Source organism: Myotis daubentonii, chromosome 10 (genome assembly GCF_963259705.1).
Source record: "Myotis daubentonii chromosome 10, mMyoDau2.1, whole genome shotgun sequence".
NCBI lineage: Eukaryota > Metazoa > Chordata > Mammalia > Chiroptera > Vespertilionidae > Myotis > Myotis daubentonii.
The window spans coordinates 656,686-728,774 of NC_081849.1; positions in this window are offsets into that span (position 1 = coordinate 656,686).

Here is a 72,089-nt window from a genome sequence, read left to right on the forward strand (position 1 = left end):
CCGTGACTGAATACGACAGAAACTTTAGTAAGACTCTATTTACCTGTACTTGAGGTGTTTCTTACACGTTCTTAGTCATTTCTGGGAACTATCATTGTGTATTTTAACAGTTTTACCAAAATTAGAAAGTTTGCTTAGTAGTATTTACCCGAATCGTCACCATTTTAAATGATTCACACAAAAAAACGCCAACGCCAATCCTCCTTAATTGTAAAGAGAAAAAATATTCTCGTCATTCCAAGGCTTCAGACACCAATTCTGAGCTCTGTAAGCATGAACTCTTAATTTTTCAAAGCACAGTCCCGTGAAAACGCCACCGGAAGTACCCAGAGATATAAATATTACCAGTATTTGCGTCATTTCACAGCTTTCCACTAGAAACCTCCGTGACTGAATGAGACAGTAAATGTAGTAAGACTCTATTTACGTGTACTTGAGGTGTTTCTTACACGTTCTTAGTCATTTCTGGGAACTATCATTGTGTATTTTAACAGTTTTACCAAAATTAGAAAGTTTGCTTAGTAGTATTTACCCGAATCGTCACCATTTTAAATGATTCACACAAAAAAAAACGGCAAAGCCAATCCTCCTTAATTGTAAACAAAAACACTATTCTCGTGATTCCAAGGCTTTAGACACCAATTCTGAGCTCTGTAAGCATGAACTCTTAATATTTCAAAGCACAGTCCCGTGAAAAAGCCACCGGAAGTACCCAGAGACGTAAATATTACCAGTATTTGCGTCATTTCACAGCTTTCCACTAGAAACCTCCGTGATTGAATACGACAGTAAATGTAGTAAGAATTTATTTACGTGTATTTGAGGTGTTTCTTACACGTTCTTAATCATTTCTGGGAACTATCATTGTGTATTTTAACATTTTTATCTAAATTAGACAGTTTGCTTAGAAGTATTTACCGGAATCGTCACCATTTTAACTGATTCACACAAAAAAAAATGCCAAAGCCAATCCTCTTTAATTGTAAACAGAAACACTATACTCGTCATTCCAAGGCTTTAGACACCAATTCTGAGCTCTGTAAGCATGAACTCTTAATATTTCAAAGCACAGTCCCGTGAAAACGCCACCGGAAGTACCAGGAGTTGTAAATTTTACAAGTATTTACGTCATTTCACAGCTTTCCACTGGAAACCTCCGTCATTGAATACGACAGTAAATGTAGTAAGAATCTATTTACGTGTACTTGAGGTGTTTGTTACACGTTCTTAATCATTTCTGGGAACTATCATTGTGTACTTTAACAGTTTTACCAAAATTAGACAGTTTGCTTAGAAGTATTGATTGGAATCCTCACCATTTTAACTGATTCACACAAAAAAACGGCAAAGCCAATCCTTCTTAATTGTAAACAGAAACACTATTCTCGTTATTCCAAGGCTTTAGACACCAATTCTGAGCTCTGTAAGCATGAACTCTTAATATTTCAAAGCACAGTCCCGTGAAAACGCCACCGGAAGTACCCGGAGTTGTAAATATTACCAGTATTTTCATCATTTCACAGCTTTCCACTAGAAACCTCCGTGATTGAATACGACAGTAAATGTAGTAAGAATCTATTTAAGTGTATTTGAGGTGTTTCTTACACGTTGTTAGTCCTTTCTGGGAACTATCATTGTGTATTTTAACAGTTTTACCAAAATTAGAAAGTTTGCTTAGAAGTATTTACCAGAATCGTCACTATTTTTACTAATTCACACACAAAAAAAACGCCAAAGCCAATCCTCCTTAATTGTAAACAAAAACTCTATTCTCGTCATTCCAAGGCTTTAGACACCAATTCTGAGCTCTGTAAGCATGAACTCTTAATATTTCAAAGCACAGTCCCGTGAAAACGCCACCGGAAGTACCCGGAGACGTAAATATTACCAGTATTTGCGTCATTTCCCAGCTTTCCACTAGAAACCTCCGTGATTGAATACGACAGTAAATGTAGTAAGAATCTATTTAAGTGTACTTGAGGTGTTTCTTACACGTTGTTAGTCCTTTCTGGGAACTATCATTGTGTATTTTAACAGTTTTACCAAAATTAGAAAGTTTGCTTAGAAGTATTTACCAGAATCGTCACTATTTTTACTAATTCACACACAAAAAAAACGCCAAAGCCAATCCTCCTTAATTGTAAACAAAAACTCTATTCTCGTCATTCCAAGGCTTTAGACACCAATTCTGAGCTCTGTAAGCATGAACTCTTAATATTTCAAAGCACAGTCCCGTGAAAACGCCACCTGAAGTACCCGGAGACGTAAATATTACCAGTATTTGCGTCATTTCACAGCTTTCCACTAGAAACCTCCGTGATTGAATACGACAGTAAATGTAGTAAGAATCTATTTAAGTGTACTTGAGGTGTTTCTTACACGTTGTTAGTCCTTTCTGGGAACTATCATTGTGTATTTTAACAGTTTTACCAAAATTAGACAGTTTGCTTAGAAGTATTTACCAGAATCGTCACCATTTTAACTGATTCACACAAAAAAACGCCAAAGCCAATCCTCCTTAATTGTAAAGAGAAAAAATATTCTCGTCATTCCAAGGCTTCAGACACCAATTCTGAGCTCTGCAAGCATGAACTCTTAATTTTTCAAAGCACAGTCCCGTGAAAACGCCACGGGAAGTACCCAGAGTCGTAAATATTACCAGTATTTGCGTCATTTCACAGGTTTCCACTGTAAACCTCAGTGACTGAATGAGACAGTAAATGTAGTAAGACTCTATTTACGTGTACTTGAGGTGTTTCTTACACGTTCTTAGTCATTTCTGGGAACTATCATTGTGTATTTTAACAGTTTTACTAAAATTAGAAAGTTTGCTTAGTAGTATTTACCGGAATCGTCACCATTTTAACTGATTCACACAAAAAAAAACGGCAAAGCCAATCCTCCTTAATTGTAAACAAAAACACTATTCTCGTCATTCCAAGGCGTTAGACACCAATTCTGAGCTCTGTAAGCATGAAGTCTTAATATTTCAAAGCACAGTCCCGTGAAAACGCCACCGGAAGTACCCGGAGACGTAAATATTACCAGTATTTGCGTCATTTCACAGCTTTTCACTGGAAACCTCCGTGACTGAATACGACAGTATATGTAGTAAGACTCTATTTACGTGTACTTGAGGTGTTTCTTACACGTTCTTAGTCATTTCTGGGAACTATCATTGTGTATTTTAACAGTTTTACCAAAATTAGAAAGTTTGCTTAGAAGTATTTACCGGAATCGTCACCATTTTTACTGATTCACACAAAAAAAACGCCAAAGCCAATCCTCCTTAATTGTAAACAAAAACAGTATTCTCGTCATTCCAAGGCTTTAGACACCAATTCTGAGCTCTGTAAGTATGAAGTCTTAATATTTCAAAGCACAGTCCCGTGAAAATGCCACCGGAAGTACCCGGAGACGTAAATATTACCAGTATTTGCGTCATTGCACAGCTTTCCACTAGAAAACTGCGTGATTGAATGAGACAGTAAATGTAGTAAGAATCTATTTAAGTGTACTTGAGGTGTTTCTGACACGTTGTTAGTCCTTTCTGGGAACTATCATTGTGTATTTTAACAGTTTTACCAAAATTATACAGTTTGCTTAGAAGTATTTACCAGAATCGTCATCATTTTAACTGATTCACACAAAAAAACGCCAAAGCCAATCCTCCTTAATTGTTAACAGAAACATTATTCTCGTCATTCCAAGGCGTTAGACACCAATTCTGAGCTCTGTAAGCATGAAGTCTTAATATTTCAAAGCACAGTCCCGTGAAAACGCCACCGGAAGTACCCGGAGACGTAAATATTACCAGTATTTTCGTCATTTCACAGCATTCCACTGGAAACCTCCGTGACTGAATACGACAGAAACTTTAGTAAGACTCTATTTACCTGTACTTGAGGTGTTTCTTACACGTTCTTAGTCATTTCTGGGAACTATCATTGTGTATTTTAACAGTTTTACCAAAATTAGAAAGTTTGCTTAGTAGTATTTACCCGAATCGTCACCATTTTAAATGATTCACACAAAAAAACGCCAACGCCAATCCTCCTTAATTGTAAAGAGAAAAAATATTCTCGTCATTCCAAGGCTTCAGACACCAATTCTGAGCTCTGTAAGCATGAACTCTTAATTTTTCAAAGCACAGTCCCGTGAAAACGCCACCGGAAGTACCCGGAGATATAAATATTACCAGTATTTGCGTCATTTCACAGCTTTCCACTAGAAACCTCCGTGACTGAATGAGACAGTAAATGTAGTAAGACTCTATTTACGTGTACTTGAGGTGTTTCTTACACGTTCTTAGTCATTTCTGGGAACTATCATTGTGTATTTTAACAGTTTTACCAAAATTAGAAAGTTTGCTTAGTAGTATTTACCCGAATCGTCACCATTTTAAATGATTCACACAAAAAAAACGGCAAAGCCAATCCTCCTTAATTGTAAACAAAAACACTATTCTCGTGATTCCAAGGCTTTAGACACCAATTCTGAGCTCTGTAAGCATGAACTCTTAATATTTCAAAGCACAGTCCCGTGAAAAAGCCACCGGAAGTACCCAGAGACGTAAATATTACCAGTATTTGCGTCATTTCACAGCTTTCCACTAGAAACCTCCGTGATTGAATACGACAGTAAATGTAGTAAGAATTTATTTACGTGTATTTGAGGTGTTTCTTACACGTTCTTAATCATTTCTGGGAACTATCATTGTGTATTTTAACATTTTTATCTAAATTAGACAGTTTGCTTAGAAGTATTTACCGGAATCGTCACCATTTTAACTGATTCACACAAAAAAAAATGCCAAAGCCAATCCTCTTTAATTGTAAACAGAAACACTATACTCGTCATTCCAAGGCTTTAGACACCAATTCTGAGCTCTGTAAGCATGAACTCTTAATATTTCAAAGCACAGTCCCGTGAAAACGCCACCGGAAGTACCAGGAGTTGTAAATTTTACAAGTATTTACGTCATTTCACAGCTTTCCACTGGAAACCTCCGTCATTGAATACGGCAGTAAATGTAGTAAGAATCTATTTACGTGTACTTGAGGTGTTTGTTACACGTTCTTAATCATTTCTGGGAACTATCATTGTGTACTTTAACAGTTTTACCAAAATTAGACAGTTTGCTTAGAAGTATTGATTGGAATCCTCACCATTTTAACTGATTCACACAAAAAAACGGCAAAGCCAATCCTTCTTAATTGTAAACAGAAACACTATTCTCGTTATTCCAAGGCTTTAGACACCAATTCTGAGCTCTGTAAGCATGAACTCTTAATATTTCAAAGCACAGTCCCGTGAAAACGCCACCGGAAGTACCCGGAGTTGTAAATATTACCAGTATTTTCATCATTTCACAGCTTTCCACTAGAAACCTCCGTGATTGAATACGACAGTAAATGTAGTAAGAATCTATTTAAGTGTATTTGAGGTGTTTCTTACACGTTGTTAGTCCTTTCTGGGAACTATCATTGTGTATTTTAACAGTTTTACCAAAATTAGAAAGTTTGCTTAGAAGTATTTACCAGAATCGTCACTATTTTTACTAATTCACACACAAAAAAAACGCCAAAGCCAATCCTCCTTAATTGTAAACAAAAACTCTATTCTCGTCATTCCAAGGCTTTAGACACCAATTCTGAGCTCTGTAAGCATGAACTCTTAATATTTCAAAGCACAGTCCCGTGAAAACGCCACCGGAAGTACCCGGAGACGTAAATATTACCAGTATTTGCGTCATTTCCCAGCTTTCCACTAGAAACCTCCGTGATTGAATACGACAGTAAATGTAGTAAGAATCTATTTAAGTGTACTTGAGGTGTTTCTTACACGTTGTTAGTCCTTTCTGGGAACTATCATTGTGTATTTTAACAGTTTTACCAAAATTAGAAAGTTTGCTTAGAAGTATTTACCAGAATCGTCACTATTTTTACTAATTCACACACAAAAAAAACGCCAAAGCCAATCCTCCTTAATTGTAAACAAAAACTCTATTCTCGTCATTCCAAGGCTTTAGACACCAATTCTGAGCTCTGTAAGCATGAACTCTTAATATTTCAAAGCACAGTCCCGTGAAAACGCCACCTGAAGTACCCGGAGACGTAAATATTACCAGTATTTGCGTCATTTCACAGCTTTCCACTAGAAACCTCCGTGATTGAATACGACAGTAAATGTAGTAAGAATCTATTTAAGTGTACTTGAGGTGTTTCTTACACGTTGTTAGTCCTTTCTGGGAACTATCATTGTGTATTTTAACAGTTTTACCAAAATTAGACAGTTTGCTTAGAAGTATTTACCAGAATCGTCACCATTTTAACTGATTCACACAAAAAAACGCCAAAGCCAATCCTCCTTAATTGTAAAGAGAAAAAATATTCTCGTCATTCCAAGGCTTCAGACACCAATTCTGAGCTCTGCAAGCATGAACTCTTAATTTTTCAAAGCACAGTCCCGTGAAAACGCCACGGGAAGTACCCAGAGTCGTAAATATTACCAGTATTTGCGTCATTTCACAGGTTTCCACTGTAAACCTCAGTGACTGAATGAGACAGTAAATGTAGTAAGACTCTATTTACGTGTACTTGAGGTGTTTCTTACACGTTCTTAGTCATTTCTGGGAACTATCATTGTGTATTTTAACAGTTTTACTAAAATTAGAAAGTTTGCTTAGTAGTATTTACCGGAATCGTCACCATTTTAACTGATTCACACAAAAAAAACGGCAAAGCCAATCCTCCTTAATTGTAAACAAAAACACTATTCTCGTCATTCCAAGGCTTCAGACACCAATTCTGAGCTCTGTAAGCATGAAGTCTTAATATTTCAAAGCACAGTCCCGTGAAAACGCCACCGGAAGTACCCGGAGACGTAAATATTACCAGTATTTGCGTCATTTCACAGCTTTTCACTGGAAACCTCCGTGACTGAATACGACAGTATATGTAGTAAGACTCTATTTACGTGTACTTGAGGTGTTTCTTACACGTTCTTAGTCATTTCTGGGAACTATCATTGTGTATTTTAACAGTTTTACCAAAATTAGAAAGTTTGCTTAGAAGTATTTACCGGAATCGTCACCATTTTTACTGATTCACACAAAAAAAACGCCAAAGCCAATCCTCCTTAATTGTAAACAAAAACAGTATTCTCGTCATTCCAAGGCTTTAGACACCAATTCTGAGCTCTGTAAGTATGAAGTCTTAATATTTCAAAGCACAGTCCCGTGAAAATGCCACCGGAAGTACCCGGAGACGTAAATATTACCAGTATTTGCGTCATTGCACAGCTTTCCACTAGAAAACTGCGTGATTGAATGAGACAGTAAATGTAGTAAGAATCTATTTAAGTGTACTTGAGGTGTTTCTGACACGTTGTTAGTCCTTTCTGGAAACTATCATTGTGTATTTTAACAGTTTTACCAAAATTATACAGTTTGCTTAGAAGTATTTACCAGAATCGTCATCATTTTAACTGATTCACACAAAAAAACGCCAAAGCCAATCCTCCTTAATTGTTAACAGAAACATTATTCTCGTCATTCCAAGGCGTTAGACACCAATTCTGAGCTCTGTAAGCATGAAGTCTTAATATTTCAAAGCACAGTCCCGTGAAAACGCCACCGGAAGTACCCGGAGACGTAAATATTACCAGTATTTTCGTCATTTCACAGCATTCCACTGGAAACCTCCGTGACTGAATACGACAGAAACTTTAGTAAGACTCTATTTACCTGTACTTGAGGTGTTTCTTACACGTTCTTAGTCATTTCTGGGAACTATCATTGTGTATTTTAACAGTTTTACCAAAATTAGAAAGTTTGCTTAGTAGTATTTACCCGAATCGTCACCATTTTAAATGATTCACACAAAAAAACGCCAACGCCAATCCTCCTTAATTGTAAAGAGAAAAAATATTCTCGTCATTCCAAGGCTTCAGACACCAATTCTGAGCTCTGTAAGCATGAACTCTTAATTTTTCAAAGCACAGTCCCGTGAAAACGCCACCGGAAGTACCCGGAGATATAAATATTACCAGTATTTGCGTCATTTCACAGCTTTCCACTAGAAACCTCCGTGACTGAATGAGACAGTAAATGTAGTAAGACTCTATTTACGTGTACTTGAGGTGTTTCTTACACGTTCTTAGTCATTTCTGGGAACTATCATTGTGTATTTTAACAGTTTTACCAAAATTAGAAAGTTTGCTTAGTAGTATTTACCCGAATCGTCACCATTTTAAATGATTCACACAAAAAAAACGGCAAAGCCAATCCTCCTTAATTGTAAACAAAAACACTATTCTCGTGATTCCAAGGCTTTAGACACCAATTCTGAGCTCTGTAAGCATGAACTCTTAATATTTCAAAGCACAGTCCCGTGAAAAAGCCACCGGAAGTACCCAGAGACGTAAATATTACCAGTATTTGCGTCATTTCACAGCTTTCCACTAGAAACCTCCGTGATTGAATACGACAGTAAATGTAGTAAGAATTTATTTACGTGTATTTGAGGTGTTTCTTACACGTTCTTAATCATTTCTGGGAACTATCATTGTGTATTTTAACATTTTTATCTAAATTAGACAGTTTGCTTAGAAGTATTTACCGGAATCGTCACCATTTTAACTGATTCACACAAAAAAAAATGCCAAAGCCAATCCTCTTTAATTGTAAACAGAAACACTATACTCGTCATTCCAAGGCTTTAGACACCAATTCTGAGCTCTGTAAGCATGAACTCTTAATATTTCAAAGCACAGTCCCGTGAAAACGCCACCGGAAGTACCAGGAGTTGTAAATTTTACAAGTATTTACGTCATTTCACAGCTTTCCACTGGAAACCTCCGTCATTGAATACGGCAGTAAATGTAGTAAGAATCTATTTACGTGTACTTGAGGTGTTTGTTACACGTTCTTAATCATTTCTGGGAACTATCATTGTGTACTTTAACAGTTTTACCAAAATTAGACAGTTTGCTTAGAAGTATTGATTGGAATCCTCACCATTTTAACTGATTCACACAAAAAAACGGCAAAGCCAATCCTTCTTAATTGTAAACAGAAACACTATTCTCGTTATTCCAAGGCTTTAGACACCAATTCTGAGCTCTGTAAGCATGAACTCTTAATATTTCAAAGCACAGTCCCGTGAAAACGCCACCGGAAGTACCCGGAGTTGTAAATATTACCAGTATTTTCATCATTTCACAGCTTTCCACTAGAAACCTCCGTGATTGAATACGACAGTAAATGTAGTAAGAATCTATTTAAGTGTATTTGAGGTGTTTCTTACACGTTGTTAGTCCTTTCTGGGAACTATCATTGTGTATTTTAACAGTTTTACCAAAATTAGAAAGTTTGCTTAGAAGTATTTACCAGAATCGTCACTATTTTTACTAATTCACACACAAAAAAAACGCCAAAGCCAATCCTCCTTAATTGTAAACAAAAACTCTATTCTCGTCATTCCAAGGCTTTAGACACCAATTCTGAGCTCTGTAAGCATGAACTCTTAATATTTCAAAGCACAGTCCCGTGAAAACGCCACCGGAAGTACCCGGAGACGTAAATATTACCAGTATTTGCGTCATTTCCCAGCTTTCCACTAGAAACCTCCGTGATTGAATACGACAGTAAATGTAGTAAGAATCTATTTAAGTGTACTTGAGGTGTTTCTTACACGTTGTTAGTCCTTTCTGGGAACTATCATTGTGTATTTTAACAGTTTTACCAAAATTAGACAGTTTGCTTAGAAGTATTTACCAGAATCGTCACCATTTTAACTGATTCACACAAAAAAACGCCAAAGCCAATCCTCCTTAATTGTAAAGAGAAAAAATATTCTCGTCATTCCAAGGCTTCAGACACCAATTCTGAGCTCTGCAAGCATGAACTCTTAATTTTTCAAAGCACAGTCCCGTGAAAACGCCACGGGAAGTACCCAGAGTCGTAAATATTACCAGTATTTGCGTCATTTCACAGGTTTCCACTGTAAACCTCAGTGACTGAATGAGACAGTAAATGTAGTAAGACTCTATTTACGTGTACTTGAGGTGTTTCTTACACGTTCTTAGTCATTTCTGGGAACTATCATTGTGTATTTTAACAGTTTTACTAAAATTAGAAAGTTTGCTTAGTAGTATTTACCGGAATCGTCACCATTTTAACTGATTCACACAAAAAAAACGGCAAAGCCAATCCTCCTTAATTGTAAACAAAAACACTATTCTCGTCATTCCAAGGCGTTAGACACCAATTCTGAGCTCTGTAAGCATGAAGTCTTAATATTTCAAAGCACAGTCCCGTGAAAACGCCACCGGAAGTACCCGGAGACGTAAATATTACCGGTATTTTCGACATTTCACACCTTTCCACTGGAAACCTCCGTGATTGAATACGACAGTAAATATGGTAAGAATGTATTTAGGTGTACTTGAGGTGTTTCTTACACGTTCTTAATCATTTCTGGGAACTATCATTGTGTATTTTCACAGTTTTACCAAAATTAGACAGTTTGCTTAGAAGTATTTACCAGAATCGTCATCATTTTAACTGATTCACACAAAAAAACGCCAAAGCCAATCCTCCTTAATTGTAAAGAGAAAAAATATTCCCGTCATTCCAAGGCTTCAGACACCAATTCTGAGCTCTGTAAGCATGAACTCTTAATTTTTCAAAGCACAGTCCCGTGAAAACGCCACCGGAAGTACCCGGAGACGTAAATATTACCAGTATTTGCGTCATTTCACAGCTTTTCACTGGAAACCTCCGTGACTGAATACGACAGTATATGTAGTAAGACTCTATTTACGTGTACTTGAGGTGTTTCTTACACGTTCTTAGTCATTTCTGGGAACTATCATTGTGTATTTTAACAGTTTTACCAAAATTAGAAAGTTTGCTTAGAAGTATTTACCGGAATCGTCACCATTTTTACTGATTCACACAAAAAAAACGCCAAAGCCAATCCTCCTTAATTGTAAACAAAAACAGTATTCTCGTCATTCCAAGGCTTTAGACACCAATTCTGAGCTCTGTAAGTATGAAGTCTTAATATTTCAAAGCACAGTCCCGTGAAAATGCCACCGGAAGTACCCGGAGACGTAAATATTACCAGTATTTGCGTCATTGCACAGCTTTCCACTAGAAAACTGCGTGATTGAATGAGACAGTAAATGTAGTAAGAATCTATTTAAGTGTACTTGAGGTGTTTCTGACACGTTGTTAGTCCTTTCTGGGAACTATCATTGTGTATTTTAACAGTTTTACCAAAATTATACAGTTTGCTTAGAAGTATTTACCAGAATCGTCATCATTTTAACTGATTCACACAAAAAAACGCCAAAGCCAATCCTCCTTAATTGTTAACAGAAACATTATTCTCGTCATTCCAAGGCGTTAGACACCAATTCTGAGCTCTGTAAGCATGAAGTCTTAATATTTCAAAGCACAGTCCCGTGAAAACGCCACCGGAAGTACCCGGAGACGTAAATATTACCAGTATTTTCGTCATTTCACAGCATTCCACTGGAAACCTCCGTGACTGAATACGACAGAAACTTTAGTAAGACTCTATTTACCTGTACTTGAGGTGTTTCTTACACGTTCTTAGTCATTTCTGGGAACTATCATTGTGTATTTTAACAGTTTTACCAAAATTAGAAAGTTTGCTTAGTAGTATTTACCCGAATCGTCACCATTTTAAATGATTCACACAAAAAAACGCCAACGCCAATCCTCCTTAATTGTAAAGAGAAAAAATATTCTCGTCATTCCAAGGCTTCAGACACCAATTCTGAGCTCTGTAAGCATGAACTCTTAATTTTTCAAAGCACAGTCCCGTGAAAACGCCACCGGAAGTACCCGGAGATATAAATATTACCAGTATTTGCGTCATTTCACAGCTTTCCACTAGAAACCTCCGTGACTGAATGAGACAGTAAATGTAGTAAGACTCTATTTACGTGTACTTGAGGTGTTTCTTACACGTTCTTAGTCATTTCTGGGAACTATCATTGTGTATTTTAACAGTTTTACCAAAATTAGAAAGTTTGCTTAGTAGTATTTACCCGAATCGTCACCATTTTAAATGATTCACACAAAAAAAACGGCAAAGCCAATCCTCCTTAATTGTAAACAAAAACACTATTCTCGTGATTCCAAGGCTTTAGACACCAATTCTGAGCTCTGTAAGCATGAACTCTTAATATTTCAAAGCACAGTCCCGTGAAAAAGCCACCGGAAGTACCCAGAGACGTAAATATTACCAGTATTTGCGTCATTTCACAGCTTTCCACTAGAAACCTCCGTGATTGAATACGACAGTAAATGTAGTAAGAATTTATTTACGTGTATTTGAGGTGTTTCTTACACGTTCTTAATCATTTCTGGGAACTATCATTGTGTATTTTAACATTTTTATCTAAATTAGACAGTTTGCTTAGAAGTATTTACCGGAATCGTCACCATTTTAACTGATTCACACAAAAAAAAATGCCAAAGCCAATCCTCTTTAATTGTAAACAGAAACACTATACTCGTCATTCCAAGGCTTTAGACACCAATTCTGAGCTCTGTAAGCATGAACTCTTAATATTTCAAAGCACAGTCCCGTGAAAACGCCACCGGAAGTACCAGGAGTTGTAAATTTTACAAGTATTTACGTCATTTCACAGCTTTCCACTGGAAACCTCCGTCATTGAATACGGCAGTAAATGTAGTAAGAATCTATTTACGTGTACTTGAGGTGTTTGTTACACGTTCTTAATCATTTCTGGGAACTATCATTGTGTACTTTAACAGTTTTACCAAAATTAGACAGTTTGCTTAGAAGTATTGATTGGAATCCTCACCATTTTAACTGATTCACACAAAAAAACGGCAAAGCCAATCCTTCTTAATTGTAAACAGAAACACTATTCTCGTTATTCCAAGGCTTTAGACACCAATTCTGAGCTCTGTAAGCATGAACTCTTAATATTTCAAAGCACAGTCCCGTGAAAACGCCACCGGAAGTACCCGGAGTTGTAAATATTACCAGTATTTTCATCATTTCACAGCTTTCCACTAGAAACCTCCGTGATTGAATACGACAGTAAATGTAGTAAGAATCTATTTAAGTGTATTTGAGGTGTTTCTTACACGTTGTTAGTCCTTTCTGGGAACTATCATTGTGTATTTTAACAGTTTTACCAAAATTAGAAAGTTTGCTTAGAAGTATTTACCAGAATCGTCACTATTTTTACTAATTCACACACAAAAAAAACGCCAAAGCCAATCCTCCTTAATTGTAAACAAAAACTCTATTCTCGTCATTCCAAGGCTTTAGACACCAATTCTGAGCTCTGTAAGCATGAACTCTTAATATTTCAAAGCACAGTCCCGTGAAAACGCCACCGGAAGTACCCGGAGACGTAAATATTACCAGTATTTGCGTCATTTCCCAGCTTTCCACTAGAAACCTCCGTGATTGAATACGACAGTAAATGTAGTAAGAATCTATTTAAGTGTACTTGAGGTGTTTCTTACACGTTGTTAGTCCTTTCTGGGAACTATCATTGTGTATTTTAACAGTTTTACCAAAATTAGACAGTTTGCTTAGAAGTATTTACCAGAATCGTCACCATTTTAACTGATTCACACAAAAAAACGCCAAAGCCAATCCTCCTTAATTGTAAAGAGAAAAAATATTCTCGTCATTCCAAGGCTTCAGACACCAATTCTGAGCTCTGCAAGCATGAACTCTTAATTTTTCAAAGCACAGTCCCGTGAAAACGCCACGGGAAGTACCCAGAGTCGTAAATATTACCAGTATTTGCGTCATTTCACAGGTTTCCACTGTAAACCTCAGTGACTGAATGAGACAGTAAATGTAGTAAGACTCTATTTACGTGTACTTGAGGTGTTTCTTACACGTTCTTAGTCATTTCTGGGAACTATCATTGTGTATTTTAACAGTTTTACTAAAATTAGAAAGTTTGCTTAGTAGTATTTACCGGAATCGTCACCATTTTAACTGATTCACACAAAAAAAACGGCAAAGCCAATCCTCCTTAATTGTAAACAAAAACACTATTCTCGTCATTCCAAGGCGTTAGACACCAATTCTGAGCTCTGTAAGCATGAAGTCTTAATATTTCAAAGCACAGTCCCGTGAAAACGCCACCGGAAGTACCCGGAGACGTAAATATTACCGGTATTTTCGACATTTCACACCTTTCCACTGGAAACCTCCGTGATTGAATACGACAGTAAATATGGTAAGAATGTATTTAGGTGTACTTGAGGTGTTTCTTACACGTTCTTAATCATTTCTGGGAACTATCATTGTGTATTTTCACAGTTTTACCAAAATTAGACAGTTTGCTTAGAAGTATTTACCAGAATCGTCATCATTTTAACTGATTCACACAAAAAAACGCCAAAGCCAATCCTCCTTAATTGTAAAGAGAAAAAATATTCCCGTCATTCCAAGGCTTCAGACACCAATTCTGAGCTCTGTAAGCATGAACTCTTAATTTTTCAAAGCACAGTCCCGTGAAAACGCCACCGGAAGTACCCGGAGACGTAAATATTACCAGTATTTGCGTCATTTCACAGCTTTTCACTGGAAACCTCCGTGACTGAATACGACAGTATATGTAGTAAGACTCTATTTACGTGTACTTGAGGTGTTTCTTACACGTTCTTAGTCATTTCTGGGAACTATCATTGTGTATTTTAACAGTTTTACCAAAATTAGAAAGTTTGCTTAGAAGTATTTACCGGAATCGTCACCATTTTTACTGATTCACACAAAAAAAACGCCAAAGCCAATCCTCCTTAATTGTAAACAAAAACAGTATTCTCGTCATTCCAAGGCTTTAGACACCAATTCTGAGCTCTGTAAGTATGAAGTCTTAATATTTCAAAGCACAGTCCCGTGAAAATGCCACCGGAAGTACCCGGAGACGTAAATATTACCAGTATTTGCGTCATTGCACAGCTTTCCACTAGAAAACTGCGTGATTGAATGAGACAGTAAATGTAGTAAGAATCTATTTAAGTGTACTTGAGGTGTTTCTGACACGTTGTTAGTCCTTTCTGGGAACTATCATTGTGTATTTTAACAGTTTTACCAAAATTATACAGTTTGCTTAGAAGTATTTACCAGAATCGTCATCATTTTAACTGATTCACACAAAAAAACGCCAAAGCCAATCCTCCTTAATTGTTAACAGAAACATTATTCTCGTCATTCCAAGGCGTTAGACACCAATTCTGAGCTCTGTAAGCATGAAGTCTTAATATTTCAAAGCACAGTCCCGTGAAAACGCCACCGGAAGTACCCGGAGACGTAAATATTACCAGTATTTTCGTCATTTCACAGCATTCCACTGGAAACCTCCGTGACTGAATACGACAGAAACTTTAGTAAGACTCTATTTACCTGTACTTGAGGTGTTTCTTACACGTTCTTAGTCATTTCTGGGAACTATCATTGTGTATTTTAACAGTTTTACCAAAATTAGAAAGTTTGCTTAGTAGTATTTACCCGAATCGTCACCATTTTAAATGATTCACACAAAAAAACGCCAACGCCAATCCTCCTTAATTGTAAAGAGAAAAAATATTCTCGTCATTCCAAGGCTTCAGACACCAATTCTGAGCTCTGTAAGCATGAACTCTTAATTTTTCAAAGCACAGTCCCGTGAAAACGCCACCGGAAGTACCCGGAGATATAAATATTACCAGTATTTGCGTCATTTCACAGCTTTCCACTAGAAACCTCCGTGACTGAATGAGACAGTAAATGTAGTAAGACTCTATTTACGTGTACTTGAGGTGTTTCTTACACGTTCTTAGTCATTTCTGGGAACTATCATTGTGTATTTTAACAGTTTTACCAAAATTAGAAAGTTTGCTTAGTAGTATTTACCCGAATCGTCACCATTTTAAATGATTCACACAAAAAAAACGGCAAAGCCAATCCTCCTTAATTGTAAACAAAAACACTATTCTCGTGATTCCAAGGCTTTAGACACCAATTCTGAGCTCTGTAAGCATGAACTCTTAATATTTCAAAGCACAGTCCCGTGAAAAAGCCACCGGAAGTACCCAGAGACGTAAATATTACCAGTATTTGCGTCATTTCACAGCTTTCCACTAGAAACCTCCGTGATTGAATACGACAGTAAATGTAGTAAGAATTTATTTACGTGTATTTGAGGTGTTTCTTACACGTTCTTAATCATTTCTGGGAACTATCATTGTGTATTTTAACATTTTTATCTAAATTAGACAGTTTGCTTAGAAGTATTTACCGGAATCGTCACCATTTTAACTGATTCACACAAAAAAAAATGCCAAAGCCAATCCTCTTTAATTGTAAACAGAAACACTATACTCGTCATTCCAAGGCTTTAGACACCAATTCTGAGCTCTGTAAGCATGAACTCTTAATATTTCAAAGCACAGTCCCGTGAAAACGCCACCGGAAGTACCAGGAGTTGTAAATTTTACAAGTATTTACGTCATTTCACAGCTTTCCACTGGAAACCTCCGTCATTGAATACGGCAGTAAATGTAGTAAGAATCTATTTACGTGTACTTGAGGTGTTTGTTACACGTTCTTAATCATTTCTGGGAACTATCATTGTGTACTTTAACAGTTTTACCAAAATTAGACAGTTTGCTTAGAAGTATTGATTGGAATCCTCACCATTTTAACTGATTCACACAAAAAAACGGCAAAGCCAATCCTTCTTAATTGTAAACAGAAACACTATTCTCGTTATTCCAAGGCTTTAGACACCAATTCTGAGCTCTGTAAGCATGAACTCTTAATATTTCAAAGCACAGTCCCGTGAAAACGCCACCGGAAGTACCCGGAGTTGTAAATATTACCAGTATTTTCATCATTTCACAGCTTTCCACTAGAAACCTCCGTGATTGAATACGACAGTAAATGTAGTAAGAATCTATTTAAGTGTATTTGAGGTGTTTCTTACACGTTGTTAGTCCTTTCTGGGAACTATCATTGTGTATTTTAACAGTTTTACCAAAATTAGAAAGTTTGCTTAGAAGTATTTACCAGAATCGTCACTATTTTTACTAATTCACACACAAAAAAAACGCCAAAGCCAATCCTCCTTAATTGTAAACAAAAACTCTATTCTCGTCATTCCAAGGCTTTAGACACCAATTCTGAGCTCTGTAAGCATGAACTCTTAATATTTCAAAGCACAGTCCCGTGAAAACGCCACCGGAAGTACCCGGAGACGTAAATATTACCAGTATTTGCGTCATTTCCCAGCTTTCCACTAGAAACCTCCGTGATTGAATACGACAGTAAATGTAGTAAGAATCTATTTAAGTGTACTTGAGGTGTTTCTTACACGTTGTTAGTCCTTTCTGGGAACTATCATTGTGTATTTTAACAGTTTTACCAAAATTAGAAAGTTTGCTTAGAAGTATTTACCAGAATCGTCACTATTTTTACTAATTCACACACAAAAAAAACGCCAAAGCCAATCCTCCTTAATTGTAAACAAAAACTCTATTCTCGTCATTCCAAGGCTTTAGACACCAATTCTGAGCTCTGTAAGCATGAACTCTTAATATTTCAAAGCACAGTCCCGTGAAAACGCCACCTGAAGTACCCGGAGACGTAAATATTACCAGTATTTGCGTCATTTCACAGCTTTCCACTAGAAACCTCCGTGATTGAATACGACAGTAAATGTAGTAAGAATCTATTTAAGTGTACTTGAGGTGTTTCTTACACGTTGTTAGTCCTTTCTGGGAACTATCATTGTGTATTTTAACAGTTTTACCAAAATTAGACAGTTTGCTTAGAAGTATTTACCAGAATCGTCACCATTTTAACTGATTCACACAAAAAAACGCCAAAGCCAATCCTCCTTAATTGTAAAGAGAAAAAATATTCTCGTCATTCCAAGGCTTCAGACACCAATTCTGAGCTCTGCAAGCATGAACTCTTAATTTTTCAAAGCACAGTCCCGTGAAAACGCCACGGGAAGTACCCAGAGTCGTAAATATTACCAGTATTTGCGTCATTTCACAGGTTTCCACTGTAAACCTCAGTGACTGAATGAGACAGTAAATGTAGTAAGACTCTATTTACGTGTACTTGAGGTGTTTCTTACACGTTCTTAGTCATTTCTGGGAACTATCATTGTGTATTTTAACAGTTTTACTAAAATTAGAAAGTTTGCTTAGTAGTATTTACCGGAATCGTCACCATTTTAACTGATTCACACAAAAAAAACGGCAAAGCCAATCCTCCTTAATTGTAAACAAAAACACTATTCTCGTCATTCCAAGGCGTTAGACACCAATTCTGAGCTCTGTAAGCATGAAGTCTTAATATTTCAAAGCACAGTCCCGTGAAAACGCCACCGGAAGTACCCGGAGACGTAAATATTACCGGTATTTTCGACATTTCACACCTTTCCACTGGAAAACTCCGTGATTGAATACGACAGTAAATATGGTAAGAATGTATTTAGGTGTACTTGAGGTGTTTCTTACACGTTCTTAATCATTTCTGGGAACTATCATTGTGTATTTTCACAGTTTTACCAAAATTAGACAGTTTGCTTAGAAGTATTTACCAGAATCGTCATCATTTTAACTGATTCACACAAAAAAAACGCCAAAGCCAATCCTCCTTAATTGTAAACAAAAACACTATTCTCGTCATTCCAAGGCTTTAGACACCAATTCTGAGCTCTGTAAGCATGAAGTCTTAATATTTCAAAGCACAGTCCCGTGAAAATGCCACCGGAAGTACCCGGAGACGTAAATATTACCAGTATTTGCGTCATTGCACAGCTTTCCACTAGAAAACTGCGTGATTGAATGAGACAGTAAATGTAGTAAGAATCTATTTAAGTGTACTTGAGGTGTTTCTGACACGTTGTTAGTCCTTTCTGGGAACTATCATTGTGTATTTTAACAGTTTTACCAAAATTATACAGTTTGCTTAGAAGTATTTACCAGAATCGTCATCATTTTAACTGATTCACACAAAAAAACGCCAAAGCCAATCCTCCTTAATTGTTAACAGAAACATTATTCTCGTCATTCCAAGGCGTTAGACACCAATTCTGAGCTCTGTAAGCATGAAGTCTTAATATTTCAAAGCACAGTCCCGTGAAAACGCCACCGGAAGTACCCGGAGACGTAAATATTACCAGTATTTTCGTCATTTCACAGCATTCCACTGGAAACCTCCGTGACTGAATACGACAGAAACTTTAGTAAGACTCTATTTACCTGTACTTGAGGTGTTTCTTACACGTTCTTAGTCATTTCTGGGAACTATCATTGTGTATTTTAACAGTTTTACCAAAATTAGAAAGTTTGCTTAGTAGTATTTACCCGAATCGTCACCATTTTAAATGATTCACACAAAAAAACGCCAACGCCAATCCTCCTTAATTGTAAAGAGAAAAAATATTCTCGTCATTCCAAGGCTTCAGACACCAATTCTGAGCTCTGTAAGCATGAACTCTTAATTTTTCAAAGCACAGTCCCGTGAAAACGCCACCGGAAGTACCCGGAGATATAAATATTACCAGTATTTGCGTCATTTCACAGCTTTCCACTAGAAACCTCCGTGACTGAATGAGACAGTAAATGTAGTAAGACTCTATTTACGTGTACTTGAGGTGTCTCTTACATGTTCTTAGTCATTTCTGGGAACTATCATTGTGTATTTTAACAGTTTTACCAAAATTAGAAAGTTTGCTTAGTAGTATTTACCCGAATCGTCACCATTTTAAATGATTCACACAAAAAAAACGGCAAAGCCAATCCTCCTTAATTGTAAACAAAAACACTATTCTCGTGATTCCAAGGCTTTAGACACCAATTCTGAGCTCTGTAAGCATGAACTCTTAATATTTCAAAGCACAGTCCCGTGAAAAAGCCACCGGAAGTACCCAGAGACGTAAATATTACCAGTATTTGCGTCATTTCACAGCTTTCCACTAGAAACCTCCGTGATTGAATACGACAGTAAATGTAGTAAGAATTTATTTACGTGTATTTGAGGTGTTTCTTACACGTTCTTAATCATTTCTGGGAACTATCATTGTGTATTTTAACATTTTTATCTAAATTAGACAGTTTGCTTAGAAGTATTTACCGGAATCGTCACCATTTTAACTGATTCACACACAAAAAAATGCCAAAGCCAATCCTCTTTAATTGTAAACAGAAACACTATACTCGTCATTCCAAGGCTTTAGACACCAATTCTGAGCTCTGTAAGCATGAACTCTTAATATTTCAAAGCACAGTCCCGTGAAAACGCCACCGGAAGTACCAGGAGTTGTAAATTTTACAAGTATTTACGTCATTTCACAGCTTTCCACTGGAAACCTCCGTCATTGAATACGACAGTAAATGTAGTAAGAATCTATTTACGTGTACTTGAGGTGTTTGTTACACGTTCTTAATCATTTCTGGGAACTATCATTGTGTACTTTAACAGTTTTACCAAAATTAGACAGTTTGCTTAGAAGTATTGATTGGAATCCTCACCATTTTAACTGATTCACACAAAAAAACGGCAAAGCCAATCCTTCTTAATTGTAAACAGAAACACTATTCTCGTTATTCCAAGGCTTTAGACACCAATTCTGAGCTCTGTAAGCATGAACTCTTAATATTTCAAAGCACAGTCCCGTGAAAACGCCACCGGAAGTACCGGAGTTGTAAATATTACCAGTATTTTCGTCATTTCACAGCTTTCCACTAGAAACCTCCGTGATTGAATACGACAGTAAATGTAGTAAGAATCTATTTAAGTGTATTTGAGGTGTTTCTTACACGTTGTTAGTCCTTTCTGGGAACTATCATTGTGTATTTTAACAGTTTTACCAAAATTAGAAAGTTTGCTTAGAAGTATTTACCAGAATCGTCACTATTTTTACTAATTCACACACAAAAAAAACGCCAAAGCCAATCCTCCTTAATTGTAAACAAAAACTCTATTCTCGTCATTCCAAGGCTTTAGACACCAATTCTGAGCTCTGTAAGCATGAACTCTTAATATTTCAAAGCACAGTCCCGTGAAAACGCCACCGGAAGTACCCGGAGACGTAAATATTACCAGTATTTGCGTCATTTCCCAGCTTTCCACTAGAAACCTCCGTGATTGAATACGACAGTAAATGTAGTAAGAATCTATTTAAGTGTACTTGAGGTGTTTCTTACACGTTGTTAGTCCTTTCTGGGAACTATCATTGTGTATTTTAACAGTTTTACCAAAATTAGAAAGTTTGCTTAGAAGTATTTACCAGAATCGTCACTATTTTTACTAATTCACACACAAAAAAAACGCCAAAGCCAATCCTCCTTAATTGTAAACAAAAACTCTATTCTCGTCATTCCAAGGCTTTAGACACCAATTCTGAGCTCTGTAAGCATGAACTCTTAATATTTCAAAGCACAGTCCCGTGAAAACGCCACCTGAAGTACCCGGAGACGTAAATATTACCAGTATTTGCGTCATTTCACAGCTTTCCACTAGAAACCTCCGTGATTGAATACGACAGTAAATGTAGTAAGAATCTATTTAAGTGTACTTGAGGTGTTTCTTACACGTTGTTAGTCCTTTCTGGGAACTATCATTGTGTATTTTAACAGTTTTACCAAAATTAGACAGTTTGCTTAGAAGTATTTACCAGAATCGTCACCATTTTAACTGATTCACACAAAAAAACGCCAAAGCCAATCCTCCTTAATTGTAAAGAGAAAAAATATTCTCGTCATTCCAAGGCTTCAGACACCAATTCTGAGCTCTGCAAGCATGAACTCTTAATTTTTCAAAGCACAGTCCCGTGAAAACGCCACGGGAAGTACCCAGAGTCGTAAATATTACCAGTATTTGCGTCATTTCACAGGTTTCCACTGTAAACCTCAGTGACTGAATGAGACAGTAAATGTAGTAAGACTCTATTTACGTGTACTTGAGGTGTTTCTTACACGTTCTTAGTCATTTCTGGGAACTATCATTGTGTATTTTAACAGTTTTACTAAAATTAGAAAGTTTGCTTAGTAGTATTTACCGGAATCGTCACCATTTTAACTGATTCACACAAAAAAAACGGCAAAGCCAATCCTCCTTAATTGTAAACAAAAACACTATTCTCGTCATTCCAAGGCGTTAGACACCAATTCTGAGCTCTGTAAGCATGAAGTCTTAATATTTCAAAGCACAGTCCCGTGAAAACGCCACCGGAAGTACCCGGAGACGTAAATATTACCGGTATTTTCGACATTTCACACCTTTCCACTGGAAAACTCCGTGATTGAATACGACAGTAAATATGGTAAGAATGTATTTAGGTGTACTTGAGGTGTTTCTTACACGTTCTTAATCATTTCTGGGAACTATCATTGTGTATTTTCACAGTTTTACCAAAATTAGACAGTTTGCTTAGAAGTATTTACCAGAATCGTCATCATTTTAACTGATTCACACAAAAAAAACGCCAAAGCCAATCCTCCTTAATTGTAAACAAAAACACTATTCTCGTCATTCCAAGGCTTTAGACACCAATTCTGAGCTCTGTAAGCATGAAGTCTTAATATTTCAAAGCACAGTCCCGTGAAAATGCCACCGGAAGTACCCGGAGACGTAAATATTACCAGTATTTGCGTCATTGCACAGCTTTCCACTAGAAAACTGCGTGATTGAATGAGACAGTAAATGTAGTAAGAATCTATTTAAGTGTACTTGAGGTGTTTCTGACACGTTGTTAGTCCTTTCTGGGAACTATCATTGTGTATTTTAACAGTTTTACCAAAATTATACAGTTTGCTTAGAAGTATTTACCAGAATCGTCATCATTTTAACTGATTCACACAAAAAAACGCCAAAGCCAATCCTCCTTAATTGTTAACAGAAACATTATTCTCGTCATTCCAAGGCGTTAGACACCAATTCTGAGCTCTGTAAGCATGAAGTCTTAATATTTCAAAGCACAGTCCCGTGAAAACGCCACCGGAAGTACCCGGAGACGTAAATATTACCAGTATTTTCGTCATTTCACAGCATTCCACTGGAAACCTCCGTGACTGAATACGACAGAAACTTTAGTAAGACTCTATTTACCTGTACTTGAGGTGTTTCTTACACGTTCTTAGTCATTTCTGGGAACTATCATTGTGTATTTTAACAGTTTTACCAAAATTAGAAAGTTTGCTTAGTAGTATTTACCCGAATCGTCACCATTTTAAATGATTCACACAAAAAAACGCCAACGCCAATCCTCCTTAATTGTAAAGAGAAAAAATATTCTCGTCATTCCAAGGCTTCAGACACCAATTCTGAGCTCTGTAAGCATGAACTCTTAATTTTTCAAAGCACAGTCCCGTGAAAACGCCACCGGAAGTACCCGGAGATATAAATATTACCAGTATTTGCGTCATTTCACAGCTTTCCACTAGAAACCTCCGTGACTGAATGAGACAGTAAATGTAGTAAGACTCTATTTACGTGTACTTGAGGTGTCTCTTACATGTTCTTAGTCATTTCTGGGAACTATCATTGTGTATTTTAACAGTTTTACCAAAATTAGAAAGTTTGCTTAGTAGTATTTACCCGAATCGTCACCATTTTAAATGATTCACACAAAAAAAACGGCAAAGCCAATCCTCCTTAATTGTAAACAAAAACACTATTCTCGTGATTCCAAGGCTTTAGACACCAATTCTGAGCTCTGTAAGCATGAACTCTTAATATTTCAAAGCACAGTCCCGTGAAAAAGCCACCGGAAGTACCCAGAGACGTAAATATTACCAGTATTTGCGTCATTTCACAGCTTTCCACTAGAAACCTCCGTGATTGAATACGACAGTAAATGTAGTAAGAATTTATTTACGTGTATTTGAGGTGTTTCTTACACGTTCTTAATCATTTCTGGGAACTATCATTGTGTATTTTAACATTTTTATCTAAATTAGACAGTTTGCTTAGAAGTATTTACCGGAATCGTCACCATTTTAACTGATTCACACACAAAAAAATGCCAAAGCCAATCCTCTTTAATTGTAAACAGAAACACTATACTCGTCATTCCAAGGCTTTAGACACCAATTCTGAGCTCTGTAAGCATGAACTCTTAATATTTCAAAGCACAGTCCCGTGAAAACGCCACCGGAAGTACCAGGAGTTGTAAATTTTACAAGTATTTACGTCATTTCACAGCTTTCCACTGGAAACCTCCGTCATTGAATACGACAGTAAATGTAGTAAGAATCTATTTACGTGTACTTGAGGTGTTTGTTACACGTTCTTAATCATTTCTGGGAACTATCATTGTGTACTTTAACAGTTTTACCAAAATTAGACAGTTTGCTTAGAAGTATTGATTGGAATCCTCACCATTTTAACTGATTCACACAAAAAAACGGCAAAGCCAATCCTTCTTAATTGTAAACAGAAACACTATTCTCATTATTCCAAGGCTTTAGACACCAATTCTGAGCTCTGTAAGCATGAACTCTTAATATTTCAAAGCACAGTCCCGTGAAAACGCCACCGGAAGTACCGGAGTTGTAAATATTACCAGTATTTTCGTCATTTCACAGCTTTCCACTAGAAACCTCCGTGATTGAATACGACAGTAAATGTAGTAAGAATCTATTTAAGTGTATTTGAGGTGTTTCTTACACGTTGTTAGTCCTTTCTGGGAACTATCATTGTGTATTTTAACAGTTTTACCAAAATTAGAAAGTTTGCTTAGAAGTATTTACCAGAATCGTCACTATTTTTACTAATTCACACACAAAAAAAACGCCAAAGCCAATCCTCCTTAATTGTAAACAAAAACTCTATTCTCGTCATTCCAAGGCTTTAGACACCAATTCTGAGCTCTGTAAGCATGAACTCTTAATATTTCAAAGCACAGTCCCGTGAAAACGCCACCGGAAGTACCCGGAGACGTAAATATTACCAGTATTTGCGTCATTTCCCAGCTTTCCACTAGAAACCTCCGTGATTGAATACGACAGTAAATGTAGTAAGAATCTATTTAAGTGTACTTGAGGTGTTTCTTACACGTTGTTAGTCCTTTCTGGGAACTATCATTGTGTATTTTAACAGTTTTACCAAAATTAGAAAATTTGCTTAGAAGTATTTACCAGAATCGTCACTATTTTTACTAATTCACACACAAAAAAAACGCCAAAGCCAATCCTCCTTAATTGTAAACAAAAACTCTATTCTCGTCATTCCAAGGCTTTAGACACCAATTCTGAGCTCTGTAAGCATGAACTCTTAATATTTCAAAGCACAGTCCCGTGAAAACGCCACCTGAAGTACCCGGAGACGTAAATATTACCAGTATTTGCGTCATTTCACAGCTTTCCACTAGAAACCTCCGTGATTGAATATGACAGTAAATGTAGTAATAATCTATTTAAGTGTACTTGAGGTGTTTCTTACACGTTGTTAGTCCTTTCTGGGAACTATCATTGTGTATTTTAACAGTTTTACCAAAATTAGACAGTTTGCTTAGAAGTATTTACCAGAATCGTCACCATTTTAACTGATTCACACAAAAAAACGCCAAAGCCAATCCTCCTTAATTGTAAAGAGAAAAAATATTCTCGTCATTCCAAGGCTTCAGACACCAATTCTGAGCTCTGCAAGCATGAACTCTTAATTTTTCAAAGCACAGTCCCGTGAAAACGCCACGGGAAGTACCCAGAGTCGTAAATATTACCAGTATTTGCGTCATTTCACAGGTTTCCACTGTAAACCTCAGTGACTGAATGAGACAGTAAATGTAGTAAGACTCTATTTACGTGTACTTGAGGTGTTTCTTACACGTTCTTAGTCATTTCTGGGAACTATCATTGTGTATTTTAACAGTTTTACTAAAATTAGAAAGTTTGCTTAGTAGTATTTACCGGAATCGTCACCATTTTAACTGATTCACACAAAAAAAACGGCAAAGCCAATCCTCCTTAATTGTAAACAAAAACACTATTCTCGTCATTCCAAGGCGTTAGACACCAATTCTGAGCTCTGTAAGCATGAAGTCTTAATATTTCAAAGCACAGTCCCGTGAAAACGCCACCGGAAGTACCCGGAGACGTAAATATTACCGGTATTTTCGACATTTCACACCTTTCCACTGGAAAACTCCGTGATTGAATACGACAGTAAATATGGTAAGAATGTATTTAGGTGTACTTGAGGTGTTTCTTACACGTTCTTAATCATTTCTGGGAACTATCATTGTGTATTTTCACAGTTTTACCAAAATTAGACAGTTTGCTTAGAAGTATTTACCAGAATCGTCATCATTTTAACTGATTCACACAAAAAAACGCCAAAGCCAATCCTCCTTAATTGTAAACAAAAACACTATTCTCGTCATTCCAAGGCTTTAGACACCAATTCTGAGCTCTGTAAGCATGAAGTCTTAATATTTCAAAGCACAGTCCCGTGAAAATGCCACCGGAAGTACCCGGAGACGTAAATATTACCAGTATTTGCGTCATTGCACAGCTTTCCACTAGAAAACTGCGTGATTGAATACGACAGTAAATGTAATAAGAATCTATTTAAGTGTACTTGAGGTGTTTCTGACACGTTGTTAGTCCTTTCTGGGAACTATCATTGTGTATTTTCACAGTTTTACCAAAATTATACAGTTTGCTTAGAAGTATTTACCAGAATCGTCATCATTTTAACTGATTCACACAAAAAAACGCCAAAGCCAATCCTCCTTAATTGTTAACAGAAACATTATTCTCGTCATTCCAAGGCGTTAGACACCAATTCTGAGCTCTGCAAGCATGAACTCTTAATATTTCAAAGCACAGTCCCGTGAAAACGCCACCGGAAGTACCCGGAGACGTAAATATTACCAGTATTTTCGTCATTTCACAGCATTCCACTGGAAACCTCCGTGACTGAATACGACAGAAACTTTAGTAAGACTCTATTTACGTGTACTTGAGGTGTTTCTTACACGTTCTTAGTCATTTCTGGGAACTATCATTGTGTATTTTAACAGTTTTACCAAAATTAGAAAGTTTGCTTAGTAGTATTTACCCGAATCGTCACCATTTTAAATGATTCACACAAAAAAACGGCAAAGCCAATCTTCCTTAATTGTAAACAAAAACACTATTCTCGTGATTCCAAGGCTTCAGACACCAATTCTGAGCTCTGTAAGCATGAACTCTTAATATTTCAAAGCACAGTCCCGTGAAAACGCCACCGGAAGTACCCGGAGACGTAAATATTACCGGTATTTAGGTCATTTCACAGCTTTCCACTGGAAACCTCCGTGATTGAATACGACAGTAAATATAGTAAGAATGTATTTAGGTGTACTTGAGGTGTTTCTTACACGTTCTTAATCATTTCTGGGAACTATCATTGTGTATTTTAACAGTTTTACCAAAATTAGACAGTTTGCCTTGAAGTATTTACCAGAATCGTCATCATTTTAACTGATTCACACAAAAAAACGCCAAAGCCAATCCTCCTTAATTGTAAAGAGAAAAAATATTCTCGTCATTCCAAGGATTCCGACACCAATTCTGAGCTCTGTAAGCATGAACTCTTAATTTTTCAAAGCACAGTCCCGTGAAAACGCCACCGGAAGTACCCGGAGACATAAATATTACCAGTATTTGCGTCATTTCACAGCTTTCCACTAGAAACCTCCGTGACTGAATGAGACAGTAAATGTAGTAAGACTCTATTTACGTGTACTTGAGGTGTTTCTTACACGTTCTTAGTCATTTCTGGGAACTATCATTGTGTATTTTAACAGTTTTACCAAAATTAGAAAGTTTGCTTAGTAGTATTTACCCGAATCGTCACCATTTTAAATGATTCACACAAAAAAAACGGCAAAGCCAATCCTCCTTTATTGTAAACAAAAACACTATTCTCGTGATTCCAAGGCTTCAGACACCAATTCTGAGCTCTGTAAGCATGAAGTCTTAATATTTCAAAGCACAGTCCCGTGAAAATGCCACCGGAAGTACCCGGAGACGTAAATATTACCAGTATTTGCGTCATTGCACAGCTTTCCACTAGAAAACTGCGTGATTGAATACGACAGTAAATGTAATAAGAATCTATTTAAGTGTACTTGAGGTGTTTCTGACACGTTGTTAGTCCTTTCTGGGAACTATCATTGTGTATTTTAACAGTTTTACCAAAATTATACAGTTTGCTTAGAAGTATTTACCAGAATCGTCATCATTTTAACTGATTCACACAAAAAAACGCCAAAGCCAATCCTCCTTAATTGTTAACAGAAACATTATTCTCGTCATTCCAAGGCGTTAGACACCAATTCTGAGCTCTGTAAGCATGAACTCTTAATATTTCAAAGCACAGTCCCGTGAAAACGCCACCGGAAGTACCCGGAGACGTAAATATTACCAGTATTTTCGTCATTTCACAGCATTCCACTGGAAACCTCCGTGACTGAATACGACAGAAACTTTAGTAAGACTCTATTTACGTGTACTTGAGGTGTTTCTTACACGTTCTTAGTCATTTCTGGGAACTATCATTGTGTATTTTAACAGTTTTACCAAAATTAGAAAGTTTGCTTAGTAGTATTTACCCGAATCGTCACCATTTTAAATGATTCACACAAAAAAAACGGCAAAGCCAATCTTCCTTAATTGTAAACAAAAACACTATTCTCGTGATTCCAAGGCTTCAGACACCAATTCTGAGCTCTGTAAGCATGAACTCTTAATATTTCAAAGCACAGTCCCGTGAAAACGCCACCGGAAGTACCAGGAGACGTAAATATTACCGGTATTTAGGTCATTTCACAGCTTTCCACTGGAAACCTCCGTGATTGAATACGACAGTAAATATAGTAAGAATGTATTTAGGTGTACTTGAGGTGTTTCTTACACGTTCTTAATCATTTCTGGGAACTATCATTGTGTATTTTAACAGTTTTACCAAAATTAGACAGTTTGCCTTGAAGTATTTACCAGAATCGTCATCATTTTAACTGATTCACACAAAAAAACGCCAAAGCCAATCCTCCTTAATTGTAAAGAGAAAAAATATTCTCGTCATTCCAAGGATTCCGACACCAATTCTGAGCTCTGTAAGCATGAACTCTTAATTTTTCAAAGCACAGTCCCGTGAAAACGCCACCGGAAGTACCCGGAGACATAAATATTACCAGTATTTGCGTCATTTCACAGCTTTCCACTAGAAACCTCCGTGACTGAATGAGACAGTAAATGTAGTAAGACTCTATTTACGTGTACTTGAGGTGTTTCTTACACGTTCTTAGTCATTTCTGGGAACTATCATTGTGTATTTTAACAGTTTTACCAAAATTAGAAAGTTTGCTTAGTAGTATTTACCCGAATCGTCACCATTTTAAATGATTCACACAAAAAAAAACGGCAAAGCCAATCCTCCTTTATTGTAAACAAAAACACTATTCTCGTGATTCCAAGGCTTCAGACACCAATTCTGAGCTCTGTAAGCATGAACTCTTAATATTTCAAAGCACAGTCCCGTGAAAACGCCACCGGAAGTACCCGGAGACGTAAATATTACCAGTATTTGCGTCATTTCACAGCTTTCCACTAGAAACCTCCGTGATTGAATACGACAGTAAATGTAGTAAGAATCTATTTAAGTGTACTTGAGGTGTTTCTTACACGTTGTTAGTCCTTTCTGGGAACTATCATTGTGTATTTTAACAGTTTTACCAAAATTAGACAGTTTGCTTAGAAGTATTTACCGGAATTGTCACCATTTTAACTGATTCACACAAAAAAACGCCAAAGCCAATCCTCCTTAATTGTAAAGAGAAAAAATATTCTCGTCATTCCAAGGCTTCAGACACCAATTCTGAGCTCTGTAAGCATGAACTCTTAATTTTTCAAAGCACAGTCCCGTGAAAACGCCACGGGAAGTACCCAGAGTCGTAAATATTACCAGTATTTGCGTCATTTCACAGGTTTCCACTGTAAACCTCAGTGACTGAATGAGACAGTAAATGTAGTAAGACTCTATTTACGTGTACTTGAGGTGTTTCTTACACGTTCTTAGTCATTTCTGGGAACTATCATTGTGTATTTTAACAGTTTTACTAAAATTAGAAAGTTTGCTTAGTAGTATTTACCGGAATCGTCACCATTTTAACTGATTCACACAAAAAAAACGGCAAAGCCAATCCTCCTTAATTGTAAACAAAAACACTATTCTCGTCATTCCAAGGCGTTAGACACCAATTCTGAGCTCTGTAAGCATGAAGTCTTAATATTTCAAAGCACAGTCCCGTGAAAACGCCACCGGAAGTACCCGGAGACGTAAATATTACCATTATTTTCGACATTTCACACCTTTCCACTGGAAACCTCCGTGATTGAATACGACAGTAAATATGGTAAGAATGTATTTAGGTGTACTTGAGGTGTTTCTTACACGTTCTTAATCATTTCTGGGAACTATCATTGTGTATTTTCACAGTTTTACCAAAATTAGACAGTTTGCTTAGAAGTATTTACCAAAATCGTCATCATTTTAACTGATTCACACAAAAAAACGCCAAAGCCAATCCTCCTTAATTGTAAACAAAAACACTATTCTCGTCATTCCAAGGCTTTAGACACCAATTCTGAGCTCTGTAAGCATGAAGTCTTAATATTTCAAAGCACAGTCCCGTGAAAATGCCACCGGAAGTACCCGGAGACGTAAATATTACCAGTATTTGCGTCATTGCACAGCTTTCCACTAGAAAACTGCGTGATTGAATGAGACAGTAAATGTAGTAAGAATCTATTTAAGTGTACTTGAGGTGTTTCTGACACGTTGTTAGTCCTTTCTGGGAACTATCATTGTGTATTTTAACAGTTTTACCAAAATTATACAGTTTGCTTAGAAGTATTTACCAGAATCGTCATCATTTTAACTGATTCACACAAAAAAACGCCAAAGCCAATCCTCCTTAATTGTTAACAGAAACATTATTCTCGTCATTCCAAGGCGTTAGACACCAATTCTGAGCTCTGTAAGCATGAAGTCTTAATATTTCAAAGCACAGTCCCGTGAAAACGCCACCGGAAGTACCCGGAGACGTAAATATTACCAGTATTTTCGTCATTTCACAGCATTCCACTGGAAACCTCCGTGACTGAATACGACAGAAACTTTAGTAAGACTCTATTTACCTGTACTTGAGGTGTTTCTTACACGTTCTTAGTCATTTCTGGGAACTATCATTGTGTATTTTAACAGTTTTACCAAAATTAGAAAGTTTGCTTAGTAGTATTTACCCGAATCGTCACCATTTTAAATGATTCACACAAAAAAACGCCAACGCCAATCCTCCTTAATTGTAAAGAGAAAAAATATTCTCGTCATTCCAAGGCTTCAGACACCAATTCTGAGCTCTGTAAGCATGAACTCTTAATTTTTCAAAGCACAGTCCCGTGAAAACGCCACCGGAAGTACCCGGAGATATAAATATTACCAGTATTTGCGTCATTTCACAGCTTTCCACTAGAAACCTCCGTGACTGAATGAGACAGTAAATGTAGTAAGACTCTATTTACGTGTACTTGAGGTGTCTCTTACATGTTCTTAGTCATTTCTGGGAACTATCATTGTGTATTTTAACAGTTTTACCAAAATTAGAAAGTTTGCTTAGTAGTATTTACCCGAATCGTCACCATTTTAAATGATTCACACAAAAAAAACGGCAAAGCCAATCCTCCTTAATTGTAAACAAAAACACTATTCTCGTGATTCCAAGGCTTTAGACACCAATTCTGAGCTCTGTAAGCATGAACTCTTAATATTTCAAAGCACAGTCCCGTGAAAAAGCCACCGGAAGTACCCAGAGACGTAAATATTACCAGTATTTGCGTCATTTCACAGCTTTCCACTAGAAACCTCCGTGATTGAATACGACAGTAAATGTAGTAAGAATTTATTTACGTGTATTTGAGGTGTTTCTTACACGTTCTTAATCATTTCTGGGAACTATCATTGTGTATTTTAACATTTTTATCTAAATTAGACAGTTTGCTTAGAAGTATTTACCGGAATCGTCACCATTTTAACTGATTCACACACAAAAAAATGCCAAAGCCAATCCTCTTTAATTGTAAACAGAAACACTATACTCGTCATTCCAAGGCTTTAGACACCAATTCTGAGCTCTGTAAGCATGAACTCTTAATATTTCAAAGCACAGTCCCGTGAAAACGCCACCGGAAGTACCAGGAGTTGTAAATTTTACAAGTATTTACGTCATTTCACAGCTTTCCACTGGAAACCTCCGTCATTGAATACGACAGTAAATGTAGTAAGAATCTATTTACGTGTACTTGAGGTGTTTGTTACACGTTCTTAATCATTTCTGGGAACTATCATTGTGTACTTTAACAGTTTTACCAAAATTAGACAGTTTGCTTAGAAGTATTGATTGGAATCCTCACCATTTTAACTGATTCACACAAAAAAACGGCAAAGCCAATCCTTCTTAATTGTAAACAGAAACACTATTCTCGTTATTCCAAGGCTTTAGACACCAATTCTGAGCTCTGTAAGCATGAACTCTTAATATTTCAAAGCACAGTCCCGTGAAAACGCCACCGGAAGTACCGGAGTTGTAAATATTACCAGTATTTTCGTCATTTCACAGCTTTCCACTAGAAACCTCCGTGATTGAATACGACAGTAAATGTAGTGAGAATCTATTTAAGTGTATTTGAGGTGTTTCTTACACGTTGTTAGTCCTTTCTGGGAACTATCATTGTGTATTTTAACAGTTTTACCAAAATTAGAAAGTTTGCTTAGAAGTATTTACCAGAATCGTCACTATTTTTACTAATTCACACACAAAAAAAACGCCAAAGCCAATCCTCCTTAATTGTAAACAAAAACTCTATTCTCGTCATTCCAAGGCTTTAGACACCAATTCTGAGCTCTGTAAGCATGAACTCTTAATATTTCAAAGCACAGTCCCGTGAAAACGCCACCGGAAGTACCCGGAGACGTAAATATTACCAGTATTTGCGTCATTTCCCAGCTTTCCACTAGAAACCTCCGTGATTGAATACGACAGTAAATGTAGTAAGAATCTATTTAAGTGTACTTGAGGTGTTTCTTACACGTTGTTAGTCCTTTCTGGGAACTATCATTGTGTATTTTAACAGTTTTACCAAAATTAGAAAGTTTGCTTAGAAGTATTTACCAGAATCGTCACTATTTTTACTAATTCACACACAAAAAAAACGCCAAAGCCAATCCTCCTTAATTGTAAACAAAAACTCTATTCTCGTCATTCCAAGGCTTTAGACACCAATTCTGAGCTCTGTAAGCATGAACTCTTAATATTTCAAAGCACAGTCCCGTGAAAACGCCACCTGAAGTACCCGGAGACGTAAATATTACCAGTATTTGCGTCATTTCACAGCTTTCCACTAGAAACCTCCGTGATTGAATATGACAGTAAATGTAGTAATAATCTATTTAAGTGTACTTGAGGTGTTTCTTACACGTTGTTAGTCCTTTCTGGGAACTATCATTGTGTATTTTAACAGTTTTACCAAAATTAGACAGTTTGCTTAGAAGTATTTACCAGAATCGTCACCATTTTAACTGATTCACACAAAAAAACGCCAAAGCCAATCCTCCTTAATTGTAAAGAGAAAAAATATTCTCGTCATTCCAAGGCTTCAGACACCAATTCTGAGCTCTGCAAGCATGAACTCTTAATTTTTCAAAGCACAGTCCCGTGAAAACGCCACGGGAAGTACCCAGAGTCGTAAATATTACCAGTATTTGCGTCATTTCACAGGTTTCCACTGTAAACCTCAGTGACTGAATGAGACAGTAAATGTAGTAAGACTCTATTTACGTGTACTTGAGGTGTTTCTTACACGTTCTTAGTCATTTCTGGGAACTATCATTGTGTATTTTCACAGTTTTACCAAAATTAGACAGTTTGCTTAGAAGTATTTACCAGAATCGTCATCATTTTAACTGATTCACACAAAAAAAACGCCAAAGCCAATCCTCCTTAATTGTAAACAAAAACACTATTCTCGTCATTCCAAGGCTTTAGACACCAATTCTGAGCTCTGTAAGCATGAAGTCTTAATATTTCAAAGCACAGTCCCGTGAAAATGCCACCGGAAGTACCCGGAGACGTAAATATTACCAGTATTTGCGTCATTGCACAGCTTTCCACTAGAAAACTGCGTGATTGAATGAGACAGTAAATGTAGTAAGAATCTATTTAAGTGTACTTGAGGTGTTTCTGACACGTTGTTAGTCCTTTCTGGGAACTATCATTGTGTATTTTAACAGTTTTACCAAAATTATACAGTTTGCTTAGAAGTATTTACCAGAATCGTCATCATTTTAACTGATTCACACAAAAAAACGCCAAAGCCAATCCTCCTTAATTGTTAACAGAAACATTATTCTCGTCATTCCAAGGCGTTAGACACCAATTCTGAGCTCTGTAAGCATGAAGTCTTAATATTTCAAAGCACAGTCCCGTGAAAACGCCACCGGAAGTACCCGGAGACGTAAATATTACCAGTATTTTCGTCATTTCACAGCATTCCACTGGAAACCTCCGTGACTGAATACGACAGAAACTTTAGTAAGACTCTATTTACCTGTACTTGAGGTGTTTCTTACACGTTCTTAGTCATTTCTGGGAACTATCATTGTGTATTTTAACAGTTTTACCAAAATTAGAAAGTTTGCTTAGTAGTATTTACCCGAATCGTCACCATTTTAAATGATTCACACAAAAAAACGCCAACGCCAATCCTCCTTAATTGTAAAGAGAAAAAATATTCTCGTCATTCCAAGGCTTCAGACACCAATTCTGAGCTCTGTAAGCATGAACTCTTAATTTTTCAAAGCACAGTCCCGTGAAAACGCCACCGGAAGTACCCGGAGATATAAATATTACCAGTATTTGCGTCATTTCACAGCTTTCCACTAGAAACCTCCGTGACTGAATGAGACAGTAAATGTAGTAAGACTCTATTTACGTGTACTTGAGGTGTCTCTTACATGTTCTTAGTCATTTCTGGGAACTATCATTGTGTATTTTAACAGTTTTACCAAAATTAGAAAGTTTGCTTAGTAGTATTTACCCGAATCGTCACCATTTTAAATGATTCACACAAAAAAAACGGCAAAGCCAATCCTCCTTAATTGTAAACAAAAACACTATTCTCGTGATTCCAAGGCTTTAGACACCAATTCTGAGCTCTGTAAGCATGAACTCTTAATATTTCAAAGCACAGTCCCGTGAAAAAGCCACCGGAAGTACCCAGAGACGTAAATATTACCAGTATTTGCGTCATTTCACAGCTTTCCACTAGAAACCTCCGTGATTGAATACGACAGTAAATGTAGTAAGAATTTATTTACGTGTATTTGAGGTGTTTCTTACACGTTCTTAATCATTTCTGGGAACTATCATTGTGTATTTTAACATTTTTATCTAAATTAGACAGTTTGCTTAGAAGTATTTACCGGAATCGTCACCATTTTAACTGATTCACACACAAAAAAATGCCAAAGCCAATCCTCTTTAATTGTAAACAGAAACACTATACTCGTCATTCCAAGGCTTTAGACACCAATTCTGAGCTCTGTAAGCATGAACTCTTAATATTTCAAAGCACAGTCCCGTGAAAACGCCACCGGAAGTACCAGGAGTTGTAAATTTTACAAGTATTTACGTCATTTCACAGCTTTCCACTGGAAACCTCCGTCATTGAATACGACAGTAAATGTAGTAAGAATCTATTTACGTGTACTTGAGGTGTTTGTTACACGTTCTTAATCATTTCTGGGAACTATCATTGTGTACTTTAACAGTTTTACCAAAATTAGACAGTTTGCTTAGAAGTATTGATTGGAATCCTCACCATTTTAACTGATTCACACAAAAAAACGGCAAAGCCAATCCTTCTTAATTGTAAACAGAAACACTATTCTCGTTATTCCAAGGCTTTAGACACCAATTCTGAGCTCTGTAAGCATGAACTCTTAATATTTCAAAGCACAGTCCCGTGAAAACGCCACCGGAAGTACCGGAGTTGTAAATATTACCAGTATTTTCGTCATTTCACAGCTTTCCACTAGAAACCTCCGTGATTGAATACGACAGTAAATGTAGTAAGAATCTATTTAAGTGTATTTGAGGTGTTTCTTACACGTTGTTAGTCCTTTCTGGGAACTATCATTGTGTATTTTAACAGTTTTACCAAAATTAGAAAGTTTGCTTAGAAGTATTTACCAGAATCGTCACTATTTTTACTAATTCACACACAAAAAAAACGCCAAAGCCAATCCTCCTTAATTGTAAACAAAAACTCTATTCTCGTCATTCCAAGGCTTTAGACACCAATTCTGAGCTCTGTAAGCATGAACTCTTAATATTTCAAAGCACAGTCCCGTGAAAACGCCACCGGAAGTACCCGGAGACGTAAATATTACCAGTATTTGCGTCATTTCCCAGCTTTCCACTAGAAACCTCCGTGATTGAATACGACAGTAAATGTAGTAAGAATCTATTTAAGTGTACTTGAGGTGTTTCTTACACGTTGTTAGTCCTTTCTGGGAACTATCATTGTGTATTTTAACAGTTTTACCAAAATTAGAAAGTTTGCTTAGAAGTATTTACCAGAATCGTCACTATTTTTACTAATTCACACACAAAAAAAACGCCAAAGCCAATCCTCCTTAATTGTAAACAAAAACTCTATTCTCGTCATTCCAAGGCTTTAGACACCAATTCTGAGCTCTGTAAGCATGAACTCTTAATATTTCAAAGCACAGTCCCGTGAAAACGCCACCTGAAGTACCCGGAGACGTAAATATTACCAGTATTTGCGTCATTTCACAGCTTTCCACTAGAAACCTCCGTGATTGAATATGACAGTAAATGTAGTAATAATCTATTTAAGTGTACTTGAGGTGTTTCTTACACGTTGTTAGTCCTTTCTGGGAACTATCATTGTGTATTTTAACAGTTTTACCAAAATTAGACAGTTTGCTTAGAAGTATTTACCAGAATCGTCACCATTTTAACTGATTCACACAAAAAAACGCCAAAGCCAATCCTCCTTAATTGTAAAGAGAAAAAATATTCTCGTCATTCCAAGGCTTCAGACACCAATTCTGAGCTCTGCAAGCATGAACTCTTAATTTTTCAAAGCACAGTCCCGTGAAAACGCCACGGGAAGTACCCAGAGTCGTAAATATTACCAGTATTTGCGTCATTTCACAGGTTTCCACTGTAAACCTCAGTGACTGAATGAGACAGTAAATGTAGTAAGACTCTATTTACGTGTACTTGAGGTGTTTCTTACACGTTCTTAGTCATTTCTGGGAACTATCATTGTGTATTTTAACAGTTTTACTAAAATTAGAAAGTTTGCTTAGTAGTATTTACCGGAATCGTCACCATTTTAACTGATTCACACAAAAAAAACGGCAAAGCCAATCCTCCTTAATTGTAAACAAAAACACTATTCTCGTCATTCCAAGGCGTTAGACACCAATTCTGAGCTCTGTAAGCATGAAGTCTTAATATTTCAAAGCACAGTCCCGTGAAAACGCCACCGGAAGTACCCGGAGACGTAAATATTACCGGTATTTTCGACATTTCACACCTTTCCACTGGAAAACTCCGTGATTGAATACGACAGTAAATATGGTAAGAATGTATTTAGGTGTACTTGAGGTGTTTCTTACACGTTCTTAATCATTTCTGGGAACTATCATTGTGTATTTTCACAGTTTTACCAAAATTAGACAGTTTGCTTAGAAGTATTTACCAGAATCGTCATCATTTTAACTGATTCACACAAAAAAACGCCAAAGCCAATCCTCCTTAATTGTAAACAAAAACACTATTCTCGTCATTCCAAGGCTTTAGACACCAATTCTGAGCTCTGTAAGCATGAAGTCTTAATATTTCAAAGCACAGTCCCGTGAAAATGCCACCGGAAGTACCCGGAGACGTAAATATTACCAGTATTTGCGTCATTGCACAGCTTTCCACTAGAAAACTGCGTGATTGAATACGACAGTAAATGTAATAAGAATCTATTTAAGTGTACTTGAGGTGTTTCTGACACGTTGTTAGTCCTTTCTGGGAACTATCATTGTGTATTTTAACAGTTTTACCAAAATTATACAGTTTGCTTAGAAGTATTTACCAGAATCGTCATCATTTTAACTGATTCACACAAAAAAACGCCAAAGCCAATCCTCCTTAATTGTTAACAGAAACATTATTCTCGTCATTCCAAGGCGTTAGACACCAATTCTGAGCTCTGCAAGCATGAACTCTTAATATTTCAAAGCACAGTCCCGTGAAAACGCCACCGGAAGTACCCGGAGACGTAAATATTACCAGTATTTTCGTCATTTCACAGCATTCCACTGGAAACCTCCGTGACTGAATACGACAGAAACTTTAGTAAGACTCTATTTACGTGTACTTGAGGTGTTTCTTACACGTTCTTAGTCATTTCTGGGAACTATCATTGTGTATTTTAACAGTTTTACCAAAATTAGAAAGTTTGCTTAGTAGTATTTACCCGAATCGTCACCATTTTAAATGATTCACACAAAAAAACGGCAAAGCCAATCTTCCTTAATTGTAAACAAAAACACTATTCTCGTGATTCCAAGGCTTCAGACACCAATTCTGAGCTCTGTAAGCATGAACTCTTAATATTTCAAAGCACAGTCCCGTGAAAACGCCACCGGAAGTACCCGGAGACGTAAATATTACCGGTATTTAGGTCATTTCACAGCTTTCCACTGGAAACCTCCGTGATTGAATACGACAGTAAATATAGTAAGAATGTATTTAGGTGTACTTGAGGTGTTTCTTACACGTTCTTAATCATTTCTGGGAACTATCATTGTGTATTTTAACAGTTTTACCAAAATTAGACAGTTTGCCTTGAAGTATTTACCAGAATCGTCATCATTTTAACTGATTCACACAAAAAAACGCCAAAGCCAATCCTCCTTAATTGTAAAGAGAAAAAATATTCTCGTCATTCCAAGGATTCCGACACCAATTCTGAGCTCTGTAAGCATGAACTCTTAATTTTTCAAAGCACAGTCCCGTGAAAACGCCACCGGAAGTACCCGGAGACATAAATATTACCAGTATTTGCGTCATTTCACAGCTTTCCACTAGAAACCTCCGTGACTGAATGAGACAGTAAATGTAGTAAGACTCTATTTACGTGTACTTGAGGTGTTTCTTACACGTTCTTAGTCATTTCTGGGAACTATCATTGTGTATTTTAACAGTTTTACCAAAATTAGAAAGTTTGCTTAGTAGTATTTACCCGAATCGTCACCATTTTAAATGATTCACACAAAAAAAACGGCAAAGCCAATCCTCCTTTATTGTAAACAAAAACACTATTCTCGTGATTCCAAGGCTTCAGACACCAATTCTGAGCTCTGTAAGCATGAAGTCTTAATATTTCAAAGCACAGTCCCGTGAAAATGCCACCGGAAGTACCCGGAGACGTAAATATTACCAGTATTTGCGTCATTGCACAGCTTTCCACTAGAAAACTGCGTGATTGAATACGACAGTAAATGTAATAAGAATCTATTTAAGTGTACTTGAGGTGTTTCTGACACGTTGTTAGTCCTTTCTGGGAACTATCATTGTGTATTTTAACAGTTTTACCAAAATTATACAGTTTGCTTAGAAGTATTTACCAGAATCGTCATCATTTTAACTGATTCACACAAAAAAACGCCAAAGCCAATCCTCCTTAATTGTTAACAGAAACATTATTCTCGTCATTCCAAGGCGTTAGACACCAATTCTGAGCTCTGTAAGCATGAACTCTTAATATTTCAAAGCACAGTCCCGTGAAAACGCCACCGGAAGTACCCGGAGACGTAAATATTACCAGTATTTTCGTCATTTCACAGCATTCCACTGGAAACCTCCGTGACTGAATACGACAGAAACTTTAGTAAGACTCTATTTACGTGTACTTGAGGTGTTTCTTACACGTTCTTAGTCATTTCTGGGAACTATCATTGTGTATTTTAACAGTTTTACCAAAATTAGAAAGTTTGCTTAGTAGTATTTACCCGAATCGTCACCATTTTAAATGATTCACACAAAAAAAACGGCAAAGCCAATCTTCCTTAATTGTAAACAAAAACACTATTCTCGTGATTCCAAGGCTTCAGACACCAATTCTGAGCTCTGTAAGCATGAACTCTTAATATTTCAAAGCACAGTCCCGTGAAAACGCCACCGGAAGTACCCGGAGACGTAAATATTACCGGTATTTAGGTCATTTCACAGCTTTCCACTGGAAACCTCCGTGATTGAATACGACAGTAAATATAGTAAGAATGTATTTAGGTGTACTTGAGGTGTTTCTTACACGTTCTTAATCATTTCTGGGAACTATCATTGTGTATTTTAACAGTTTTACCAAAATTAGACAGTTTGCCTTGAAGTATTTACCAGAATCGTCATCATTTTAACTGATTCACACAAAAAAACGCCAAAGCCAATCCTCCTTAATTGTAAAGAGAAAAAATATTCTCGTCATTCCAAGGATTCCGACACCAATTCTGAGCTCTGTAAGCATGAACTCTTAATTTTTCAAAGCACAGTCCCGTGAAAACGCCACCGGAAGTACCCGGAGACATAAATATTACCAGTATTTGCGTCATTTCACAGCTTTCCACTAGAAACCTCCGTGACTGAATGAGACAGTAAATGTAGTAAGACTCTATTTACGTGTACTTGAGGTGTTTCTTACATGTTCTTAGTCATTTCTGGGAACTATCATTGTGTATTTTAACAGTTTTACCAAAATTAGAAAGTTTGCTTAGTAGTATTTACCCGAATCGTCACCATTTTAAATGATTCACACAAAAAAAACGGCAAAGCCAATCCTCCTTTATTGTAAACAAAAACACTATTCTCGTGATTCCAAGGCTTCAGACACCAATTCTGAGCTCTGTAAGCATGAACTCTTAATATTTCAAAGCACAGTCCCGTGAAAACGCCACCGGAAGTACCCGGAGACGTAAATATTACCAGTATTTGCGTCATTTCACAGCTTTCCACTAGAAACCTCCGTGATTGAATACGACAGTAAATGTAGTAAGAATCTATTTAAGTGTACTTGAGGTGTTTCTTACACGTTGTTAGTCCTTTCTGGGAACTATCATTGTGTATTTTAACAGTTTTACCAAAATTAGACAGTTTGCTTAGAAGTATTTACCGGAATTGTCACCATTTTAACTGATTCACACAAAAAAACGCCAAAGCCAATCCTCCTTAATTGTAAAGAGAAAAAATATTCTCGTCATTCCAAGGCTTCAGACACCAATTCTGAGCTCTGTAAGCATGAACTCTTAATTTTTCAAAGCACAGTCCCGTGAAAACGCCACGGGAAGTACCCAGAGTCGTAAATATTACCAGTATTTGCGTCATTTCACAGGTTTCCACTGTAAACCTCAGTGACTGAATGAGACAGTAAATGTAGTAAGACTCTATTTACGTGTACTTGAGGTGTTTCTTACACGTTCTTAGTCATTTCTGGGAACTATCATTGTGTATTTTAACAGTTTTACTAAAATTAGAAAGTTTGCTTAGTAGTATTTACCGGAATCGTCACCATTTTAACTGATTCACACAAAAAAAACGGCAAAGCCAATCCTCCTTAATTGTAAACAAAAACACTATTCTCGTCATTCCAAGGCGTTAGACACCAATTCTGAGCTCTGTAAGCATGAAGTCTTAATATTTCAAAGCACAGTCCCGTGAAAACGCCACCGGAAGTACCCGGAGACGTAAATATTACCATTATTTTCGACATTTCACACCTTTCCACTGGAAACCTCCGTGATTGAATACGACAGTAAATATGGTAAGAATGTATTTAGGTGTACTTGAGGTGTTTCTTACACGTTCTTAATCATTTCTGGGAACTATCATTGTGTATTTTCACAGTTTTACCAAAATTAGACAGTTTGCTTAGAAGTATTTACCAGAATCGTCATCATTTTAACTGATTCACACAAAAAAACGCCAAAGCCAATCCTCCTTAATTGTAAAGAGAAAAAATATTCCCGTCATTCCAAGGCTTCAGACACCAATTCTGAGCTCTGTAAGCATGAACTCTTAATTTTTCAAAGCACAGTCCCGTGAAAACGCCACCGGAAGTACTCGGAGACGTAAATATTACCAGTATTTGCGTCATTTCACAGCTTTTCACTGGAAACCTCCGTGACTGAATACGACAGTATATGTAGTAAGACTCTATTTACGTGTACTTGAGGTGTTTCTTACACGTTCTTAGTCATTTCTGGGAACTATCATTGTGTATTTTAACAGTTTTACCAAAATTAGAAAGTTTGCTTAGAAGTATTTACCGGAATCGTCACCATTTTTACTGATTCACACAAAAAAAACGCCAAAGCCAATCCTCCTTAATTGTAAACAAAAACACTATTCTCGTCATTCCAAGGCTTTAGACACCAATTCTGAGCTCTGTAAGCATGAAGTCTTAATATTTCAAAGCACAGTCCCGTGAAAATGCCACCGGAAGTACCCAGAGACGTAAATATTACCAGTATTTGCGTCATTGCACAGCTTTCCACTAGAAAACTGCGTGATTGAATACGACAGTAAATGTAGTAAGAATCTATTTAAGTGTACTTGAGGTGTTTCTGACACGTTGTTAGTCCTTTCTGGGAACTATCATTGTGTATTTTAACAGTTTTACCAAAATTATACAGTTTGCTTAGAAGTATTTACCAGAATCATCATCATTTTAACTGATTCACACAAAAAAACGCCAAAGCCAATCCTCCTTAATTGTTAACAGAAACATTATTCTCGTCATTCCAAGGCGTTAGACACCAATTCTGAGCTCTGTAAGCATGAAGTCTTAATATTTCAAAGCACAGTCCCGTGAAAACGCCACCGGAAGTACCCGGAGACGTAAATATTACCAGTATTTTCGTCATTTCACAGCATTCCACTGGAAACCTCCGTGACTGAATACGACAGAAACTTTAGTAAGACTCTATTTACGTGTACTTGAGGTGTTTCTTACACGTTCTTAGTCATTTCTGGGAACTATCATTGTGTATTTTAACAGTTTTACCAAAATTAGAAAGTTTGCTTAGTAGTATTTACCCGAATCGTCACCATTTTAAATGATTCACACAAAAAAAACGGCAAAGCCAATCCTCCTTAATTGTAAACAAAAACACTATTCTCATGATTTCAAGGCTTCAGACACCAATTCTGAGCTCTGTAAGCATGAACTCTTAATATTTCAAAGCACAGTCCCGTGAAAACGCCACCGGAAGTACCCGGAGACGTAAATATTACCGGTATTTAGGTCATTTCACAGCTTTCCACTGGAAACCTCCGTGATTGAATACGACAGTAAATATAGTAAGAATGTATTTAGGTGTACTTGAGGTGTTTCTTACACGTTCTTAATCATTTCTGGGAACTATCATTGTGTATTTTAACAGTTTTACCAAAATTAGACAGTTTGCTTAGAAGTATTTACCAGAATCGTCATCATTTTAACTGATTCACACAAAAAAACGCCAAAGCCAATCCTCCTTAATTGTAAAGAGAAAAAATATTCTCGTCATTCCAAGGATTCCGACACCAATTCTGAGCTCTGTAAGCATGAACTCTTAATTTTTCAAAGCACAGTCCCGTGAAAACGCCACCGGAAGTACCCGGAGACATAAATATTACCAGTATTTGCGTCATTTCACAGCTTTCCACTAGAAACCTCCGTGACTGAATGAGACAGTAAATGTAGTAAGACTCTATTTACGTGTACTTGAGGTGTTTCTTACACGTTCTTAGTCATTTCTGGGAACTATCATTGTGTATTTTAACAGTTTTACCAAAATTAGAAAGTTTGCTTAGTAGTATTTACCCGAATCGTCACCATTTTAAATGATTCACACACAAAAAAACGGCAAAGCCAATCCTCCTTAATTGTAAACAAAAACACTATTCTCGTGATTCCAAGGCTTCAGACACCAATTCTGAGCTCTGTAAGCATTAACTCTTAATATTTCAAAGCACAGTCCCGTGAAAACGCCACCGGAAGTACCCGGAGACGTAAATATTACCAGTATTTGCGTCATTTCACAGCATTCCACTGGAAACCTCCGTGACTGAATGAGACAGTAAATGTAGTAAGAATTTATTTACGTGTACTTGAGGTGTTTCTTACACGTTCTTAGTCATTTCTGGGAACTATCATTGTGTATTTTAACAGTTTTACCAAAATTAGAAAGTTTGCTTAGAAGTATTTACCGGAATCGTCACCATTTTTACTGATTCACACAAAAAAAACGCCAAAGCCAATCTTCCTTAATTGTAAACAAAAACTCTATTCTTGTCATTCCAAGGCTTTAGACACCAATTCTGAGCTCTGTAAGCATGAACTCTTAATATTTCAAAGCACAGTACCGTGAAAACGCCACCGGAAGTACCCGGAGACGTAAATATTACCAGTATTTGCGTCATTTCACAGCTTTCCACTAGAAACCTCCGTGATTGAATACGACAGTAAATGTAGTAAGACTCTATTTACGTGTACTTGAGGTGTTTCTTACACGTTCTTAGTCATTTCTGGGAACTATCATTGTGTATTTTAACAGTTTTACCAAAATTAGAAAGTTTGCTTAGTAGTATTTACCCGAATCGTCACCATTTTAACTGATTCACACACAAAAAACGCCAAAGCCAATCCTCCTTAATTGTAAACAAAAACACTATTCTCGTGATTCCAAGGCTTTAGACACCAATTCTGAGCACTGTAAGCATGATCTCTTAATATTTCAAAGCACAGTCCCGTGAAAACGCCACCGGAAGTACCCAGAGACGTAAATATTACCAGTATGTACGTCATTTCACAGCTTTCCACTGGAAACCTCAGTGATTGAATAGGACAGTAAATGTAGCAAGAATCTATTTACGTGTACTTGAGGTGTTTCTTACACGTTCTTCATCATTTCTGGGAACTATCATTGTGTATTTTAACAGATTTACCACAATTAGACAGTTTGCTTAGAAGTATTTACTGGAATCGTCACCATTTTAACTGATTCACACAAAAAAACGGCAAAGCCAATCCTCCTTAATTGTAAACAGAAACACTATTCTCATCATTCCAAGGCTTTAGACACCAATTCTGAGCTCTGTAAGCATGAACTCTTAATATTTGAAAGCACAGTCCCGTGAAAACGCCACCGGAAGTACCCGGAGTTGTAAATATTACCAGTATTTTCGTCATTTCACAGCTTTCCACTGGAAACATCCGTGATTGAATAGGACAGTAAATGTAGCAAGAATCTATTTACATGTACTTGAGGTGTTTCTTACACGGTCTTCATCATTTCTGGGAACTATCATTGTGTATTTTAACAGTTTTACCAAAATTAGTTAGTTTCCTTAGAAGTAATTACCGGAATCGTCACCATTTTAACTGATTCACACAAAAAACGCCAAAGCCAATCCTCCAGGATTGTAAACAGAAACAATATTCTCATCATTCGAAGGCTTTAGACACCTATTCTGAGCTTTGTAAGCATGAACTCTTAATATTTCCAAGCGCAGTCCAGTGAGAACGCCACCGGAGGTACCCGGAGTTGTAAATATTACCAGTATTTACGTCATTTCACAGCTTTCCACTGGAAACCTTCGTGATTGAATACGACAGTAAATGTAGTAAGAATCTATTTACGTGTACTTGAGGTGTTTCTTACACATTCTTAATCATTTCTGGGAACTATCATTGTGTATTTTAACAGTTTTACCACAATTAGACAGTTTGCTTAGAAGTATTTACCAGAATCGTCACCATTTTAACTGATTCACACAAAAGAAACGCCAAAGCCCGTCCTCCTTAATTGTAAACAGAAACACTATTCTCGTCATTCCAAGGCTTTAGACACCTATTCTGAGCTTTGTAAGCAAGAACTCTTAATGTTTGAAAGCACAGTCCCGTCAAAACGCCACCGGAAGTACCCGGAGACGTAAATATTACCAGTATTTACGTCATTTCACAGCTTTCCACTGGAAACCTCCCTCATTGAATACGACAGTAAATGTAGTAAGAATATATTTACGTGTACTTGAGGTGTTTCTTACACGTTCTTAATCATTTCTGGGAACTATCATTGTGTATTTTAACAGATTTACCACAATTAGACAGTTTGCTTAGAAGTATTTACTGGAATCTTCACCATTTTAAATGATTCACACAAAAAAACGCCAAAGCCAATCCTCCTTAATTGAAAACAGAAACACTATTCTCGTCATTCCAAGGCTTTAGACACCAATTCTGAGCTTTGTAAGCATGAACTCTTAATATTTCAAAGCACAGTCCCGTGAAAACGACACCGGAAGTACCCGGAGTTGTAAATATTACCAGTATTTTCGTCATTTCACAGCTTTCCACTGGAAACCTCAGTGATTGAATAGGACAGTAAATGTAGCAAGAATCTATTTACGTGTACTTGAGGTGTTTCTTACACGTTCTTAATCATTTCTGGGAACTATCATTGTGTATTTTAACAGATTTACCACAATTAGACAGTTTGCTTAGAAGTATTTACTGGAATCGTCACCATTTTAACTGATTCACACAAAAAACGCCTAAGCCAATCCTCCTTAATTGTAAACAGAAACAATATTCTCGTCATTCGAAGGCTTTAGACACCTATTCTGAGCTTTGTAAGCATGAACACTTAATATTTGAAAGCACAGTCCCGTGAAAACGCCACCGGAAGTACCCGGAGTTGTAAATATTACCAGTATTTACGTCATTTCACAGCTTTCCACTGGAAACCTCCGTCATTGAATATGACAGTAAATGTAGTAAGAATCTATTTACGTGTACTTGAGGTGTTTCTTACACGTTCTTAATCATTTCTGGGAACTATCATTGTGTATTTTAACAGTTTTACCCCAATTAGACAGTTTGCTTAGAAGTATTGATTGGAATCCTCACCATTTTAACTGATTCACACAAAAAAACGCCAAAGCCAATCCTCCTTAATTGTAAACAGAAACAATATTCTTGTCATTCGAAGGCTTTAGACACCTATTCTGAGCTTTGTAAGCATGAACTCTTAATATTTCCAAGCACAGTCCCGTGAAAACGCCACCGGAGGTACCCGGAGTTGTAAATATTACCAGTATTTACGTCATTTCACAGGTTTCCACTGGAAACCTCCATCATTTAATACGACAGTAAATGTAGTAAGAATCTATTTACGTGTACTTGAGGTGTTTCTTACACATTCTTAATCATTTCTGGGAACTATCATTGTGTATTTTAACAGTTTTACCACAATTAGACAGTTTGCTTAGAAGTATTTACCGGAATCGTCACCATTTTAACTGATTCACAAAAAGAAACGCCAAAGCCCATCCTCCTTAATTGTAAACAGAAACACTATTCTCGTCATTCCAAGGCTTTAGACACCTATTCTGAGCTTTGTAAGCAAGAACTCTTAATATTTGAAAGCACAGTCCTGTCAAAACGCCACCGGAAGTACCCGGAGTTGTAAATATTACCAGTATTTACGTCATTTCACAGCTTTCCACTGGAAACCTCCGTCATTGAATACGACAGTAAATGTAGTAAGAATATATTTACGTGTACTTGAGGTGTTTCTTACACGTTCTTAATCATTTCTGGGAACTATCATTGTGTATTTTAACAGATTTACCACAATTAGACAGTTTGCTTAGAAGTATTTACTGGAATCTTCACCATTTTAACTGATTCACACAAAAAAACGCCAAAGACAATCCTCCTTAATTGTAAACAGAAACACTATTCTCGTCATTCCAAGGCTGTAGACACAAATTCTGAGCTCTGTAAGCATGAACTCTTAATATTTCAAAGCACAGTCCCGTGAAAACGACACCGGAAGTTACCGGAGTTGTAAATTTTACAAGTATTTTCGTTATTTCACAGCTTTCCACTGGAAACCTCCGTGAATGAATACGACAGTAAATGTAGTAAGAATCTATTTACGTGTACTTGAGGTGTTTCTCACACGTTTTTAATCATTTCTGGGAACTAACATTGTGTATTTTAACAGTTCTACCAGAAATAGACAGTTTGCTTAGAAGTATTTACCGGAATCCTCACCATTTTAACTGATTCACACAAAAAAAAGCCAAAGCCAATCCTCCTTAATTGTAAACAGAAACAATATTCTCGTCATTCGAAGGCTTTAGACACCTATTCTGAGCTTTGTAAGCAAGAACTCTTAATATTTGAAAGCACAGTCCCGTGAAAACGCCACCGGAAGTACCCGGAGTTGTAAATATTACCAGTATTTATGTCATTTCACAGCTTTCCACTGGACACCTCCGTCATTGAATACGACAGTAAATGTAGTAAGAATATATTTACGTGTACTTGAGGTGTTTCTTACACGTTCTTAATCATTTCTGGGAACTATCATTGTGTATTTTAACAGATTTACCACAATTAGACAGTTTGCTTAGAAGTATTTACTGGAATCTTCACCATTTTAACTGATTCACACAAAAAAACGCCAAAGACAATCCTCCTTAATTGTAAACAGAAACACTATTCTCGTCATTCCAAGGCTGTAGACACAAATTCTGAGCTCTGTAAGCATGAACTCTTAATATTTCAAAGCACAGTCCCGTGAAAACGACACCGGAAGTTACCGGAGTTGTAAATTTTACAAGTATTTTCGTTATTTCACAGCTTTCCACTGGAAACCTCCGTGAATGAATACGACAGTAAATGTAGTAAGAATCTATTTACGTGTACTTGAGGTGTTTCTCACACGTTTTTAATCATTTCTGGGAACTAACATTGTGTATTTTAACAGTTCTACCAGAAATAGACAGTTTGCTTAGAAGTATTTACCGGAATCGTCACCATTTTAACTGATTCACACAAAAAAAAGCCAAAGCCAATCCTCCTTAATTGTAAACAGAAACAATATTCTCGTCATTCGAAGGCTTTAGACACCTATTCTGAGCTTTGTAAGCAAGAACTCTTAATATTTGAAAGCACAGTCCCGTGAAAACGCCACCGGAAGTACCCGGAGTTGTAAATATTACCAGTATTTATGTCATTTCACAGCTTTCCACTGGAAACCTCCGTCATTGAATACGACAGTAAATGTAGTAAGAATATATTTACGTGTACTTGAGGTGTTTCTTACACGTTCTTAATCATTTCTGGGAACTATCATTGTGTATTTTAACAGATTTACCACCATTAGACAGTTTGCTTAGAAGTATTTACTGGAATCTTCACCATTTTAACTGATTCACACAAAAAAACGCCAAAGCCAATCCTCCTTAATTGTAAACAGAAACACTATTCTCGTCATTCCAAGGCTTTAGACACCAATTCTGAGCTCTGTAAGCTTGAACTCTGAATATTTCAAAGCACAGTCCCGTAAAAACGCCACCGGAAGTACCGGGAGTTGTAAATTTTACAAGTATTTTCGTCATTTCACAGCTTTCCACTGGAAACCTTCGTCATTGAATATGACAGTAAATGTAGTAAGAATCTATTTACGTGTACTTGAGGTGTTTCTTACACGTTCTTAATCATTTCTGGGAACTATCATTGTGTATTTTAACAGTTTTACCACAATTAGACAGTTTGCTTAGAAGTATTGATGGGAATCCTCACCATTTTAACTGATTCACACAAAAAAAACGCCAAAGCCAATCCTCCTTAATTGTAAACAGAAACACTATTCTCGTCATTCCAAGGCTTTAGACACCTATTCTGAGCTTTGTAAGCAAGAACTCTTAATATTTGAAAGCACAGTCCCGTGAAAACGCCACCGGAAGTACCCGGAGTTCTAAATATTACCAGTATTTACGTCATTTCACAGCTTTCCACTGGAAACCTCCGTCATTGAATACGACAGTAAATGTAGTAAGAATCTATTTCCGTGTACTTGAGGTGATTCTTACATGTTCTTAATCATTTCTGGGAACTATCATTGTGTATTTTAACAGTTTTACCACAATTAGACAGTTTGCTTAGAAGTATTGATTGGAATCCTCACCATTTTAACTGATTCACACAAAAAAACGCCAAAGCCAATCCTCCATAATTGTAAACAAAAACACTATTGTCGTCATTCCAAGGGTTTAGACACCAATTCTGAGCCCTGTAAGCATGAACTCTTAATATTTCAAAGCACAGTCCCATTAAATTGCCACAGGAAGTACCCAGACTTGTAAATGTTAAAAGTATTTTTGTCATTTCACAGCTTTCCTCTGGAAACCTCCGTGATTGAATACGACAGTAAATGTAGTAAGAATATATTTACGTGTACTTGAGGTGTTTCTCACTCGTTCTTAATCATTTCTGGGAACTAACATTGTGTATTGTAACAGTTTTACCAGAATTAGACAGTTTGCTTAGAAGTAATTACCGGAATCGTCACCATTTTAACTGATTCACACAAAAAATCGCCAAAGCCAATCATTCTTAATTTTAAACAGAAACAATATTCTCGTCATTCGAAGGCTTTAGACACCTATTCTGAGCTTTGTACGCATGAACTCTTAATATTTGAAAGCACAGTCCCCTCAAAACGCCACAGGAAGTACCCGGAGTTGTAAATATTACCAGTATTTATGTCATTTCACAGCTTTCCTCTGGAAACCCCCGTAATTGAATACGACAGTAAATGTAGTAAGAATATATTTACGTGTACTTGAGGTGTTTCTTACACGTTCATAATCATTTCTGGGAACTATCATTGTGTATTTTAACAGTTTTACCACAATTAGACAGTTTGCTTAGAAGTATTTACCGGAATCGTCACCATTTTAACTGATTCACACAAAAGAAATGCCAAAGCCCATCCTCTTTAATTGTAAACAGAAACACTATTCTCGTCATTCCAAGGCTTTAGACACATATTCTGAGCTCTGTAAGCATGAACTCTTAATATTTCAAAGCACAGTCCCGTGAAAACGCCACCGGAAGTACCCGGAGTTGTAAATTTTACAAGTATTTTCGTCATTTCATAGCTTTCCACTGGAAACCTCCCTGATTGAATAGGACAGTAAATGTAGTAAGAATCTATTTACGTGTACTTCAGGTGTTTCTTACACTTTCTTAATCATTTCTGGTAACTATCATTGTGTACTTTAACCATTTTACCAAAATTAGACAGTTTGCTTAGAAGTATTTACTGGAATCGTCACCATTTTAACTGATTCACACAAAAAAAACGCCAAAGCCAATCCTCCTTAATTGTAAACAGAAACACTATTCTCATCATTCCAAGGCTTTAGACACCAATTCTGAGCTCTGTAAGGATGTACTCTTAATATATCCAAGCACAGTCCCGTGAAAACGCCACCGGAAGTACCAGGAGTTGTAAATATTACCAGTATTTTCGTCATTTCACAGCTTTCCACTGGAAACTTCCGTCAATGAATATGACAGTAAATGTAGTAAGAATATATTTACGTGTACTTGAGGTGTTTCTTACACGTTCTTAATCATTTCTGGGAACTATCCTTGTGTATTTTAACAGATTTAACACCATTAGACAGTTTGCTTAGAAGTATTTACTGGAATCTTCACCATTTTAACTGATTCACACAAAAAAACGCCAAAACCAATCCTCCTTAATTGTAAACAGAAACACTATTCTCATCATTCCAAGGCTTTAGACACCAATTCTGAGCTCTGTAAGGATGTACTCTTAATATATCCAAGCACAGTCCCGTGAGAACGCCACCGGAAGTACCCGGAGTTGTAAATATTACCAGTATTTTCGTCATTTCACAGCTTTCCACTGGAAACCTCCGTGATTGAATAGGACAGTAAATGTAGCAAGAATCTATTTACGTGTACTTGAGGTGTTTCTTACACGTTCTTCATCATTTCTGGGAACTATCATTGTGTATTTTAACAGTTTACCAAAATTAGACAGTTTCCTTAGAAGTATTTACCGGAATCGTCACCATTTTAACTGATTCACACAAAAACGCCAAAGCCAATCCTCCTTAATTGTAAACAGAAACAATATTCTCCTCATTCGAAGGCTTTAGACACCTATTCTGAGCTTTGTACGCATGAACTCTTAATATTTCCAAGCACAGTCCCGTGACAACTCCACCTGAAGTACCCAGAGTTGTAAATGTTAAAAGTACTTTTGTCATTTCACAGCTTTCCTCTGGAAACCTCCGTGATTGAATACGACAGTAAATGTAGTAAGAATATATTTACGTGTACTTGAGGTGTTTCTCACTCGTTCTTAATCATTTCTGGGAACTAACATTGTGTATTGTAACAGTTTTACCAGAATTAGACAGTTTGCTTAGAAGTAATTACCGGAATCGTCACCATTTTAACTGATTCACACAAAAAATCGCCAAAGCCAATCATTCTTAATTTTAAACAGAAACAATATTCTCGTCATTCGAAGGCTTTAGGCACCTATTCTGAGCTTTGTACGCATGAACTCTTAATATTTGAAAGCACAGTCCCGTGAAAACGCCACCGGAAGTACCCGGAGTTGTAAATATTACCAGTATTTATGTCATTTCACAGCTTTCCACTGGAAACCTCCGTCATTGAATACGACAGTAAATGTAGTAAGAATATATTTACGTATACTTGAGGTGTTTCTTACACGTTCTTAATCATTTCTGGGAACTATCATTGCGTATTTTAACAGTTTTACCACAATTAGACAGTTTGCTTAGAAGTATTTACCGGAATCGTCACCATTTTATCCGATTCACAGAAAAGAAACGCCAAAGCCCATCCTCCTTAATTGTAAACAGAAACACTATTCTCGTCATTCCAAGGCTTTAGACACCAATTCTGAGCTCTGTAAGCATGAAGTCTTAATATTTCAAAGCACAGTCCCGTGAAAACGCCACCGGAAGTACCGGGAGTTGTAAATTTTACAAGTATTTTCGTCATTTCACAGCTTTCCACTGGAAACCTCCCTGATTGAATAGGACAGTAAATGTAGTAAGAATCTATTTACGTGTACTTGAGGTGTTTCTTACACGTTCTTAATCATTTCTGGTAACTATCATTGTGTACTTTAACCATTTTACCAAAATTAGACAGTTTGCTTAGAAGTATTTACCGGAATCGTCACCATTTTAACTGATTCACACAAAAAATCGCCAAAGCCAATCCTCCTTAATTGTAAACAGAAACAATATTCTCGTCATTCGAAGGCTTTAGACACCTATTCTGAGCTTTGTCCGCATGAACTCTTAATATTTCCAAGCACAGTCCCTTGACAACTCCACCGGAAGTACCCAGAGTTGTAAATGTTAAAAGTATTTTTGTCATTTCACAGCTTTCCTCTGGAAACCCCCGTGATTGAATACGACAGTAAATGTAGTAAGAATATATTTACGTGTACTTGAGGTGTTTCTTACACGTTCATAATCATTTCTGGGAACTATCATTGTGTATTTTAACAGTTTTACCACAATTAGACAGTTTGCTTAGAAGTATTTACCGGAATCGTCACCATTTTAACTGATTCACACAAAAGAAATGCCAAAGCCCATCCTCTTTAATTGTAAACAGAAACACTATTCTCGTCATTCCAAGGCTTTAGACACATATTCTGAGCTCTGTAAGCATGAACTCTTAATATTTCAAAGCACAGTCCCGTGAAAACGCCACCGGAAGTACCCGGAGTTCTAAATATTACCCGTATTTTCATCATATCACAGCTTTCCCTGGAAACCTCGGTCATTGAATAGAACAGTAAATGTAGTAAGAATATATTTACGTGTACTTGAGGTGTTTCTCACACTTTCTTAATCATTTCTGGGAACTAACATTGTGTATTTTAACAGTTTTACCAGAAATAGACAGTTTGCTTAGAAGTATTTACCGGAATCGTCACCATTTTAACTGATTCACACAAAAAACCGCCAAAGCCAATCCTCCTTAATTGTAAACAGAAACACTATTCTCGTCATTCCAAGGCTTTAGACACCAGTTCTGAGCTCTGTAAGCATGAACTCTTAATATTTCAAAGCACAGTCCCGTGAAAACGCCACCGGAAGTACCTGGAGTTGTAAATATTACCAGTATTTTCGTCATTTCACAGCTTTCCACTGGAAACCTCCGTGATTGAATAGGACAGTAAATGTAGTAAGAATCTATTTCCGTGTACTTGAGGTGATTCTTACATGTTCTTAATCATTTCTGGGAACTATCATTGTGTATTTTAACAGTTTTACCACAATTAGACAGTTTGCTTAGAAGTATTGATTGGAATCCTCACCATTTTAACTGATTCACACAAAAAAACGCCAAAGCCAATCCTCCATAATTGTAAACAAAAACACTATTGTCGTCATTCCAAGGGTTTAGACACCAATTCTGAGCCCTGTAAGCATGAACTCTTAATATTTCAAAGCACAGTCCCATTAAATTGCCACAGGAAGTACCCAGACTTGTAAATGTTAAAAGTATTTTTGTCATTTCACAGCTTTCCTCTGGAAACCTCCGTGATTGAATACGACAGTAAATGTAGTAAGAATATATTTACGTGTACTTGAGGTGTTTCTCACTCGTTCTTAATCATTTCTGGGAACTAACATTGTGTATTGTAACAGTTTTACCAGAATTAGACAGTTTGCTTAGAAGTAATTACCGGAATCGTCACCATTTTAACTGATTCACACAAAAAATCGCCAAAGCCAATCATTCTTAATTTTAAACAGAAACAATATTCTCGTCATTCGAAGGCTTTAGACACCTATTCTGAGCTTTGTACGCATGAACTCTTAATATTTGAAAGCACAGTCCCCTCAAAACGCCACAGGAAGTACCCGGAGTTGTAAATATTACCAGTATTTATGTCATTTCACAGCTTTCCTCTGGAAACCCCCGTGATTGAATACGACAGTAAATGTAGTAAGAATATATTTACGTGTACTTGAGGTGTTTCTTACACGTTCATAATCATTTCTGGGAACTATCATTGTGTATTTTAACAGTTTTACCACAATTAGACAGTTTGCTTAGAAGTATTTACCGGAATCGTCACCATTTTAACTGATTCACACAAAAGAAATGCCAAAGCCCATCCTCTTTAATTGTAAACAGAAACACTATTCTCGTCATTCCAAGGCTTTAGACACATATTCTGAGCTCTGTAAGCATGAACTCTTAATATTTCAAAGCACAGTCCCGTGAAAACGCCACCGGAAGTACCCGGAGTTGTAAATATTACCCGTATTTTCATCATATCACAGCTTTCCCTGGAAACCTCGGTCATTGAATAGAACAGTAAATGTAGTAAGAATATATTTACGTGTACTTGAGGTGTTTCTCACACGTTCTTAATCATTTCTGGGAACTAACATTGTGTATTTTAACAGTTTTACCAGAAATAGACAGTTTGCTTAGAAGTATTTACCGGAATCGTCACCATTTTAACTGATTCACACAAAAAACCGCCAAAGCCAATCCTCCTTAATTGTAAACAGAAACACTATTCTCGTCATTCCCAGGCTTTAGACACCAATTCTGAGCTCTGTATGCATGAACTCTTAATATTTCAAACCACATTCCCGTGAAAACGCCACCGGAAGTACCGGGAGTTGTAAATTTTACAAGTATTTTCGTCATTTCATAGCTTTCCACTGGAAACCTCCCTGATTGAATAGGACAGTAAATGTAGTAAGAATCTATTTACGTGTACTTCAGGTGTTTCTTACACTTTCTTAATCATTTCTGGTAACTATCATTGTGTACTTTAACCATTTTACCAAAATTAGACAGTTTGCTTAGAAGTATTTACTGGAATCGTCACCATTTTAACTGATTCACACAAAAAAAACGCCAAAGCCAATCCTCCTTAATTGTAAACAGAAACACTATTCTCATCATTCCAAGGCTTTAGACACCAATTCTGAGCTCTGTAAGGATGTACTCTTAATATATCCAAGCACAGTCCCGTGAAAACGCCACCGGAAGTACCAGGAGTTGTAAATATTACCAGTATTTTCGTCATTTCACAGCTTTCCACTGGAAACTTCCGTCAATGAATATGACAGTAAATGTAGTAAGAATATATTTACGTGTACTTGAGGTGTTTCTTACACGTTCTTAATCATTTCTGGGAACTATCCTTGTGTATTTTAACAGATTTAACACCATTAGACAGTTTGCTTAGAAGTATTTACTGGAATCTTCACCATTTTAACTGATTCACACAAAAAAACGCCAAAACCAATCCTCCTTAATTGTAAACAGAAACACTATTCTCATCATTCCAAGGCTTTAGACACCAATTCTGAGCTCTGTAAGGATGTACTCTTAATATATCCAAGCACAGTCCCGTGAGAACGCCACCGGAAGTACCCGGAGTTGTAAATATTACCAGTATTTTCGTCATTTCACAGCTTTCCACTGGAAACCTCCGTGATTGAATAGGACAGTAAATGTAGCAAGAATCTATTTACGTGTACTTGAGGTGTTTCTTACACGTTCTTCATCATTTCTGGGAACTATCATTGTGTATTTTAACAGTTTACCAAAATTAGACAGTTTCCTTAGAAGTATTTACCGGAATCGTCACCATTTTAACTGATTCACACAAAAACGCCAAAGCCAATCCTCCTTAATTGTAAACAGAAACAATATTCTCCTCATTCGAAGGCTTTAGACACCTATTCTGAGCTTTGTACGCATGAACTCTTAATATTTCCAAGCACAGTCCCGTGACAACTCCACCTGAAGTACCCAGAGTTGTAAATGTTAAAAGTACTTTTGTCATTTCACAGCTTTCCTCTGGAAACCTCCGTGATTGAATACGACAGTAAATGTAGTAAGAATATATTTACGTGTACTTGAGGTGTTTCTCACTCGTTCTTAATCATTTCTGGGAACTAACATTGTGTATTGTAACAGTTTTACCAGAATTAGACAGTTTGCTTAGAAGTAATTACCGGAATCGTCACCATTTTAACTGATTCACACAAAAAATCGCCAAAGCCAATCATTCTTAATTTTAAACAGAAACAATATTCTCGTCATTCGAAGGCTTTAGGCACCTATTCTGAGCTTTGTACGCATGAACTCTTAATATTTGAAAGCACAGTCCCGTGAAAACGCCACCGGAAGTACCCGGAGTTGTAAATATTACCAGTATTTATGTCATTTCACAGCTTTCCACTGGAAACCTCCGTCATTGAATACGACAGTAAATGTAGTAAGAATATATTTACGTATACTTGAGGTGTTTCTTACACGTTCTTAATCATTTCTGGGAACTATCATTGCGTATTTTAACAGTTTTACCACAATTAGACAGTTTGCTTAGAAGTATTTACCGGAATCGTCACCATTTTATCCGATTCACAGAAAAGAAACGCCAAAGCCCATCCTCCTTAATTGTAAACAGAAACACTATTCTCGTCATTCCAAGGCTTTAGACACCAATTCTGAGCTCTGTAAGCATGAAGTCTTAATATTTCAAAGCACAGTCCCGTGAAAACGCCACCGGAAGTACCGGGAGTTGTAAATTTTACAAGTATTTTCGTCATTTCACAGCTTTCCACTGGAAACCTCCCTGATTGAATAGGACAGTAAATGTAGTAAGAATCTATTTACGTGTACTTGAGGTGTTTCTTACACGTTCTTAATCATTTCTGGTTACTATCATTGTGTACTTTAACCATTTTACCAAAATTAGACAGTTTGCTTAGAAGTATTTACCGGAATCGTCACCATTTTAACTGATTCACACAAAAAATCGCCAAAGCCAATCCTCCTTAATTGTAAACAGAAACACTATTCTCGTCATTCCAAGGCTTTAGACACCAGTTCTGAGCTCTGTAAGCATGAACTCTTAATATTTCAAAGCACAGTCCCGTGAAAACGCCACCGGAAGTACCTGGAGTTGTAAATATTACCAGTATTTTCGTCATTTCACAGCTTTCCACTGGAAACCTCCGTGATTGAATAGGACAGTAAATGTAGTAAGAATCTATTTACGTGTACTTGAGGTGTTTCTTACATGTTCTTCATCATTTCTGGGAACTACCATTGTGTATTTTAACAGTTTTACCAAAATTAGACAGTTTCCTTAGAAGTATTTACTGGAATCTTCACCATTTTAACTGATTCACACAAAAAAAACGCCAAAGCGAATCCTCCTTAATTGTAAACAGAAACACTATTCTCGTCATTCCCAGGCTTTAGACACCAATTCTGAGCTCTGTATGCATGAACTCTTAATATTGCAAACCACATTCCCGTGAAAACGCCACCGGAAGTACCGGGAGTTGTAAATTTTACAAGTATTTTCGTCATTTCACAGCTTTCCACTGGAAACCTCCCTGATTGAATAGGACAGTAAATGTAGTAAGAATCTATTTACGTGTACTTGAGGTGTTTCTTACACGTTCTTAATCATTTCTGGTATCTATCATTGTGTACTTTAACCATTTTACCAAAATTAGACAGTTTGCTTAGAAGTATTTACCGGAATCGTCACCATTTTAACTGATTCACACAAAAAATCGCCAAAGCCAATCCTCCTTAATTGTAAACAGAAACAATATTCTCGTCATTCGAAGGCTTTAGACACCTATTCTGAGCTTTGTCCGCATGAACTCTTAATATTTCCAAGCACAGTCCCTTGACAACTCCACCGGAAGTACCCAGAGTTGTAAATGTTAAAAGTATTTTTGTCATTTCACAGCTTTCCTCTGGAAACCTCCGTGATTGAATACGACAGTAAATGTAGTAAGAATATATTTACGTGTACTTGAGTTGTTTCTCACTCGTTCTTAATCATTTCTGGGAACTAACATTGTGTATTGTAACAGTTTTACCAGAATTAGACAGTTTGCTTAGAAGTAATTACCGGAATCGTCACCATTTTAACTGATTCACACAAAAAATCGCCAAAGCCAATCATTCTTAATTTTAAACAGAAACAATATTCTCGTCATTCGAAGGCTTTAGGCACCTATTCTGAGCTTTGTACGCATGAACTCTTAATATTTGAAAGCACAGTCTCGTCAAAACGCCACCGGAAGTACCCGGAGTTGTAAATATTACCAGTATTTATGTCATTTCACAGCTTTCCACTGGAAACCTCCGTCATTGAATATGACAGTAAATGTAGTAAGAATCTATTTACGTCTACTTGAGTTGTTTCTTACACGTTCTTAATCATTTCTGGGAATTATCATTGTGTATTTTAACAGATTTAACACCATTAGACAGTTTGCTTAGAAGTATTTACTGGAATCTTCACCATTTTAACTGATTCACACAAAAAAAACGCCAAAGCCAATCCTCCTTAATTGTAAACCTCAACACTATTCTCGTCATTCCAAGGCTTTAGACACCAATTCTGAGCTCTGTAAGGATGTACTCTTAATACATCCAAGACCAGTCCCATGAGAACGCCATCAGAAGTACCCAGAGTTGGAAATATTACCAGTATTTTCGTCATTTCACAGCTTTCCACTGGAAACCTCCGTGATTGAATAGGGCAGTAAATGTAGCAAGAATCTATTTACGTGTACTTGAGGTGTTTCTTACACGTTCTTCATCATTTCTGGGAACTATCATTGTGTATTTTAACAGTTTTACCAAAATTAGACAGTTTCCTTAGAAGTATTTACCGGAATCGTCACCATTTTAACTGATTCACACAAAAAACGCCAAAGCCAATCCTCCTTAATTGTAAACAGAAACAATATTCTCGTCATTCGAAGGCTTTAGACACCTATTCTGAGCTTTGTAAGCGAGAACTCTTAATATTTGAAAGCACAGTCCTGTGAAAACGCCACCGGAAGTACCCGGAGTTGTAAATATTACCAGTATTTTCATCATTTCACAGCTTTCCACTGGAAACCTCCGTGATTGAATAGGGCAGTAAATGTAGCAAGAATCTATTTACGTGTACTTGAGGTGTTTCTTACACGTTCTTCATCATTTCTGGGAACTATCATTGTGTATTTTAACAGTTTTACCAAAATTAGACAGTTTCCTTAGAAGTATTTACTGGAATCTTCACCATTTTAACTGATTCACACAAAAAAAACGCCTAAGCGAATCCTCCTTAATTGTAAACAGAAACACTATTCTCGTCATTCCCAGGCTTTAGACACCAATTCTGAGCTCTGTATGCATGAACTCTTAATATTTCAAACCACATTCCCGTGAAAACGCCACCGGAAGTACCGGGAGTTGTAAATTTTACAAGTATTTTCGTCATTTCATAGCTTTCCACTGGAAACCTCCCTGATTGAATAGGACAGTAAATGTAGTAAGAATCTATTTACGTGTACTTGAGGTGTTTCTTACACGTTCTTAATCATTTCTGGTAACTATCATTGTGTACTTTAACCATTTTACCAAAATTAGACAGTTTGCTTAGAAGTATTTACTGGAATCGTCACCATTTTAACTGATTCACACAAAAAAAACGCCAAAGCCAATCCTCCTTAATTGTAAACAGAAACACTATTCTCATCATTCCAAGGCTTTAGACACCAATTCTGAGCTCTGTAAGGATGTACTCTTAATATATCCAAGCACAGTCCCGTGAAAACGCCACCGGAAGTACCAGGAGTTGTAAATATTACCAGTATTTTCGTCATTTCACAGCTTTCCACTGGAAACTTCCGTCAATGAATATGACAGTAAATGTAGTAAGAATATATTTACGTGTACTTGAGGTGTTTCTTACACGTTCTTAATCATTTCTGGGAACTATCCTTGTGTATTTTAACAGATTTAACACCATTAGACAGTTTGCTTAGAAGTATTTACTGGAATCTTCACCATTTTAATTGATTCACACAAAAAAACGCCAAAACCAATCCTCCTTAATTGTAAACAGAAACACTATTCTCATCATTCCAAGGCTTTAGACACCAATTCTGAGCTCTGTAAGGATGTACTCTTAATATATCCAAGCACAGTCCCGTGAGAACGCCACCGGAAGTACCCGTTGTTGTAAATATTACCAGTATTTTCGTCATTTCACAGCTTTCCACTGGAAACCTCCGTGATTGAATAGGACAGTAAATGTAGCAAGAATCTATTTACGTGTACTTGAGGTGTTTCTTACACGTTCTTCATCATTTCTGGGAACTATCATTGTGTATTTTAACAGTTTACCAAAATTAGACAGTTTCCTTAGAAGTATTTACCGGAATCGTCACCATTTTAACTGATTCACACAAAAACGCCAAAGCCAATCCTCCTTAATTGTAAACAGAAACAATATTCTCCTCATTCGAAGGCTTTAGACACCTATTCTGAGCTTTGTACGCATGAACTCTTAATATTTCCAAGCACAGTCCCGTGACAACTCCACCTGAAGTACCCAGAGTTGTAAATGTTAAAAGTACTTTTGTCATTTCACAGCTTTCCTCTGGAAACCTCCGTGATTGAATACGACAGTAAATGTAGTAAGAATATATTTACGTGTACTGGAGGTGTTTCTCACTCGTTCTTAATCATTTCTGGGAACTAACATTGTGTATTGTAACAGTTTTACCAGAATTAGACAGTTTGCTTAGAAGTAATTACCGGAATCGTCACCATTTTAACTGATTCACACAAAAAATCGCCAAAGCCAATCATTCTTAATTTTAAACAGAAACAATATTCTCGTCATTCGAAGGCTTTAGGCACCTATTCTGAGCTTTGTACGCATGAACTCTTAATATTTGAAAGCACAGTCCCGTGAAAACGCCACCGGAAGTACCCGGAGTTGTAAATATTACCAGTATTTATGTCATTTCACAGCTTTCCACTGGAAACCTCCGTCATTGAATACGACAGTAAATGTAGTAAGAATATATTTACGTATACTTGAGGTGTTTCTTACACGTTCTTAATCATTTCTGGGAACTATCATTGCGTATTTTAACAGTTTTACCACAATTAGACAGTTTGCTTAGAAGTATTTACCGGAATCGTCACCATTTTATCCGATTCACAGAAAAGAAACGCCAAAGCCCATCCTCCTTAATTGTAAACAGAAACACTATTCTCGTCATTCCAAGGCTTTAGACACCAATTCTGAGCTCTGTAAGCATGAACTCTTAATATTTCAAAGCACAGTCCCGTGAAAACGCCACCGGAAGTACCTGGAGTTGTAAATATTACCAGTATTTTCGTCATTTCACAGCTTTCCACTGGAAACCTCCGTGATTGAATAGGACAGTAAATGTAGTAAGAATCTATTTACGTGTACTTGAGGTGTTTCTTACATGTTCTTCATCATTTCTGGGAACTATCATTGTGTATTTTAACAGTTTTACAAAAATTAGACAGTTTCCTTAGAAGTATTTACCGGAATCGTCACGATTTTAACTGATTCACACAAAAAACGCCAAAGCCAATCCTCCTTAATTGTAAACAGAAACAATATTCTCGTCATTCGAAGGCTTTAGACACCTATTCTGAGCTTTGTAAGGAATAACTCTTAATATTTGAAAGCACAGTCCCGTGAAAACGCCACCGGAAGTACCCGGAGTTGTAAATATTACCAGTATTGACGTCATTTCACAGCTTTCCACTGGAAACCTCCGTCATTGAATACGACAGTAATTGTAGTAAAAATCTATTTACGTGTACTTGAGGTGTTTCTTACACGTTCTTAATCATTTCTGGGAACTATCATTGTGTATTTTAACAGTTTTACCACAATTAGACAGTTTGCTTAGAAGTATTGATTGGAATCCTCACCATTTTAACTGATTCACACAAAAAAACGCCAAAGCCAATCCTCCTTAATTGTAAACAGAAACACTATTCTCGTCATTCCAAGGGTTTAGACACCAATTCTGAGCCCTGTAAGCATGAACTCTTAATATTTCAAAGCACAGTCCCGTGAAAACGCCACCGGAAGTACCTGGAGTTGTAAATATTACCAGTATTTTCGTCATTTCACAGCTTTCCACTGGAAACCTCCGTGATTGAATAGGACAGTAAATGTAGTAAGAATCTATTTACGTGTACTTGAGGTGTTTCTTACATGTTCTTCATCATTTCTGGGAACTATCATTGTGTATTTTAACAGTTTTACAAAAATTAGACAGTTTCCTTAGAAGTATTTACCGGAATCGTCACGATTTTAACTGATTCACACAAAAAACGCCAAAGCCAATCCTCCTTAATTGTAAACAGAAACAATATTCTCGTCATTCGAAGGCTTTAGACACCTATTCTGAGCTTTGTAAGGAATAACTCTTAATATTTGAAAGCACAGTCCCGTGAAAACGCCACCGGAAGTACCCGGAGTTGTAAATATTACCAGTATTGACGTCATTTCACAGCTTTCCACTGGAAACCTCCGTCATTGAATACGACAGTAATTGTAGTAAAAATCTATTTACGTGTACTTGAGGTGTTTCTTACACGTTCTTAATCATTTCTGGGAACTATCATTGTGTATTTTAACAGTTTTACCACAATTAGACAGTTTGCTTAGAAGTATTGATTGGAATCCTCACCATTTTAACTGATTCACACAAAAAAACGCCAAAGCCAATCCTCCTTAATTGTAAACAGAAACACTATTCTCGTCATTCCAAGGGTTTAGACACCAATTCTGAGCCCTGTAAGCATGAACTCTTAATATTTCAAAGCACAGTCCCATGAAATTGCCACCGGAAGTACCCAGACTTGTAAATGTTACAAGTATTTTTGTCATTTCACAGCTTTCCTCTGGAAACCTCCATGATTGAATACGACAGTAAATGTAGTAAGAATATATTTACGTGTACTTGAGGTGTTTCTCACTCGTTCTTAATCATTTCTGGGAACTAACATTGTGTATTGTAACAGTTTTACCAGAATTAGACAGTTTGCTTAGAAGTAATTACCGGAATCGTCACCATTTTAACTGATTCACACAAAAAATCGCCAAAGCCAATCATTCTTAATTTTAAACAGAAACAATATTCTCGTCATTCGAAGGCTTTAGGCACCTATTCTGAGCTTTGTACGCATGAACTTTTAATATTTGAAAGCACAGTCCCGTCAAAACGCCACCGGAAGTACCTGGAGTTGTAAATTTTACCAGTATTGACGTCATTTCACAGCTTTCCACTGGAAACCTCCGTCATTGAATATGACAGTAAATGTAGTAAGAATCTATTTACGTGTACTTGAGGTGTTTCTTACACGTTCTTAATCATTTCTGGGAACTATCATTGTGTACTTTAACCATTTTACCAAAATTAGACAGTTTGCTTAGAAGTATTTACTGGAATCGTCACCATTTTAACTGATTCACACAAAAAAACGGCAAAGCCAATCCTCCTTAATTGTAAACAGAAACACTATTCTCATCATTCGAAGGCTTTAGACACCAATTCTGAGCTCTGTAAGGATGTACTCTTAATATATCCAAGCACAGTCCCGTGAGAACGCCACCGGAAGTACCAGGAGTTGTAAATATTACCAGTATTTTCGTCATTTCACAGCTTTCCACTGGAAACCTCCGTCATTGAATACGACAGTAAATGTAGTAAGAATATATTTACGTATACTTGAGGTGTTTCTTACACGTTCTTAATCATTTCTGGGAACTATCATTGCGTATTTTAACAGTTTTACCACAATTAGACAGTTTGCTTAGAAGTATTGATTGGAATCCTCACCATTTTAACTGATTCACACAAAAAAACGCCAAAGCCAATCCTCCTTAATTGTAAACAGAAACACTATTCTCGTCATTCCAAGGGTTTAGACACCAATTCTGAGCCCTGTAAGCATGAACTCTTAATATTTCAAAGCACAGTCCCGTGAAAACGCCACCGGAAGTACCTGGAGTTGTAAATATTACCAGTATTTTCGTCATTTCACAGCTTTCCACTGGAAACCTCCGTGATTGAATAGGACAGTAAATGTAGTAAGAATCTATTTACGTGTACTTGAGGTGTTTCTTACATGTTCTTCATCATTTCTGGGAACTATCATTGTGTATTTTAACAGTTTTACAAAAATTAGACAGTTTCCTTAGAAGTATTTACCGGAATCGTCACGATTTTAACTGATTCACACAAAAAACGCCAAAGCCAATCCTCCTTAATTGTAAACAGAAACAATATTCTCGTCATTCGAAGGCTTTAGACACCTATTCTGAGCTTTGTAAGGAATAACTCTTAATATTTGAAAGCACAGTCCCGTGAAAACGCCACCGGAAGTACCCGGAGTTGTAAATATTACCAGTATTGACGTCATTTCACAGCTTTCCACTGGAAACCTCCGTCATTGAATACGACAGTAATTGTAGTAAAAATCTATTTACGTGTACTTGAGGTGTTTCTTACACGTTCTTAATCATTTCTGGGAACTATCATTGTGTATTTTAACAGTTTTACCACAATTAGACAGTTTGCTTAGAAGTATTGATTGGAATCCTCACCATTTTAACTGATTCACACAAAAAAACGCCAAAGCCAATCCTCCTTAATTGTAAACAGAAACACTATTCTCGTCATTCCAAGGGTTTAGACACCAATTCTGAGCCCTGTAAGCATGAACTCTTAATATTTCAAAGCACAGTCCCATGAAATTGCCACCGGAAGTACCCAGACTTGTAAATGTTACAAGTATTTTTGTCATTTCACAGCTTTCCTCTGGAAACCTCCATGATTGAATACGACAGTAAATGTAGTAAGAATATATTTACGTGTACTTGAGGTGTTTCTCACTCGTTCTTAATCATTTCTGGGAACTAACATTGTGTATTGTAACAGTTTTACCAGAATTAGACAGTTTGCTTAGAAGTAATTACCGGAATCGTCACCATTTTAACTGATTCACACAAAAAATCGCCAAAGCCAATCATTCTTAATTTTAAACAGAAACAATATTCTCGTCATTCGAAGGCTTTAGGCACCTATTCTGAGCTTTGTACGCATGAACTTTTAATATTTGAAAGCACAGTCCCGTCAAAACGCCACCGGAAGTACCTGGAGTTGTAAATTTTACCAGTATTGACGTCATTTCACAGCTTTCCACTGGAAACCTCCGTCATTGAATATGACAGTAAATGTAGTAAGAATCTATTTACGTGTACTTGAGGTGTTTCTTACACGTTCTTAATCATTTCTGGGAACTATCATTGTGTACTTTAACCATTTTACCAAAATTAGACAGTTTGCTTAGAAGTATTTACTGGAATCGTCACCATTTTAACTGATTCACACAAAAAAACGGCAAAGCCAATCCTCCTTAATTGTAAACAGAAACACTATTCTCATCATTCGAAGGCTTTAGACACCAATTCTGAGCTCTGTAAGGATGTACTCTTAATATATCCAAGCACAGTCCCGTGAGAACGCCACCGGAAGTACCAGGAGTTGTAAATATTACCAGTATTTTCGTCATTTCACAGCTTTCCACTGGAAACCTCCGTCATTGAATACGACAGTAAATGTAGTAAGAATATATTTACGTATACTTGAGGTGTTTCTTACACGTTCTTAATCATTTCTGGGAACTATCATTGCGTATTTTAACAGTTTTACCACAATTAGACAGTTTGCTTAGAAGTATTGATTGGAATCCTCACCATTTTAACTGATTCACACAAAAAAACGCCAAAGCCAATCCTCCTTAATTGTAAACAGAAACACTATTCTCGTCATTCCAAGGGTTTAGACACCAATTCTGAGCCCTGTAAGCATGAACTCTTAATATTTCAAAGCACAGTCCCGTGAAAACGCCACCGGAAGTACCTGGAGTTGTAAATATTACCAGTATTTTCGTCATTTCACAGCTTTCCACTGGAAACCTCCGTGATTGAATAGGACAGTAAATGTAGTAAGAATCTATTTACGTGTACTTGAGGTGTTTCTTACATGTTCTTCATCATTTCTGGGAACTATCATTGTGTATTTTAACAGTTTTACAAAAATTAGACAGTTTCCTTAGAAGTATTTACCGGAATCGTCACGATTTTAACTGATTCACACAAAAAACGCCAAAGCCAATCCTCCTTAATTGTAAACAGAAACAATATTCTCGTCATTCGAAGGCTTTAGACACCTATTCTGAGCTTTGTAAGGAATAACTCTTAATATTTGAAAGCACAGTCCCGTGAAAACGCCACCGGAAGTACCCGGAGTTGTAAATATTACCAGTATTGACGTCATTTCACAGCTTTCCACTGGAAACCTCCGTCATTGAATACGACAGTAATTGTAGTAAAAATCTATTTACGTGTACTTGAGGTGTTTCTTACACGTTCTTAATCATTTCTGGGAACTATCATTGTGTATTTTAACAGTTTTACCACAATTAGACAGTTTGCTTAGAAGTATTGATTGGAATCCTCACCATTTTAACTGATTCACACAAAAAAACGCCAAAGCCAATCCTCCTTAATTGTAAACAGAAACACTATTCTCGTCATTCCAAGGGTTTAGACACCAATTCTGAGCCCTGTAAGCATGAACTCTTAATATTTCAAAGCACAGTCCCATGAAATTGCCACCGGAAGTACCCAGACTTGTAAATGTTACAAGTATTTTTGTCATTTCACAGCTTTCCTCTGGAAACCTCCATGATTGAATACGACAGTAAATGTAGTAAGAATATATTTACGTGTACTTGAGGTGTTTCTCACTCGTTCTTAATCATTTCTGGGAACTAACATTGTGTATTGTAACAGTTTTACCAGAATTAGACAGTTTGCTTAGAAGTAATTACCGGAATCGTCACCATTTTAACTGATTCACACAAAAAATCGCCAAAGCCAATCATTCTTAATTTTAAACAGAAACAATATTCTCGTCATTCGAAGGCTTTAGGCACCTATTCTGAGCTTTGTACGCATGAACTTTTAATATTTGAAAGCACAGTCCCGTCAAAACGCCACCGGAAGTACCTGGAGTTGTAAATTTTACCAGTATTGACGTCATTTCACAGCTTTCCACTGGAAACCTCCGTCATTGAATATGACAGTAAATGTAGTAAGAATCTATTTACGTGTACTTGAGGTGTTTCTTACACGTTCTTAATCATTTCTGGGAACTATCATTGTGTACTTTAACCATTTTACCAAAATTAGACAGTTTGCTTAGAAGTATTTACTGGAATCGTCACCATTTTAACTGATTCACACAAAAAAACGGCAAAGCCAATCCTCCTTAATTGTAAACAGAAACACTATTCTCATCATTCGAAGGCTTTAGACACCAATTCTGAGCTCTGTAAGGATGTACTCTTAATATATCCAAGCACAGTCCCGTGAGAACGCCACCGGAAGTACCAGGAGTTGTAAATATTACCAGTATTTTCGTCATTTCACAGCTTTCCACTGGAAACCTCCGTCATTGAATACGACAGTAAATGTAGTAAGAATATATTTACGTATACTTGAGGTGTTTCTTACACGTTCTTAATCATTTCTGGGAACTATCATTGCGTATTTTAACAGTTTTACCACAATTAGACAGTTTGCTTAGAAGTATTTACCGGAATCGTCACCATTTTATCCGATTCACAGAAAAGAAACGCCAAAGCCCATCCTCCTTAATTGTAAACAGAAACACTATTCTCGTCATTCCAAGGCTTTAGACACCAATTCTGAGCTCTGTAAGCATGAACTCTTAATATTTCAAAGCACTGTCCCGTGAAAACGCCACCGGAAGTACCTGGAGTTGTAAATATTACCAGTATTTTCGTCATTTCACAGCTTTCCACTGGAAACCTCCGTGATTGAATAGGACAGTAAATGTAGTAAGAATCTATTTACGTGTACTTGAGGTGTTTCTTACATGTTCTTCATCATTTCTGGGAACTATCATTGTGTATTTTAACAGTTTTACAAAAATTAGACAGTTTCCTTAGAAGTATTTACCGGAATCGTCACGATTTTAACTGATTCACACAAAAAACGCCAAAGCCAATCCTCCTTAATTGTAAACAGAAACAATATTCTCGTCATTCGAAGGCTTTAGACACCTATTCTGAGCTTTGTAAGCAAGAACTCTTAATATTTGAAAGCACAGTCCCGTGAAAACGCCACCGGAAGTACCCGGAGTTGTAAATATTACCAGTATTGACGTCATTTCACAGCTTTCCACTGGGAACCTCCGTCATTGAATACGACAGTAATTGTAGTAAAAATCTATTTACGTGTACTTGAGGTGTTTCTTACACGTTCTTAATCATTTCTGGGAACTATCATTGTGTATTTTAACAGTTTTACCACAATTAGACAGTTTGCTTAGAAGTATTGATTGGAATCCTCACCATTTTAACTGATTCACACAAAAAAACGCCAAAGCCAATCCTCCTTAATTGTAAACAGAAACACTATTCTCGTCATTCCAAGGGTTTAGACACCAATTCTGAGCCCTGTAAGCATGAACTCTTAATATTTCAATGCACAGTCCCATGAAATTGCCACCGGAAGTACCCAGACTTGTAAATGTTACAAGTATTTTTGTCATTTCACAGCTTTCCTCTGGAAACCTCCATGATTGAATACGACAGTAAATGTAGTAAGAATATATTTACGTGTACTTGAGGTGTTTCTCACTCGTTCTTAATCATTTCTGGGAACTAACATTGTGTATTGTAACAGTTTTACCAGAATTAGACAGTTTGCTTAGAAGTAATTACCGGAATGGTCACCATTTTAACTGATTCACACAAAAAATCGCCAAAGCCAATCATTCTTAATTTTAAACAGAAACAATATTCTCGTCATTCGAAGGCTTTAGGCACCTATTCTGAGCTTTGTACGCATGAACTTTTAATATTTGAAAGCACAGTCCCGTCAAAACGCCACCGGAAGTACCTGGAGTTGTAAATTTTACCAGTATTGACGTCATTTCACAGCTTTCCACTGGAAACCTCCGTCATTGAATATGACAGTAAATGTAGTAAGAATATATTTACGTGTACTTGAGGTGTTTCTTACACGTTCTTCATCATTTCTGGGAACTATCATTGTGTATTTTAACAGTTTTACCAAAATTATACAGTTTCCTTAGAGGTATTTACCGGAATCGTCACCATTTTAACTGATTCACACAAAAAACGCCAAAGCCAATCCTCCTTAATTGTAAACAGAAACACTATTCTCGTCATTCCCAGGCTTTAGACACCAATTCTGAGCTCTGTATGGATGAACTCTTAATATTTCAAACCACAGTCCCGTGAAAATGCCAACGGAAGTACCGGGAGTTGTAAATTTTACAAGTATTTTCCTCATTTCACAGCTTTCCACTGGAAACCTCCGTGATTGAATAGGACAGTAAATGTAGTAAGAATCTATTTCCGTGTACTTGAGGTGTTTCTTACACGTTCTTAATCATTTCTGGGAACTATCATTGTGTACTTTAACCATTTTACCAAAATTAGACAGTTTGCTTAGAAGTATTTACTGGAATCGTCACCATTTTAACTGATTCACACAAAAAAACGGCAAAGCCAATCCTCCTTAATTGTAAACAGAAACACTATTCTCATCATTCGAAGGCTTTAGACACCAATTCTGAGCTCTGTAAGGATGTACTCTTAATATATCCAAGCACAGTCCCGTGAGAACGCCACCGGAAGTACCAGGAGTTGTAAATATTACCAGTATTTTCGTCATTTCACAGCTTTCCACTGGAAACCTCCGTGATTGAATAGGACAGTAAATGTAGCAAGAATCTATTTACGTATACTTGAGGTGTTTCTTACACGTTCTTAATCATTTCTGGGAACTATCATTGCGTATTTTAACAGTTTTACCACAATTAGACAGTTTGCTTAGAAGTATTTACCGGAATCGTCACCATTTTATCCGATTCACAGAAAAGAAACGCCAAAGCCCATCCTCCTTAATTGTAAACAGAAACACTATTCTCGTCATTCCAAGGCTTTAGACACCAATTCTGAGCTCTGTAAGCATGAACTCTTAATATTTCAAAGCACAGTCCCGTGAAAACGCCACCGGAAGTACCTGGAGTTGTAAATATTACCAGTATTTTCGTCATTTCACAGCTTTCCACTGGAAACCTCCGTGATTGAATAGGACAGTAAATGTAGTAAGAATCTATTTACGTGTACTTGAGGTGTTTCTTACATGTTCTTCATCATTTCTGGGAACTATCATTGTGTATTTTAACAGTTTTACAAAAATTAGACAGTTTCCTTAGAAGTATTTACCGGAATCGTCACGATTTTAACTGATTCACACAAAAAACGCCAAAGCCAATCCTCCTTAATTGTAAACAGAAACAATATTCTCGTCATTCGAAGGCTTTAGACACCTATTCTGAGCTTTGTAAGCAAGAACTCTTAATATTTGAAAGCACAGTCCCGTGAAAACGCCACCGGAAGTACCCGGAGTTGTAAATATTACCAGTATTGACGTCATTTCACAGCTTTCCACTGGAAACCTCCGTCATTGAATACGACAGTAATTGTAGTAAAAATCTATTTACGTGTACTTGAGGTGTTTCTTACACGTTCTTAATCATTTCTGGGAACTATCATTGTGTATTTTAACAGTTTTACCACAATTAGACAGTTTGCTTAGAAGTATTGATTGGAATCCTCACCATTTTAACTGATTCACACAAAAAAACGCCAAAGCCAATCCTCCTTAATTGTAAACAGAAACACTATTCTCGTCATTCCAAGGGTTTAGACACCAATTCTGAGCCCTGTAAGCATGAACTCTTAATATTTCAAAGCACAGTCCCATGAAATTGCCACCGGAAGTACCCAGACTTGTAAATGTTACAAGTATTTTTGTCATTTCACAGCTTTCCTCTGGAAACCTCCATGATTGAATACGACAGTAAATGTAGTAAGAATCTATTTACGTGTACTTGAGGTGTTTCTCACTCGTTCTTAATCATTTCTGGGAACTAACATTGTGTATTGTAACAGTTTTACCAGAATTAGACAGTTTGCTTAGAAGTAATTACCGGAATGGTCACCATTTTAACTGATTCACACAAAA